Here is a 62,921-nt window from a genome sequence, read left to right as displayed (position 1 = left end):
TGGACTAACCTTTGGTTTACTTGTCCCTTTCCCCATTTTGTAAATTTGGAGTAATCCGTCGCCCCCTACAGAGCCGAAAACTTATAAGGATTACTTTTGTTTTTGTTGTAAGATAGTGGTTTAATTTATTATTGTGGTACACGTCGCTTCTACTGGAGATGGTTCCCCAGTGGAGGTGTCTTGCCTAGAGCATCCACAATAACCCACTATTTACTTCTCACAACTTTAATATGGAGTGATAGCCTAATGGCGATTACTCCCACACACTCTCACATTCACACCTTTCAGAATATTGATCTACGGAAATTTCAATGTTTATTACATGAGGATCCCGTCGCCCTCCAGATTATTGTTTTTTCACGGACAAAATTCAGTTTTTTATTCTGAATAGACCATTTTAGGTCTGTTGGACTCCGACGTCCCCAGGATAATGGTTCACGGATATTTCAAATTATTGTGGGCTCCGACACCCCCTAGTATGTTTGTTTATGGATATTACGGATTCCAGTTTTCGCGGTTCCGTTTACCTGCAGTCTTTTTGCCTCTTCAGTTTTTATCTTAATTCAGTTTTTATTTAAAATTTTAATACTCACGGACGTTGGACTCCGACTTCCCTCTAATTTGGCCTTTTTACCTGTTATTTACAGGGTTTGTTTTACCTGTTAGAGCCTAGAATTTACAGGGTTTGTCTATGCGTCGTAACCCTCAGTCACACGCTTTCTCTCAGTCGTTTCTTTCTTCGTCAATTTAAAACGTACTCACTGCTCTCTGCCTTCCTTCCTGTTGTCCTCGGATTTTCCGTCAATCTTTCAATTCCAGCCCGAAATGAAGAAAAAGCAGTTCCTCAATCAGGATTTGGTTGCCATGGTCCTCTGGTTTCACTCACTCATGCTGGAATCGTCAGACGTGTTGGAATCCGGCTCGAAGGACCAATTAGATGTCAGGTTCAAATACAGGACATCTGTTACACAAGACAAAAGGCAAGGAATCAAACAGAGACAGAATTCAATTTGGACTCAATTGAGGAAAGACATGGTCACTGTACTCTCTGCACAGTCCTGCACCACGCTCTGACAAAGAAGGTTTCCGTCTCCTCTTTTATTTAGAGATTTCAATGTTTACACAACAACACATGTCTCAGCAGGAATGGGGAGTATGCAAACAGTCATTGTTGTCGGTCACATTGAAGACAAAAGAAGAAGATCCCTCAGGCCTGGGCTCGTCCCGGATCCAGCCTGGGCAGGCCCTGGAAGACAATGGATGACCCCTCCCGTCTCATTCCATCGTCCACAGCGGAATCTTCCAAGCGTTTGGCTTGGTGCAACAAAGACCGCTTCTTGTCTGTTCATTGAGAACTCAGAACGGAAAGTTTCATCCTGGATTCAGCTTGGGCAGGTTTGCAAGACAATGGATGACCCCTCCCGTCTCATTCCATCGTCCACAGCGGAATTTTCCAAGCGTTTGGCTTGGTGCAACAAAGACCGCTTCTTGTCTGTTCATTGAGAACTCAGAACGGAAAGTTTTTTGATAATCTAAATACAATTTTTCTGACAAAAACCTTGTTAAAACCTGCGCGCTGGGCTCCTGTGCCGTGTCTGACAGTGGGACTGCGAGGACGCAACTTTTACACTTATATCTTTAATTATTAATGTGATAGGGAAACAAATAACACAGGCTATAAGAATCAGACACTTTTGTCTACCCCCACCCCCAAAAAAATAAAAAATAAAAATGAATACAAAAATAAATCTATTTTCTAAGAGAGACCTGGCCAAGTGGGCAGCAAAACAAAGTTACAGAAATACATGTAATAACAAAAACAGCAACAGTCACACACCACAGTTAAATGTATAAATCATTTACAAAAACTAAGATAAAAACATGCGATAGGTCTAAAAAAATATAGAATGTTTTAGTAAAAGCAATTTACATATGAGTACAATGCCCAATAGAACGGGTTTCTCCATCCTTTAAAAGCCTACTGAAATGCGATTTTCTTATTTAAACGGGGATAGCAGGTCCATTCTATGTGTCATACTTGATCATTTCGCGATATTGCCATATTTTTGCTGAAAGGATTTAGTAAAGAACATCGACGATATAGTTCGCAACTTTTGGTCGCTGATAAAAAAGCCTTGCCTCTACCGGAAGTAGCAGACGAGTAGTGTGACGTCACAGGTTGTGGAGCTCCTCACATCTGCACATTGTTTACAATCATGGCCACCAGCAGCGAGAGCGATTCGGACCGAGAAAGCGACGATTTCCCCATTAATTTGAGCGAGGATGAAAGATTCGTGGATGAGGAAAGTGAGAGTGAAGGACTAGAGGGCAGTGGGAGCGATTCAGATAGGGAAGATTCTGTGAGAGGCGGGTGGGACCTGATATTCAGCTGGGAATGACTAAAACAGTAAATAAACACAAGACATATATAAACTATTAGCCACAACACAACCAGGCTTATATTTAATATGCCACAAATTAATCCCGCATAACAAACACCTCCCCCATCCCGTCCATATAACCCGCCAATACAACTCAAACACCTGCACAACACACTCAATCCCACAGCCCAAAGTACCGTTCACCTCCCCAAAGTTCATACAGCACATATATTTCCCCAAAGTCTCCAAAGTTACGTACGTGACATGCACATAGCGGCACGCACGTACGGGCAAGCGATCAAATCTTTGGAAGCCGCAGCTGCATGCGTACTCACGGTACCGCGTTTGCGTATCCAACTCAAAGTCCTCCTGATAAGAGTCCCTGTTGTCCCAGTTCTCAACAGGGCAATGGTAAAGCTTGACTGTCATCTTCCGGGAATGTAAACAATGAAACACCGGCTGTGTTTGTGTTGTTGCTGCAGTCGGCCGCAATACACCGCTTCCCACCTACAGCTTTCTTCTTGGCTGTCTCCATTGTTCATTGAACAAATTGCAAAAGATTCACCAACACAGATGTCCAGAATACTGTGGAATTTTGCGATGAAAACAGACGACTTAATAGCTGGCCACCATGCTGTCCCAAAATGTCCTCCACAATCCGTGACGTCACGCGCTGACGTCATCATACTGAGACGTTTTCAGCAGGATATTTTGCGCAAAATTTAAAATTGCACTTTAGTAAGCTAACCCGGCCGTATTGGCATGTGTTGCAATGTTAAGATTTCATCATTGATATATAAACTATCAAACTGCGTGGTCGGTAGTAGTGGGTTTCAGTAGGCCTTTAAAATGGACATGATCTGCTCAGGTAACCTCAGATCCTTCTGCAAGTCATTCCTAGACCTGGGAGCAACATATCTTTGGCTTTTTTCCCAAGATTTGCGTGGGCTCTCGGAACAAAACATGCTAAGGATGTCCTGTGACCGTAAGCTGGAGCGAGTGGAATCTCTACACATACAAGAACACAAATAGGTGGGAACCAGACAAAGAAGTGATTTATATATATATATATGACGATTGAGGGTACCCCCCTCATGAAACAGGCCTGTAGAGATGAAATAGTCTTGTGATTTTTTTCCCCACACATACATATATATATATATATATATATATATAAAATCATCAAGAACATATGCAAGCTGTCTAAGATGGACAGTTTTTTTTTGCATTCAAAGTGCAATGATGGACAAAGTTGCCACAATTAGTAATAAAACCTAAGGCACAGTGATGTACAGCAGTGGTCCCCAACCTTTTTTGCACCACGGACCGGTTTAATGTAGGCATTATTTTCAGGGACCGGCTTCCCACTTGTGAAAAATACAACTCACTATAACGCTGAATTAGTGGGAGATCCGGGCTTGTTTCTTTGCAATAAAATGCTGATGGAAATCAGCCTTTGGCTACAATCTGTCACATTTATATTTGATATGTTAATTAATGTGCATTGTATCATGTCACAAAGTTAGAACAAATGGCAACTTCCTATGAGGAGTTTTATTGCACATCTATAAACAAGCTCATTGGTGTGTCTAGTGCACAGGCGTCAAACTCAAGGCCCGCGGGCCAGATCTGGCCCTCCACGTCATTTTGTATGGCCCACAAAAGCCTGGAAATAGTATGTGTCAATAAAATACCTTATATTTTCTTATTTTCTTACTAAAGTTTTTTTGTTCTAGTTTGACAGGTGAAAAAAAAAGAGTGTCCAATATTGCAACAAATATTATATTATCTACCATACCATACCATACCAACTTTATTTATAAAGCCCTTTAAAGACAAGCACAGTTGAAAAACAAAGGGCTGTACACCACAAAGAAATAGAGGCAAAGGACAGACTAAAAAATAACATTTAAAACAGAAAGAAAAATACACATTTAAAAAGCAAATATAAATTACCCTAAGAACAGTTTGTAAGATAAAAACAGTTTAAAAGTTAAAAACAGTTCAAAAAATTAAAGCTAAAAACAGTTCAAAGTCTCATGCTTGGTTAAAAGCCAGTGAATAAAAATGGGTTTTAAGAAGGGTCTTAAAAATAGCCAAAGAAGGGGCCTATCTCACATGGAGAGGGAGATCGTTCCAGAGTTTGGGACCCGCAACAGAGAAGGCTCTGTCCTCTCTGAGCTTGCGCTTTGTTTTGGGTACCTCCAGGATCAGCTGATCAGCTGACCTGAGGGACCGGGTGGGGGCATAGAGATGGAGCAGCTCAGAGAGGTACGGTGGGGCAAGACCACGTAAGGATTTAAAAATGAGTAAGATAATTTTAAAATGGACTCTAAAAGACACAGGCAGCCAGTGGAAGGAGGCTAAAACAGGAGTAATGTGCTCTCTTTTGCTTGTGTTAGTTAAAAGTCGGGCAGCTGCATTTTGGACCAGCTGCAGACGTGACTAACTTTGTTGGTCAAAATCCCCCCCAAAAACTTAAATATCTGCGTAACTTATGGTTTCGAAGCAAGTCATCCAACAATTTGTACACTATAAAAATGACCAATAGATTTTACTGTAAAATTTAGGGAGTTGTTTTTTGTTTTTTTACAGCATATTACTGTAAGTTGAAAAAAATTACCAATGTTGGTTTTTATACAGTAAAATTCTGTCAACTGAGCTGTCAGTTTTTTTGTTTTTGTTTTTTTTAAATCCACGGTTGATGATTTTAAGGAACCACATTTTATTATGGTAAAATACTGGCAGCTGACATTGCCAAAATAAAATTAAACAGCGGTACTGTATTTCTATTTACAGTAATATGTTGTAAAAAAATAAAAAAAATAAAAATAAAATAAATAGCACCATATATTTTACAGTAAAAATCTGGCAACTAAGCTGCCAGTTTTTTTTCTGTAAAAAACAGTGGTCAAATCCACAGGTTTTTTTTACTCTATACGTAATTACATTTTTATTTTTTTTACATTCATAGGCAAATTCATTAATCATTTACTGTTATTGGCAGCCATGACTGCGGTGTGGCCCTCAACGTTGATGTAACACGTGCCTTGGCATTGTCTTGCTGAAATAAGCAGGGGCGTCCATAGTAACGTTGCTTGGATGGCAACATATGTTGCTCCAAAACCTGTATGTACCTTTCAGCATTAATGGCGCCTTCACAGATGTGTAAGTTACCCATGTCTTGGGTACCAATACACCCCCATACCAACACAGATGCTGGCTTTTCAACTTTGCGCCTATAACAATCCGAATGGTTCTTTTCCTCTTTGGTCCGAACATGACGTCCACAGTTTCCAAAAACAATTTGAATGTGGACTCGTCAGACCACAGAACACTTTTCCACTTTGTATCAGTCCATCTTAGATGAGCTCAGGCCCAGCGAAGCGACAGCGTTTCTGGGTGTTGTTGATAAACGGTTTTCGCCTTGCATAGGAGAGTTTTAACTTGCACTTACAGATGTAGCGACCAACTGTAGTTACTGACAGTGGGTTTCTGAAGTGTTCCTGAGCCCATGTGGTGATATCCTTTACACACTGATGTCGCTTGTTGATGCAGTACAGCCTGAGGGATCGAAGGTCACGGGCTTAGCTGCTTACGTGCAGTGATTTCTCCAGATTCTCTGAATCCTTTGATGATATTACAGACCGTAGATGGTGAAATCCCTAAATTCCTTGCAATAGCTGGTTGAGAAAGGTTTTTCTTAAACTGTTCAACAATTTGCTCACGCATTTGTTGACAAAGTGGTGACCCTCGCCCCATCCTTGTTTGTGAATGACTGAGCATTTCATGGAATCTACTTTTATACCCAATCATGGCACCCGCCTGTTCCCAATTTGCCTGTTTACCTGTGGGATGTTCCAAATAAGTGTTTGATGAGCATTCCTCAACTTTATCAGTATTTATTGCCACCTTTCCCAACTTCTTTGTCACGTGTTGCTGGCATCAAATTCTAAAGTTAATGATTATTTGCAAAAAAAAAAAAAAGTTTATCAGTTTGAACATCAAATATGTTGTCTTTGTAGCATATTCAACTGAATATGGGTTGAAAATGATTTGCAAATCATTGTATTCGGTTTATATTTACATCTAGCACAATTTCCCAACTCATATGGAAACGGGGTTTGTACTTTGCAAACACCTTGAGTTTGAACAGTTTCTTAAAGTGAAGAATTTTTGTACATTGTTTGATTTCTTTGCTCAATCCCTTACATAATTTAGCCATTAGCGAAGAAAAAGCCATACATCAGCTGCACCTTTGTGTAAGCCGCAGGGTGCAAAGCTTGGGGAAAAAGTAACTTCTTATAGTCCGGAAAATACGGTAAGTTATTGGTTATTATAAATGGGGCTGTAATTAGACAATCCTTGAATTCCAAAAGTTCATCTAAAATGAGACCAGATTCTAAGAGTGGAGATAACAAAAGGGTTACATGTAACCTGGGATGACAGGAAAGGTCATTTTGATGTAACCCTTTTTTCTGGTTCCCACCTAGTTGCCTTCTTGTACGAGTAGAGATTCCAGTCGCTCCATCTTACGGTCACAGGACATCCTTAGCATGTTTTGTTCCGAGAGCCCACACAAATCTTGAACAAAAAACCCCCCCGACATCAGTGTGTAAAGGATATCACCACATGGGCTCAGGAACACTTCAGAAAACCACTGTCAATAACTACAGTTTGTCGCTACATCTGTAAGTGCAAGTTAAAACTCTACTATGTAAACAAAGCGAAAGCCATTTATCAACAACACCCAGAAACGCCGCCAGCTTCGCTGGGCCCGAGCTCATCTAAGATGGACTGATGCAAAGTGTAAAAGTGTTGGCACAGGGGCATTTTTACCACTGTGTTACATGGCCTTTCCTTTTAACAACACTCAGTTAACGTTTGAGAAATGAGGAGACCAATTTTTTAAACTTTTCAGGTGGAATTATTTCCCATTCTTGCTTGATGTACAGCTTAAGTTGTTCAACAGTCCGGGGTCTCCGTTGTGGTATTTTAGGCTTTATATTGCGCCACACATTTTCAATGGAAGACAGGTCTGGACATGTTTCAAAAAGGTGGTAAAAGTGGCAAAACACACTGATAAAGTTGAGGAATGCTCATCAAACACTTATTTGGAACATCCCACAGGTGAACAGGCTAATTGGGAAAAGGTGGGTGCCATGATTGGGTATAAAAGCAGCTTCCAAACAATTCCCAAACAAGGATGGGGCCAGGGTCACCACTTTGTGAACAAATGCGTGCGCAAATTGTCGAACAGTTTAAGAACAACAACTATTGCAAGGAATTTAGGGATTTCACCATCTACGGTCCGTAATATCATAAAAAGGTTCAGAGAATCTGGAGAAATCACTGCACGTACGCGGAAAGTCCCAAAACCAACATTCAATGCCGGTGACCTTCGATCCCTTTTTGATGTTGTTTCAAAAAGCGACATCAGTGTGTAAAGGATATCACCACATGGACTCAGGAACACTTCAGAAAACCACTGTCAGTAACCACAGTTTGTCGCTACATCTGTAAGTGCAAGTTAAAACTCTACTATGCAAAGCGAAAGCCATTTATCAACAACACCCAGAAGAATGGGAGAGAATTCCACCTGAAAAGTTTCAAAAATTGGTCTCCTCAGTTCCCAAACGTTTACTGAGTGTTGTTAAAAGGAAAGGCCATGTAACACAGTTTAAAAATGCCCCTGTGCCAACTTTTTTGCAATGTGTTGCTGCCATTAAATTGTAAGTTAATAATTATTTGCAAAAAAAAATGAAGTTTCTCAGTTCGAACATTAAATATCTTGTCTTTGCAGTCTATTCAATTGAATATAAGTTGAAAAGGATTTGCAAATCATTGTATTCTGTTTTTATTTACGAATTACACAACGTGCCAACTGCACTGGTTTTGGGTTTTGTAGAAATATGCAATAAGTGTCCTTAATTAAACAATATTGCAGTCTACCTACTCAGTGGCCTAGTGGTTAGAGTGTCCGCCCTGAGATCGGTAGGTTGTGAGTTCAAATCCCGGCCGAGTCATACCAAAGACTATAAAAATGGGACCCATTACCTCCCTGCTTGGCACTCAGCATCAAGGGTTGGAATTGGGGGTTAAATCACCAAAATGATTCCCGGGCGCGGCCACCGCTGCTGCCCACTGCTCCCCTCACCTCCCAGGGGGTGATCAAGGGTGATGGGTCAAATGCAGAGAATAATCTCGCCACACCTAGTGTGTGTGTGTGACAATCATTGGTACTTTAACTTTAACTTTTTAACTTTAAAACAGAACATTTGTCAATATAAACAAGCATCAAATAGTTGTAGTTGCATATTACTTACACATAGAAAGTCTTCAAGGCAGAATAAATATTAGAAAGTGTTCAATAACAAATGTGTCCGCATCATTCAACCTAGTTGTCAGGAGCTTAAATTAATGAACTATTATGACCACTAGGTGTCACCAAAACATAAACTAACACTCCATTTCAAAAGCATATATCTGTCAAAATGTTTGCGTTTGTCATACCGACCATTATTCTCTGAGTCAGTTCACTTGAGCAAACCTTTCCTAACACTCCAAACTACAAAATGATAAATGTATGATCTTTTATGCCGTAAGGTTAGTGTTTTTCATACCTACCATTAATAACTTTTTGACTAATTTCACCTTAACACTACAAAATTAAAAAAAATATGTACTTCCTGCTGATATAATACACATTTTGACTTCAAAGAAGAAATGATTCTGTTTCTAAAATGTAATTTTCATAAAGACACGGAAAATACTGCTAAACATTTGGGTTTAGCAGGAAAAGTCCATATTCCCAAATCCAGAGTGATGTCAACCGTTTTTTCTTATGTTTAAAAAAAATAATACCGTACAACTCACTCATTAAGACAAAGGAAAAGAAAAAGGCCATTAAAACTTCCCATACTCTAAAAAACGTTAAAAAAAACAATTTCAATTCAAAACAAATTCAAAAGTAATATATAACATGCTGACTTTAGTTGTTTATTTCTCTTTCAAATGTTGTCCCTGCGTTTTCTCCTTCCTTGCATTTTATAGTACAAAACCCAAAACCAGTGAAGTTGGCACGTTGTGTAAATTGTAAATAAAAACAGAATACAATGATTTGTAAAACCTTTTCAATTTATATTCCAGTGTTTTTCAACCTTTTTTGAGCCAAGACACATTTTCTGCGTTGAAAAAATCCGAAGGCACACCACCAGCAGAAATCATTAAAAAACGAAACTCAGTTGACAGTAAAAAGTCGTTGTCGCAATTGTTGGATATGACTTTAAACCATAACCAAGCATGCATCAATATAGCTCTTGTCTCAAAGTAGGTGTACTGTCACCACCTGTCACCTCACGCCCTGATATATTTGGAGTTTTTTGCTGTTTTCCTGTGTAGTGTTTTAGTTCTTGTCTTGCGCTCCTATTTTGGTGGCTTTTCCTCTTTTTTTTGGTATTTTCCTGTAGCAGTTTCATGTCTTCCTTTGAGCGATATTTCCCGCATCTACTTTGTTTTAGCAATCAAGAACAGTTGTTTTTATCCTTCTTTGTGGGGACATTGTTAATTGTCATGTCATGTTTGCCATCTGCCATCTTTGCTCCACAGTAAGTCTTTGCTGTCGTCCAGCATTCTGTTTTCGTTTACTTTGTAGCCAGTTCAGTTTTAGTTTCGTTCTGCATAGCCTTCCCTAAGCTTCAATGCCTTTTCTTAGGGGCACTCACCTGTTTGTTTATTTTTGGTTTAAGCATTAGACACCTTTTTACCTTCAAACTGCCTCCCGCTGTTTCCGACATCTACAAAGCAATTAGCAACTGGCTGCCACCTACTGATATGGAAGAGTATTACACGGTTACTCTGCCGAGCTCTCGACAGCACCAACACTCAACAACAACACATAATTTGCAGACTATAATTACTGGTTTGCAAAAAATACTTTGAACCCAAATAGGTGAATTTAGATAATCTCCCACGGCACACCAGACTGTATCTCACGGCACAGTGGTTGAAACACACTGTTATATTCAATTGAATAAACTGCAAAGACAAGATATTTAATGTTCGAACTGAGAAACTTGATTTTGTTTTTGCAAATAATCATTAACTTAGAATTTAATGGCAGCAACACAACAATTTGAAATGTGGACTCGTCAGACCACAGAACACTTTTCCACTTTGCATCAGTCCATCTTAGATGATCTCGGGTCCAGCGAAGCCGGCGGCACTTCTGGGTGTTGTTGATAAATGGCTTTGGCTTTGCATAGTAGAGTTTTAACTTGCACTTACAGATGTAGCGACAAACTGTAGTTACTAACAGTGGTTTTCTGAAGTGTTCGAAGGTCCGTGGACGGCGTGGCGCAGTGGAAGAATGGCCGTTCAATCCCCACCTAGTACCAACCTCGTCATGTCCGTTGTGTCCTGAGCAAGACACTTCACCCTTGCTCCTGATGGGTGCTGGTTAGCGCCTTGCATGGCAGCTCCCTCCATTAGTGTGTGAATGTGTGTGTGAATGGGTAAATGTGGAAGTTGTGTCAAAGCGCTTTGAGTACCTTGAAGGTAGAAAAGCGCTATACAAGTACAACCCATTTACCATTTATTTATTTAATATCATCGCTTACGTGCAGTGATTTCTCCAGATTCTCTGAACCTTTTGATGATATTACGGACCGTAGATGGTGAATTCCCTAAAAATCCTTGCAATAGCTCATTGAGAAATGTTGTTCTTAAACTGCTTAACAGTTTGCTCACGCATTTATTGACAAAGTGGTGACCCTCGCCCCATCCTTGTTTGTGAATGACTGAGCATTTCATGGAAGCTACTTTTATACCCGCAATCATGGCACCCACCTGTTCCCAATGAGCCTGTTCACCTGTGGGGTGTTCCAAATAAGTGTTTGATGAGCATTACTTAACTTTCTCAGTCTTTTTGCCACTTGTGCCAGCTTTTTTGAAACATGTTGCAGACATCAAATTCCAGATGAGGTAATATTTGCAAAAAATAACATTTTCTAGTTCGAATGTTAAGTATATTGTCTTTGCAGTCTATTCAATTGAATATAGGTTGAAAAGGATTTACAAAACATTGTATTCTGTTTTTATTTACAATTTACACAACGTTCCAACTTCACTGGTTTTGGGTTTTAGTTTTAATATATTGGATTATTGTCTGAAAGTCTGGCAATTTGTGAAGATATTTTTTATGTAAACATTTTAAATACACTTTTTTTAGGATTATGTTCATATTGTTGCCATTCTGAAAGACGGCTTTTGCTTTGTATGTGAACGTTTTGTATCACATTGTTGTTTAAATAAAGTTATGAGGGGAAAAAAAGCACTTAACTGTCTTTTTAGGACTGCAATGACACCACAGACTAGACCCAATGTGAAACATTTCACATGTTTTTATTGAATAGAGAATAACATGAAATAAACATCATACACCGTCATCATCATTGCTCTCTACAACTTACAAATTAATAGAGTAAATAATTTAAAGAAGAGCCATCTTTTACAACATAAAATAAACACCATGAAGTATGTTTGTAATAAGCTTCCTATTTACAGTGTACAATAATGTTGACTAATTATGCCTACATTACTTAATACATCTATGTGAGTTTTACTAAAAACATGTGCTTTTGTAAGGTTTGCAAACACAAAAACTTGTGTTTTACTCAATATGACAGTAATGTTCTTAGAATCCTGAGATAATGTGATTGAAGAAATAAAAAATTGTTTCAATCATAACTCCTAAACCAAACATACAATATGTCTAATAATGCCTGTATTAATGTATCTCTGTGAGTTTTTCAAGAAACATGTGCTTTTGTAAGGTTTGCAAACACAAACATTTGTTTTTTACTCAATATGACATGAGTAATGTTCTTAGAATCCTGAGATAATGCGATTGAAGCAATAAAAAAGTGTTTCAATTATAACTCCTAAACCAAACATGCAATATGTCTAATAATGCATGTATTAATGTATCTCTGTGAGTTTTTCAAGAAACATGTGCTTTTGTAAGGTTTGCAAACACAAAAATTTGTTTTTTACTCAATATGACAGTAATGTTCTTAGAATCCTGAGACAATGCGATTGAAGCAATAAAAAATGTCTTCAAGCATAACTCCTAAACTAAACATGCAATATCTCTAATAATGCCTGTATTAATGTATCTTTGTGAGTTTTACTAGAAACATGGGATTGTGTAAGGTTTGTAAACACAAAAAAATAGTTTTTTACTCAATATGACAGTAATGTTCTTAGAATCCTGAGATAATGCGATTGAAGCAATAAAAAAGTGTTTCAATTATAACTCCTAAACCAAACATGCAATATGTCTAATAATGCATGTATTAATATATCTCTGTGAGTTTTACTAGAAACATGGGCTTTTGTAAGGTTTGCAAACACAAAAATGTGTTTTTTACTCAATATGACCGTAATGTTCTTAGAATCCTGAGATAATGCGATTGAAGCAATAAAAATGTCTTCAAGCATAACTCCTAAACCAAACATGCAATATGTCTAATAATGCCTGTATTAATGTATCTTTGTGAGTTTTACTAGAAACATGTGCTTTTGTATGGTTTACAAACACCAACATTTGTTTTTTAGCCAATATGACAGCAATGTTCTTAGAATCCTGAGATAATGAGATTGAAGCAACAAAAAACTGTTTCAATCAAAACTCCTAAACCAAACATGCAATATGTCTAATAATGCCTGTATTATATATATATTGCTGTGAGTTTTACTAGAAACATGGGCTTTTGTAAGGTTTGCAAACACAAAAAAATAAGTTTTTTACTCAATATGACAGTAATGTTCTTAGAATCCTGAGATAATGTGATTGAAGCAATACAAATGTCTTCAAGCATAACTCCTAAACCAAACATGCAATATGTCTAATAATGTCTGTATTAATGTATCTTTGTGAGTTTTACTAGAAACATGGGCTTTTGTAAGGTTTGCAAACACAAACATTTGTTTTTTACTCAATATGACAGTAATGTTCTTAGAATCCTGAGATAATGTGATTGAAGCAATACAAATGTCTTCAATCATAACTCCTAAACTGAACATGCAATATCTCTAATAATGCCTGTATTAATGTATCTTTGTGAGTTTTACTAGAAACATGTGCTTTTGTAAGGTTTGCAAACACATTTTTTTTTTTTTTTTTACTCAATATGACAGTAATGTTCTAGAAATCATACTTTGTCATTTGACTTGACCCAGAAAACAATTAATTGTCCAAAGCAAGGTAAGTGATGATTAATTTTGTACACTTGAGTGCTGTGAAGAGCTGTAATAATAAATAATAATGCCCCGTGTATTGTGTAATTCACAATACTCACTAATAGGATTTGTTTCGATTCAAAAAAGAAAACATTTACAATTGTAGTTACAGACATAGTAGTTGAGTTAACAGGTAAAAAGTTGCCAACAGCTCCATTAAAGTCCTGCAAAACACTCTTGATACCAAATGAGACACTTTCATCTGGTTACTGAACATTTGCCAATATAATGTTTCACTTTTCTCCTCTCTTCATTGGCTGGGTTACACAAACGTAAACAACCAAAAAAAAAATGGTATAATCATATGTAAAATCATGCCTAAAATAAACAAAGTATAGCTGGTATGCAGCTGCATCCTATTGTTCATGGCGTGGTGACACACCTGCCGCATTGGGTCACCTATGGTAAAACATATTTTACTAAAATATATTTTGAGTGTCATATAACGGGGCTTACAGTAGGGGGTCTCCAACGTCAGTCACTATCAGAGCGACAGGGACGAAACAAGAAGAATCTTGTCATTTGTATTTTGTTTATATGACTGGCATTTACAGTAAACCTTTGTTTATCGCTGTTAATTGACTGGGATCGATGAACTTTCGTTCATTTTAGAGCAAATATTTTCGTGGCTAGAGCATAAAAAAAAAACGCCAATTTAAAAAAAAATTTAAATCGTGAAAACCCTCTAGACATGAAGCAACACCCACATAGTCCACTTTACACTTGTAACATCCAGCATCCAGCTGCCTGAGGCTGAGTCAATCAGTGGCCAAGATACTGAACAGGTTCTTATTGGTTTGGTCTCATCGAGTAGCCAATTGTATTATTGCGATTTTTCTTCCATTTAGCCATTTTTAGGCAACATTTAGGGCAAAAGCACATATAATTTGCTTTAAAAAAATCCACTATAGAGTGAAACTGCAAACGTTTGAACACAACATTGAACTTTATTTCCACTCAAACAGTACAGTCACTATTTTAATGCCATTTGGCAGAATGTTGTGAAAAGATGTCATATTATCTTGTTAATTGTGATTAATTAATTCGATTTTTTATTCCCAACAGCAAGTGCTCGTCTTCTTAGGCTAGCAGGACCAGTGGCTAACCACAGTGCTAACTAGAATCAGGGGACAGGCTTCCGTCATATGCTAAGACCTCTCGCTGGTCAGTGGGACACATGCATGGAACCTGGCTTTTTTTCCATGGACGCCCTACCAAAAGGAAAAAAAAAAAAGAAGAAAACTTGAGCTAAAAGGCATCATGTAATGACAGAAAGTTTAAATGTGGCCAAGATTTGTATTTAAAATCGGGATGTAACAATACATTGAATTAAAGATGAACCGCAGTATCAGCGTTTAAAACATGGGTGTCAAACTCAGTTCAACGAGTGCTGGCCCAGTCACATAACATGTGCGGCTTCTGCACGCACACACAATTGCATGCAACGCATACTTCATCAACAGCGGTACAGGTTACACTGAGGGTAGCCGAATAAAAAACGTTAACACTGTTAGAAATATACGCCACACTGCAAAGGATTCTGGGTATTTGTTCTGTTGTGTTACGGTGCGGATGTTCTCCCGAAATGTGTTTGTCATTCTTGTTTGGTGTGGATTCACAGTGTGGCGCATATTTCTAACAGTGTTAAAGTTTTTTATACTGGCACGCTCAGTGAAACCTGTATGCATTGCATTCACTCGTGTGTGGTACAGAAGCCGCACATATCTTGTGACCGGGTCTGAACCATGTTAGAACGGATGAAAAGCGGACGTGACGACAGCTCATAGAGGACGTTAAAGGCAGTGCATTTAAGGCACGCCCCCAAGACTGTGGTCCGGGTGGACGAGATATAATGACTGATGAAGACCTTCGTTCGATAATGAAGGTTGCCTCAGCTCAAAGCCTGAGCCCCGACATTAATGAACTAGCGTCCCAGAAAAGATGGCAGGTATCTGGCTTGGGCACATCAGATTAAATCATTGTGTTGCAAACAGAGCAGTTGAAAGTCCTGAATGGTTGTTTCATTCATTGTTATTTTATTTTCAAATATATTAGCCTGTGGAAAAAGTTAATGTTGATATTTACCTCAGATGGCTGCAAATAGAAAAGAGGCATTCAATTTTTATTTAAATTATATTTGATATGCCATTGATATTTTTTAATTATTATTATTATTATTTGAAACTGGATTTTGCATGTCACTATAAAGTTATATAAGCTTTGCTTGTTCAATATTCAATGCAAAACTTGTTTGGGTCCCTATTAAAAGGTTAATTTGTTCAACCTTTGTTCAGTTTTAAATTTTGGGCCACTCTGTTGAGTTTGACACCCCTGCTTTAAAATGAAACTGACCATAAAACTGTGATAGATAACCGCACTTTAATAATCCCCACGGACCAACTAGCGCTTGATTGCTGGTTTGAATTCAAACATAAACACCATCCATCTATCCATTTTCTACTGCTTGTCCCTCACAGGGTCGCTGGGGTAGCTGGAGCCTATCCCAGGTGCACTCGGGCGGAAGGGGGGGTACACCCTTGGACAGGTCGCCACCTCATCGCAGGGCCAACACAGATAATCAACGTCCACACACTAGGGCCAATTTAGTGTTGCCAATCAACCTATCTCTAAGGACACAATAATGTATTTCAACATTAGGGACCACATACTACAATCCAAACTTCTATAAACATGTTGCCGTCTTCGCAACCATCACATATCAATCACGTTGTCTTAGAACACAGCGATCGATCTATAATCAGAGGAATATTGTCATGGACGTGTCTAGAACAGGATGATGTCACATACACCGGAAATTAACTTTCATTATACAAAAAAACACTAAAACCATTACAAATTCAAACGGAAGAAGATAAACATATTTAAACACTCAAAAATAATATGGCTCTTAAGACGCCAGAACAATATATACAATTTCTTCTGCAAAGGAAGTATATTGTGTGTCTATTCATTGTATTACATTTCTTATATAAAACATTGTCAAATATTTCAGTGTGTGTATAACAACAACAATATCATGATCATTTTGGTCACAACAACCGCGATATATGATATGTTCATATGGTTACATTTAGGGATGTCCGATAATGGCTTTTTGCCGATATCCTATATTCCGATATTGTCCAACTCTTTAATTACCGATACCGATATCAACCGATATATGCAGTCGTGGAATTAACACATTATTATGCCTAATTTGGACAACCAGGTATGGTGAAGATAAGGTACTTTTTAAAAAAATTAATAAAATAAGATAAATAAATTAAAAACATTTTCTTGAATAAAAAAGAAAGTAGAACAATATAAAAACAGTTACATAGAAACTAGTAATTAATGAACGCACGCACAATCATGTGTGCTTACGGACTGTATCCCTTGCAGACTGTATTGATATATATTGATATATAATGCAGGAACCAGAATATTAATAACAGAAAGAAACAACCCTTTTGTGTGAATGAGTGTAAATGGGGGAGGGAGGTTTTTTGGGTTTGTGCACTAATTGTAAGTGTATCTTGTGTTTTTTATGTTGATTTAATAAAAATAAAAAAAAAACCAAAAAACGATACCGATAATAAAAAACCGATGCCGATAATTTCCGATATTACATTTTAACGCATTATCGGACATCTCTAGTTACATCCCTAGTTTAAATACATAATATGATCTGGACATGTTGAAGTGGCACAGCCATAGATTTGTTATTATTATTGTTCTCATTTGTACTTCCGTTTGTGTGATTTATTACTGACTTGTGTACCGTATTTTTCGGACGATAGGGCGCACTGCCGATGAGCGGGTCTAGTCAGTTCTATTTTCATACAAAAGGCGCACCGGATTAAAAGGCGCACTAAAAGGGTCATATTATGATTTTATTCTAAATCTAAAACACTATCTTGTTGGCTACATAACATGTGATGGTGGTTCTTTGGTCAAAATGTTGCATAGATTATGTTTTACAGACCGTTTTCAAGAAGCTTTCTGAGCGTTTCTTCAGGATGCGCCGTGGTTCTTAACCTGGGTTCGATCGAACCCGAGGGGTTCGGTGAGTCGGCCTCAGGGGTTCGGCAGAGCCTCCGCTGCGGAGGTCAAGACACACCAGACTCATCGTGTAAATAAAAACTTCTCCCTGTCGGCGTATTATGGATACCCCCAAACAACGTTCCCTCTAATTTTCCATATGTGTAAGCAAACGCAAAAACTCCTTGAGCATTCGGTAGAGCACATGTGAGCGACGTCAGACGTGCACATGCACTGTGGTCACACCTGCAGCACACCTGTCCCAAACCTGACTAAATAACAAGTTCAATGTTTTATTATTGTAATCAAATGACAGCAGTCATTTCCATGAGATTATTTTCCAATATAAGTGTTTTGGCCCACTTACAATGACTATAACATATTGTTTTTCATGAGCTGTGTACTAGTAATATATGTCTGCGTGGGGGGGTCCTACTTTGTAAATAATGTGTACCCCTTTTAGATATCGCATTTAGTTCCCACCAAAACATTCACATGTTGCACAATGAGATGTAAACATGGGATCATGTGTACATTCCTGTAACTTTCCGTTTGTAAAAATATATCTTTATTAGTATTTCTTTAATATAATAACATCATTTTATGATTACGGTTTGGGTTCGGTGAATGCGCATATGAAACTGGTGGGGTTCGGTACCTCCAACAAGGTTAAGAACCACTGTTCTATATTCTCAATGGAACATTTAAAGTTTTGGTGTTGGTTACTGGCGTCATCTTGCAGTCTACACGTATCTCCTATGTATGACTGCCATCTACTGGTCACACTTATCATTTCACCATGTACCAAATGAAATTGCTTCGAGGTTGGTAAGCACAACCTGAATGATGCCGTACATTAAGCGCACCGGGTTATAAGGCGGATTGAAAGGATTTTAAGTGCGCCTTATAGATCTGAAAAATACGGTACTTTCAAGTCACACTTAAATGAGTTTACAAAGCCACCTTTTTTTGTCATACACGTCAATCTTTTGATCGACCATGCCATCAATTTTTAGGTGAGATTAAAAACAAATGAATTATACATAAAGAAATGATTCATCTGACAACACTATTTTTGTCATCAAATAGACTGAACAGAGCACGTTTAAAAATAGCAAAGAGTTTTGGCAAGTACTCAAAATCTGCTGCCTGTTGGAGACCCCTGGTTTCATGTATAAACTATTCATAGTTATTAGCAGTTTTTTTTGCCTTTGTCGGGAGTTCTTGGAACACGTATAAAACATAGCGGAGACCTACTATCATGCAAAACCCTATTCCTCATTGACAAGAGAAACTCTGAATTTTTTAGAGCATCATGATAAAAACTCCCCTACGGTTCTGACACTTACATCACCCTCTATAAAGCAGGCCTGCTAACATACAGGTGGACCAACATAAAAACTCACCTCAGCAGAGGTCTGTGCTCTACTGAGAGCCTTTCTGGTTTATCAGTTTGTGGTTCGCTCAATGTCAATCATTTTGCAGAGCACATTCTGTTCCAAGTAGCTTTGTAACCTAAAACACTCCATTGTACAAGTCTTATGACACAAAGTGCAACAGACAGAAACCTTTTAAAATCTTGACGGTGGTTATGAAATGATGTTCACTATACAGTTCCACTGGAGACCGAGGACTCTGTCTTACACATCAACTTAAGGGAAGACTCTGAGGTGTCAGGCATGGACATGCTTGAAGATGACTGAGGAGATTTGGAGGAATCAAAGACCTTTTCCTCTACGTTCACCCTTTCCTCACCGCGCCCGGCCGTGGAATCGTGCGTGCGCATGTGCTTGGCCAGGTGATCGTTGCGCATGAACACTCGAGGGCACAGCGTGCAGCTGAACTTCTTGGCGCCGGTGTGCGTCTGCAGGTGGCGCTGCAGTTCATCGGAACGCGTGAACCGCTTGCCGCAAAAGAGCCAGTTGCAGACGAACGGCCTGTCCCCGCTGTGCCAGCGTAGGTGAGCCTTCAGATGGGAGGTCTTGGCGTAGGCTTTGCCACAGCCGGGGATGTGGCAGTTGTGCATGTGCTTCCTCCGGCTGTCGTCGGCGCTCTGACCCAGTTGCTCCGCGTGAACGCAGTTAGGGCAGCGACAGGCCGCCGTGCCGCCGCCTCTGGAAGCGCGTCGCTGGGACTTTGGGCGGGCCAACCCGACATTCTCCTGTGGCTCCTCCAGGGGGAGCGGCTCCTGTTGCAGGATTTCAGCAGGCAGAGGCTCCATCTTGAAGCAGTCCTGAGGGAAGAAGTGAGGCGAGTGCGATGGCGGTACATGCTGAGCCAGAGGCAAGGCGCAGAGCTGCGGGTCGGAACCGTAGGATGCTAAAGAGGACTGCAGACCCATGGAGCTCCCTGGACTCACGGAAGGCAAACCTAAACCTTGCCCTGTGTGGAGATCAATCCAGTTCCCTGAGTGAACCTCCCTCTGGAGATCCCACCATGAAGGGATGTTGTTGATGTCTTCGGAGTTGCCACTAGATGGTGCTGTCCGCAACCAGGACTCATAGTGGTGGGCCATCTGAGCTTGCAGGTGTAACGTTCTCAAGTTCTTGTTGAGTATCTTCTGCAATGTCCCGGTGATTACCACACGGCAGGGAGGCAGCTATAAAATCCTGCAGACAGCAAACAAGACAAATCATTCTTTCTTTGTTACATGCAGTGACTTCACAAGACCATGTGCAATGAGATCATTTCCCAACCATGCGCACCAAATCCTCTTTAAACACATTTGTATAACAACCTCCCCCACCACGGATATGACAACTCTCCCAGCGTGCAGACAGAAGAGAAGGGGTAGACGTGTCCAGACAGAGGCCTGTTGGTGCATCCGCTGCCAGGTACTTCCCATGGAGGACAGTCAAAGACCAGCTTAGAGACAACAACATCCTCAGAGGCAGTGGAGATAAATGTTGGGGAGGGAGCGGAGCCGTTGACAGGGTTGCAGTTGGTAGAGGAAGAAATAGCAGGGAGGTATGGCTGCGGGCCAAAGTCTATTTGTACGTCTCTGCGGCTTGTCGAGATGAGATGAAGCCTGGCAGACAGCAGAACCTGTTTTCGTGAATCACGCTTGATTTACGACAGCAAGCCTCAGGCGAAAGAAGCCCCGTAAAACACTTGGCTTTAAACACACCGGAGGCACCGGTTGCAGTCTGAGAATGAGAGTCACTCGACTGCATGACGACATTGCCTTCGCAGGGGCGGGAAGTAACTCGCTCCATTTACTCGTTTACAAGAATCAAGTCACTTTTTTTTTTGATAAACTGTACTTGTCAAAGTAGTTTAATGCAACATTCTTTTCACATTTACTTCAATAGTAAATGTTCCACAGTTCAACTGTGGAACAGCTTGGATGATTCCTTAAAATGTTCCAGTTCCATTCACACATTTAAAAAAAACTTTAAGACCAATGTCTTGGAACAATATATCACTCTTGAATCAACACAGTAGTTAATACTATGATCAATGTTAATTAAAAACTAAATGTGGAATATAAATATAATGGGAGTATGATTGTTTGTATATAGTATATAATTGGTGCAAAGGTTTAACATGTGTACAAGGATATTTCACATGCCTTTACTGTGTATATAATTGAACAGTATTTATGTTGTGTAAAATGTGTATTTATAATATGTTGTGAAAAGGAAATTCATATTTTTTGGAAGCTCATCTCGTACTTGACTTTGTTTATAGGGTTAGGCGCAATAAGTGTTCAACTTCAGCCTAAACACTTTCGGTCTGCAATATTTTGTATTTTTTTTAATTTATGAATGTACAACTGTTTATTTATGAATGTACATGTGTTTGTTTATGTAAAACTGTTTGTTTACTTTGTTGACCATTGACCAAAGAAATAATTAACTACACTAACTAAACTAAACTAAACTAAACTAATATATTGGTGAGGATGAAAGGCTTCTATTACTCTGTTACCTTTGAGTTGAATTCCGATCGCTTCATTTATTTATATCATCATTATATTTATTCATGACCTATTGATTACTGCTTTCATAATTGTGTTGGCTTGTTAGAGACTTCTTTCAGCTGGCACAGTCACATTATTCTGCTTCACATGATTCTGTTCCACCAGTCAAAAATAAATATCCTAATGGGAATTGTGATTCTTATTTATACCGATTCTAATTCGATTCATAATACAAAAAATAAAAAAATAAAATATATACAGTACAGGCCAAAAGTCTGGACACACCTTCTCATTCAATGGGTTTTCTTTATTTTCGTGACTATTTACACTGGAGATTGTCATTGAAGGCATCAAAACTATGAATGAACACACGTGGAGTTATGTACTTAACAAAAAAAGGTGAAATAACTGAAAGCATGTTTTATATTCTAGTATTTTCAAAAGAGCCACCTGATTACTTTTTCGCACACTCTCTGCATTCTCTCGATGAGCTTCAAGAGGTAGTCACCTGAAATGGTTTTCACTTCACAGGTATCATAGTTTTGATGCCTTTAGTGACAATCTACAATGTAAATAGTCATGAAAATAAAGAAAACTCATTGAAATAAAAAGTTGTGTCCAAACGTTTGGCCTGTACTGAATATGTATATAACTGCATCTATATAAATATAAATATAAAAATAAATAAATATATATATATACATATATACTGTGTATATATATATATATATATATATATATATATATATATATATATATATACTTTTTTTTATTTTTATTTAATGTCATTTTATTTTTTTGCTGCAGCTGTTACATATACAGTAATATTGTACCTGTACTGAATATGTATATAACTGTATCTATATAAATATAAATATAAAAATAAATAAATATATATATATACATATATACTGTGTATATATATATATATATACCGGTATATACTTTTTTTATTTTTTATTTAATGTCATTTTATTTTTTTGCTGCAGCTGTTACATATACAGTAATATTGTACATGGTAATTGGGATTTGTTATATATTGCATATACAATTATAATATAGTATAATATAATAATATAATATATCAGTATATATTATAAACTGTATATAATGTACATATTACATATATGTTATATTGCTACTATGGTACATTTTAGTCTACTTTATACCTGCATTATCCTTTCCATCCTTACCCTTTCCAACTAATTGGAAGTGTATCTTGTGTTTTTTTATGTTGATTTAATAATAATAATAATAATACAAATAAATAAATAAATAAAAAATACCCTTTCCATCCTTTGTAGCTGAGCTACTGTGTGGAACAGTTTTTAACTTTTTAACTGCTTTTCATCTAACAAATTGTTCTTAAGATAATTTGTATTTGCTTTTTCTGTGTGTATTTTACCTCTGTTTTAAATGTAATTTTTTAGTTTGTCCTTTGCCTGTATTTATTTGTGGTGTACAGCCCTTTGTTCTTCAACTGTGGTTGTTTTTAAAGGGCTTTATAAATAAAGTTGGTGTGGTATGGTATAGGGCTGCAACAACTAATCGATTAAATCGATTAAAATCGATTATAAAAATAGTTAGCGATTAATTTAGTCATCGATTCGTTGGAACTATGCTATGCGCATGCGCAAAGGCTTTTTTAAATGTTTTAATTTTTATTTTTATAAACCTTTATTTATAAACTGCAACATTTACATACAGCTGAGAAACAATAATCAAAATAAGTACAAAAACAGTACAAAACAGCGCCAGGGCGGCGCTGATGCTACGTCTCATGAGGTGGCGTAAGCTAGCCAATAATGTGTCATGTCCAGCTCACGTGACGACGCCGTCTGGAAACATTCGAAAAATGGCGCAGGAAAACAGTACCGATAGTTCAGTGGAAAAACATCTTGAGGTTATTGCTTCAATGGAGAAAAGTGTACGACCTAAGTCGTCAAAAGTGTGGGAACACTTTACTTTAAAGACTTCAAAGAAGACCGTTTCCTGCAAAATGGCACGGAAGAACAACATTGCTTCAGGAGCACCTGAAAAGGAAACATGTTGGAGCCATGGTTGAAGGGAAGAACTCAGGGTACATAACTTTTTAAGTCCATAGTGGCAACAGGCATTCATGAGTTTAGCTTTTTTGTGAGTAACGTTAACCAATTTCGAAATAAACGTAACGGACAGAAATATCTCAGGTTGGTTTCATAATGGATCAATGTAGCCGGGCCCGATAAAGCTATATAAATATATTTAGATTTGAGTGACGCTTTAGTATAACTAAACGTTATGAAGGTGCTGGAATATTTCATGCTATTATTCAGAGGCAGCCTAAAATTAATCCTTTATTATTCACAACAGAAACGTGTACAATATCTGATTCAGTTCTGATGAGTTACATTTCTGTGTTATTATTGCTGTATGCTGCACCCCCATTGTCCAGAACATGGTGCCAGTATGCTGGTTTTTTTCAATAAAATACTGGAAAGGATAGAAATGTAGTTTGTCTCTTTTATCCGATTATTTATATATATATATCTCCCCCCCGATTATTAATCGATTAATCGAAGTAATAATCGACAGATTAATCGATTATCAAATTAATTTGATAAAAAGTTAGTTGCAGCTCTAGTACGGTATGGAACAATTTCCCTTGTGGATCAATAAAGTCTGTCTAATCTAATGTCTATATATGTCTATATATATACCGTATTTTCCGGAGTATAAGTCGCACCGGAGTATAAGTCGCACCTGCCAAAAATGCATAATAAAGAAGGAAAAAAAACATATAAGTTGCGAAACTAGGAAAAAAACTGCGACTTATAGTCCGAAAAATACGGTATATATATATATATATATATATATATATATAGACATTATATATTATATATGTATATATATATAAATATATATAGACATTATATATTATATATGTGTATATATATATATATATATATGCATTCATTTATTTACATGTGTGTCTATTTATGCTGTGTGAATATAGTATGTCATTCGTCAGCAGCCAAGAGAAGCTTTTGTAACCTGTAACTTGCTTTGAAAGTTTTATTATTATTTTGATACCAAATAACATATTGCAAGAATCAGTTTGAATTTAGAACTTTGTTGAAATGAAAATCGATTCCGAATCGAATCGTCACCACAATCAGAGTTGAAACATGAGTGAAGCCCGGCAGTCACATGACCACACTCAAACTACACGCTGTAAAAAGTGACATGACGCCAGACGAGGCAATGTCAATTGTTTACAAAGTATGAAAAAAAAGATCATTTATATCATCATCGTCTGTGTCAGTAGAAATGTTCACATTTCAGCCGACAAAAATTCCACTTGCAACTTGAGAAAACATGTTTTAGCTGCATATATTCTACCATTAGCCCTGTTAAAACATCATAAGTGACAGTAAAATTGCACATCTTTCGTGATACGATCGTATGGTCTCTCTGTTTCTCTCACACACACACGCACACGCACACGCACACACATACACGCACACACACAAGCGCGCACTAACTACAGTTGTAGTGCAAGTACCATTAAAAAAAATTAGCACCTAATAACAATACTCAGTACTTGACTGAATACTTATCTGGATGACTACTTTTTACTTTTACTTAAGTCACATTAATTTAATGTAACAGTTTCCCCACAACTCTACGCAACTCTATTCCTTGGAAACTCCTCCCTGACCCGGGCAGCAGCATTCCGTCGATGTACAGTTAATACGGCGGCGCGTATGCTGCATAACATGTCAATCAGCTGCAGGAGGACGAGCTCTGATTTCTAAAGGTTGTTAAACGTGTTGGCGTGTGCATGACTCCAAACAATAAAGTCCTTGCCCCAAACCATCGTGTTCCCATTCCTTTCGAGGTGTGCAATTATCTTTACAGCAGGAAACAGTAAAAGAGTCTGCAGCTTCACGAAGTAAGTATGTCTGTGTGAAGATAGTATTAAGTGATAGCATATCTGACATGAGGAGCACGTCAGGTTGACTGACACGGCTATTATTCCCTCAACTTCTCAATTTGTTTCGTCAACACGGACAAAAGTAAAGGATTTCACTTCCCTCTTGAAGGCTGAGTCTAGAGGCCGACAACCTGCGGCTCGGGAGGAAATGTGCATTTTTGAAAATATTTCTATAATTTTTTACTGTCTGTGAGGCCGTGAATGTATCCTGACTGGTGATTGGATGGAAATCACTGAGTATTGTGCATATTGGCAATGACCCATGTGCATGCACAAAACCCAAAACCAGTGAAGTTGGCACGTTGTGTAATTCGTAAATAAAAACGGAATACAATGATTTGCAAATCTTGTTCAACTTATATTCAATTGAATAGACTGCAAAGACAAGATATTTAATATTCAAACTGAGAAACTTCATTTTTTTTTGCAAATAATCATTAACTTAGAATTTAATGGCAGCAACACAATGCAAAAAAGTTGGCACAGGGGCATTTTTACCACTGTGTTACATGGCCTTTCCTTTTAACAACACTCAGTAAACATTTGGGAACTGAGGAGACCAATTTTTGAAGCTTTTCAGGTGGAATTTTTTCCCATTCTTGCTTGATGTACAGCTTAAGTTGTTCAACAGTCCGGGGTCTCCATTGTCGTATTTTAGGCTTCATATTGCGCCACACATTTTCAATGGGAGACAGGTCTGGACTACAGGCAGGCCAGTCTAGTACCTGCACTCTTTTACTATGAAGCCACGCTGTTGTAACACGTGGCTTGGCATTGTCTTACTGAAATAAGCAGGGGCGTCCATGATAACGTTGCTTAGATGGCAACATATGTTGCTGCAAAACCTGTATGTACCTTTCAGCATTAATGGTGCCTTCACAGATGTGTAAGTTACCCATGTCTTGGGCACTAACACAACCCCATACCATCACAGATGCTGGCTTTTGAACTTTGCGCCTATAACAATCCGGATGGTTATTTTCCTTTGTTCCGGAGGACATCACGTCCACAGTTTCCAAAAACTATTTGAAATGGGGACTCGTCAGATCACAGAACACTTTTCCACTTTGGTTCATCTTAGATGAGCTCGGGCCCAGCGAAGCCGGCGGCGTTTCTGGGTGTTGTTGATAAATGGCTTTCGCTTTGCATAGTAGAGTTTTAACTTGCACTTACAGTTGTAGCGACCATCTTTAGTGACTGACAGTGGTTTTGTGAAGGGTTCCTGAGCCCATGTGGTGATATCCTTTACACACTGATGTCGCTTTTTGAAGCAGTACCGCCTGAGGGATCGAAGGTCCGTAATATCATCGCTTACGTGCAGTGATTTCTCCAGATTTTCTGAACCTTTTGATGATATCACGGACCGTAGATGGTGAAATCCTTAAATTCCTTGCAATAGCTCGTTGAGAAATGTTGTCACACATTTGTTCATAAACGGTGACCCTCGCCCCATCCTTATTTGTGAATGACTGAGCATTTCATGGAAGCTGCTTTTATACCCAATCATGGCACCCACCTGTTCCCAATTAGCCTGTTCACCTGTGGGATGTTCCAAATAAGTGTTTGTCAGTCTTTTTTTGCCACTTTTGGCAGCTTTTTTGAAACATGTTGCAGGCATCAAATTCCAAATGAGCTAATATTTGGAAAAACAACAAAGTTTTCCAATTCAAACGTTAAGTATCTTGCCTTTTCACTCTATTCAATTGAATATAGGTTGAAAAGGATCAGTAAATCATTGTATTCTGTTTTTATTTACGATTTACACAACGTGCCAACTTTACTGGTTTTGGGTTTTGTAGTTGTAATGGGCGCTATACATATATATATATATTTATATACTGTATATAAATATATATATTTATATATATATATATATATATATATATATAAATATATATATATATATATATATATTTATATATACATATATATATACATATATATATATATATATATATATATATATATATATATATATATATATATATATATATATATATATATATATATATATATATATACATATATATATATATAAAAATATATATATATATATATATTTCTGCCTCTGCCTCTGTCAGTACGTCTCTTCAGCACCCAGCATTGTCCCACCCACAGAACCATCTGATTGGCTGTTACCGCCCTGTATGTAACCAATCAGCAGTGTGTATTCAGAGCGCATGTAACAGCCAATCAGCAGTGTTCCTGCGGTGTGGTGAGCAGAAAGGTGTTAATACTTTAGCAGGTAAGCATAAGGCAGCGGGCTCCCCCCAAATTATAATAAACACCTCCCAGTTAACTACTAGTAACATCACTATGAGCCCGTTGACGTTCTAGAAACATAAGAGGCAGCTCAGCTCGCTCGCAGTCCTTGAGGTGAAGGCTAATTAGCTTTTAGCGTAGCGTTAGCTCACAGTGCGGTGTGTGTGGGTGCGTGCATGTGTCACAGACAGCAAAGCCCTGTCCGTCTGAGAGAAAGACAAGCATTATTGACCTACAGTTAACAACTAAGTTATTCCACTTTACCTTTTTCTGTGTTGAAGCAGCAAAAAACGACATTATGTTAAATGAAGAGTTTCCTGAAGCTGTCTCTGATAGTTGATATAATAATGTAACTGCATCATAAAGCCTACATGGACTCCATGGTGTTCAGGGATAAATAGTCTCTCCTATTGCTATTGTAATATTTTTTCAGCTATAGTTACATTAATCATTAGTAATGTAGCAGCCTAGTTTTGAATGGCAGGGTCCCTGCTATCACATGTTGATAAAAATATAACATTTACATAATAAAAATCAACTACAGGCTTCCCAAATGCTGTAATAAATTAAGCATGATGAGTTGAGTATATGTCAGCATGGCCCCACTTTTAACTCTTTTTTTCAAACGCTTATTAATTTGACTTAGTAAGTCATTATTTTGATTTAGTAAGTCATTATTTTGACTTAGTAAATTACTAAGTCAAAATATTGACTTACTAAGTCATAATAATGACATACTTAGTGTCGTGTGACTATCAGAAACAAATTATTCATTGAGAGTAGAAAGCAGGGCTCTGTCTTACACGCTGGGTCCAAGGATGCAACATGAAGTCATTACTGCAGTTTTGAGGGTGATTTATTTTCCCCTTGAGTAAAAAACAATACATTACATGCAGATGGATTTGCAGGACTATATGGACCAGACTATGATGGAAAAAGATAGCCTGTCGTGGTCAACAGAAGTAACGGCACCCTACCTCACTCTCTCTCTATTAAAGACAAAAGGATTCACAGGCAGGTGCAGGTGTTATTCATTCAGCAATCATTCAGCCCCACACACACACACACACACACACACACACACACACACACACACACACACAATCCCAGGTGACAAGTGAGAAACAAATCCCTGCCTCTACACTTAGTATCTCAGGTAAGTAGGACTGTTTTGTGTTTTGTTTTTACTTTACGGAAAAAAATATCGATATATATCGCCATTCAGCAAATGGAGTGGAAAGCACAACCAAAAATTGTAGACGTCTTCACGCGACAAAGCCGGCCTACTTCACCACAGTTTGTAGTCTATTGCTCCCCCAAGCTGTGGTGGTAGCGATGAGGTGGAGACGTGATGGTGATGGCGACAGGCCGAGTTACACTGTTCCTTACACCCACCCCGTCCGTCCGCCTGTCCCTTAACTGCTCAGTGGCCTAGTGGTTAGAGTGTCCGCCCTGAGATCAGTAGGTTGTGAGTTCAAACCCCGGCCGAGTCATACCAAAGACTATACAAATGGGACCCATTACCTCCCTACTTGGTACTCTGTATTAAGGGTTGGAATTGGGGGTTAAATCACCAAAATGATTCCCGGGCGCGGCCACCACTGCTGCTCACTGCTCCCCTCAACTTAACTTAATAAATTTTCTGGGGGAAACACTGTAAATATATATATATATATATATATATATATATATATATATATATATATATATATACATAGATGTTTAGAAATTAGGGATACACAATCTTTTTTTCCCAAGCCGATACTTCTTAAGTCTGATACTGATAACTTATTAATATCTATTATTATTTAAATGTAGATGTATGTGTAGTTTGAAAAAACTTGGAGGTAAGAAAGAGTGAAACAAAGATGGTTTGACAAAGTGCACGTGTAGAATTGTCCTGACAAAAGCCAGTATCGATAACGATGATAAAGGGCTGGTCATTCAACGCTGTAACGATAAGAACAAACCCTTCTTTGCAGCTGGCTTTGAGGCAGCTTTTAAAGCAGCAAGAGTGTGTGAAGTGAAGTGAATTATATTTATATAGCGCTTTTCTCAAGTGACTCAAAGCGCTTTACATTGTGAAACCCAATATCTAAGTTACATTTTTAAACCAGTGTGGGTGGCACTGGGAGCAGGTGGGTAAAGTGTCTTGCCCAAGGACACAACGGCAGTGACTAGGATGGCGAAAGCGGGGCTCGAACCTGCAACCCTGAAGTTGCTGGCACGGCTGCTCTACCAACTGAGCTATACCGCCCCTAGAGACAATTAATTTCGTTATAGAAAGCTCAAAAAGTTATGAGCGAATTTTGATTAAACTTTCTGATAATGAACAAGCGATTACATTTTGGGGCTGTTCTGGATCACCCCAAAAAATCCTGAATCCAGACCATTCAGGACCTTTTTATACTATTGGGAAATATGGCCTGGCAGAGGTATGCACACTACGAGTGCTTTTCTAGTTTGTTTTATTTATTAGTTACCTGAACTATTTTTGAATGTTATCGGATTTATCTGTGACGTCATAACTTCTCATATTGGTTCCATAATTATCATGCACCCCTATTAGAAATCCAAATTAACTTTCTTTTGTAGCTTCTTTTGATTGTTTTTTCACGTCACAAACCAGAGGGTCCCTGTGAGTGTTTTGGGGGTTGGGCTAGGACGGGGGCCGCAGCAGCACCCGCTGCTTGTTGAGAGGAGCAATACAGTATGTGCTTGTGTGATGGACTCTCCTAAAAGACCAAAAAGAGCACTAGCTTTGTCAGTGTTTTGGTAAGTGAATTCTTGCTAAAAAAATAAGTAACGTATATAAACACTGATCGCATACCGACACTTGCTGTACGGAATTGTACTGTCAAGCTACAATCACAGAGAGTCCCATCATAATGTGTTTTTGTTGTCATCCACCACAAATAAATTCATGTATGGCAAATACTGCTATTCTAATTAATGGAGACGCGCCTGTGCATATTGATTGATTGTACTTTGGTTTTTGTACGCCCTATTTTTCGCATGATTTGGTTTTCGAAAAAACTTTGCCCTGGTTTTTGTACACCGTATTAGTATTACGGCCAAACCGGATTCCGCGGAATGTATTTTTTATGTATTTATTTGACAGGGACAGTACAATTAAACATTGCTACTAGAGATGACCGATAATATCGGACTGCCGATATTATCGGCCGATAAATGCTTTAAAATGTAATATCGGAAATTATCGGTATCGATTTCAAAATGATCGATATCGGTTTCAAAAAGTAAAATTTATGACTTTTTAAAACGCCGCTGTCTACACGGACGTAGGGAGAAGTACAGAGCGCCAATAAACCTTAAAGGCACTGCCTTTGCGTGCCGTCCAAATCACAACAATGTATGGCTTTTCACACACACAAGTGAATGCAATTCATACTTGGTCAACAGCCATACAGGTCACACTGAGGGTGGCCGTATAAACAACTTTAACACGGTTACAAATATGCGCCACACTGTGAACCCACACCAAACAAGAATGACAAACACATTTCGGGAGAACATCCGCACCGTAACACAACATAAACACAACATAAACACAACAGAACAAATACCCAGAACCCCTTGCAGTACTAACTCTTCCGGGACGCTACAATATTTCTTTACACATTACATCAGGGGCTAATCCATTAAGACACTTAAAAAAAGCTTTTAAAAATGAGAAATTTATAGAATTATCAAAACTAATCATGTTATATTTTTGGGTAATATGGCAGTGATGATGCTTCATTGGTTTTTGGTCAAACATCTTTAGAGTTTGTTTATATAACGACAACAGAGGCTTCACTACACATTTCGTGGCCTGTCCCCAGACCATGGCACAATAAGACATATGGGATAAAATTATTGCATGCATGTAAACTTGTGCAGCTTGAACAGATAAACACGGTCTAAGAAGCCTGAAACAGTTTATATTTATTTTTATGGTTTAAGTAATTTTTATAATATGGCCAACAAATAAAGTTCTCAAAAGAGAATCCTACCCGTTCGTGACTGTGTCCATGTGCCTGTTTTTTGTTTTTTTATCCACGATGGTGCCAAGTATAGTTGCGAGTGCCAGGACTTTGATAAAGAAGGTGAGAAACACTAAGGAATTGAAGAAAAATATGTATGAAAGTAGCTTTCCTTTCCCCTATTCCTTCTGTCTTCATCGCCACCAAGAGTCTTTAATAAAAGTAAAAGTTATGTTAAATGTAGAGATGTCCGATAATATCGGCCGATAAATGCTTTAAAATGTAATATCGAAAATTATCGGTATCGTTTTTTTTATTATCGGTATCGTTTTTTTGTTTTTTATTAAATCAACATAAAAAACACAAGATACACTTACAATTAGTGCACCAACCCAAAAAACCTCCCTCCCCCATTTACACTCATTCACACTCATTCACACAAAAAGGTTGTTTCTTTCTTTTATTAATATTCTGGTTCCTACATTATATATCAATATATATCAATACAGTCTGCAAGGGATACAGTCCGTAAGCACACATGATTGTGTGTGCTGCTGGTCCACTAATAGTACTAACCTTTACCAGTTAATTTTACTCATTTTCATTAATTACTAGTTTCTATGTAACTGTTTTATTTTTTTTATTATTATTTTTTATTTTTTTATTTTATTTTATTTTATTTTTTTTTATTTTTTTTTTAATTATGTCCTGTCCAGCTTCTCAGGCAAATCATATAGTTGATGTAGATGCCCATGTCGGCTGTTCAGATTTACTTTACAAAAGAGAAGTGTAGGATACTTCTCTTGTTGCCTTATTTGTATTTGACTTTATTAAATGTATTTATATTATCATTTAGTGCAGCCGGGCCGGAGCAGGAGGGGATAGAAAGAGAAAGAAAAAGAAGACAGAGGGGGAAATTGTGGGGACAAGAGGGGGATTAGACAGAGAGACAAAAACAACAACAGCAAACAACAACAACAACAACAATAGAGCAACATCAGCAAATATGACATGTACAAATATGATGGTAAAAGTAATAGCAAATAAGCAGTTAGCGAAAAATAAAAAATAATACAGAAATGACAATGAGCATTATTACACTACAAATGGATCAATACAAATACCAATAGAAATAGCGCTATACTGTATTTGTGTATGTATGTGGGAGCGTAGGTACCTATGTACGTATGTGAGCATATGTGAATTTGCATGTACAATACATTCGACTCCCAGAGTGCGTGGGAGCCAGAGCACGGCCCCATCACCCCCGAGAGCCCAACCCACTATGTAACTGTTTTAAATATTGTTTTACTTTCTTTTTTATTCAAGAAAATGTTTTTAATGTATTTATCTTATTTTATTTTATTACATTTTTTTAAAAAGGACCTTATCTTCACCATACCTGGTTGTCCAAATTAGGCATAATAATGTGTTAATTCCACGACTGTATATATCGGTATCGGTTGATATCGGTATCGGTAATTAAGAGTTGGACAATATCGGAATATCGGATATCGGTAAAAAAGCCATTATCGGACATCCCGAGTTAAATGTTAATTTATGATTATCAGCATCTGTGGTGTATATTTAGAGTATCGCCCACGTTTGTTCGTTTGTATTTGTTTATTTGAAGGACAATGTGCAGTTACATTAAGAAGACGGCTGCACCAGATTTAGCACCATGCTAATTTACATCTGTATTCCTTTTATGGCGCATCTAACATCCACAGTTAAAATTACACAGGATTGAAAATACACAACAATATTGAAACTACGTAATGATAAGCAATTTAAAGTTAAAGTACCAATGATTGTCACACACACACGAGGTGTAGCGAAAATATTCTCTGCATTTGACCCATCACCCTTGATCACCCCCTGGGAGGTGAGGGGAGCAGTGAGCAGCAGCGGTGGCCGCGCCCGGAAATCATTTTTGGTGATTTAAACCCCAATTCCAACCCTTAATGCTGAGTGCCAAGCAGGGAGGTAATGGGTCCCATCTTTATAGTCTTTGGTAATTTAAAATACAAGTATAATACATAGAGGGTATGTGAATTACAAATCAGTGGGCGGTCAAGTTGCAGTATTTTAGCAGCTTCATTTAAAGTGAACAAACATACATATACACATTCTGTACATATACATACATACACTCATGCACATAATCACGTTTGATCAAACATATATTAACGTTGTTGCCCTAGGGCAGGGGTCGGCAACCCGCGGCTCTAGAGCCGCATGCGGCTCTTTAGCGCCGCCCTAGTGGCTCTCTGGAGCTTTTTCAAAAATGTATGAAAAATGGAAAAAGTTGAGGGGAAAAAAAAATATTTTTTGTTTTAATATGGTTTCTGTAGGAGGACAAACATGACACAAACCTCCCTAATTGTTATAAAGCACACTGTTTATATTAAACATGCTTCACTGATTAGAGTATTTGGTGAGCGCCGTTTTGTCCTACTAATTTTGGCAGTCCTTGAACTCACCTTAGTTTGTTTACATGTATATCTTTCTGCGACTTTCTAGGACGTGTTTTATGCCACTTCTTTTTCTGTCTCATGTTGTCCACCAAACTTTTAACGTTGTGCATGAATCCACAAAGGTGAGTTCTGTTGATGTTATTGACTTGTGTGGAGTGCTAATCAGGCATATTTGGTCACTGCATGACTGCAAGCTAATCGATGCTAACATGCTATTTAGGCTAGCTATATGTACATATTGCATACTTATGCCTCATTTGTAGCTATATTTGAGGTCATTTAGTTTCCTTTAAATCATATTAATTCAATTTATATCTCATGACACACTATCTGTATGTAATATGGCTTTTAATTTTTTGCGGCTCCAGACAGATTTGTTTTTGTATTTTTGGTCCAATATGGCTCTTTCAACATTTTGGGTTGCCGACCCCTGCCCTAGGGGAAACTGGGTAACACAAGGCACACTGACAAAGCTTAACCTATTGTTACTATAACAATCTACAAGGTTAATAGAGGTTGCTTCTCTTTCTTCCCATCCATTTTTTTCTGCATTCTTTTGTATCTCTAGTTATCATTACGTATATGTATTGTTGCATTTGAACAACTGTATTGTTGACAATAGAGGTAAATTATTGGTATTGTTCATTATCAATAGCACTATTTCTATTGGTATTTGTATCGCTCCATTTATATTGTAATAATGCTCATTGTCATTTCTGTATTATTATTTATTTCACTAACTGCTCCTTTGCTATCACTTTTACCATCATATTTGTACATATCGTATTTGCTGATGTTGCTCTATTGTTGTTGCTGTTGTTGTTGTTTTTGTCTCTCCGTCTAATCCCCCTCTTGTCCCCACAATTTCCCCCTCTGTCTTCCTTTTTTTCTCTTTCTACCCCCTCCTGCTCCGGCCCGGCTGCACCAAATGATAATATAAATACATTTAATAAAGTCAAATACAAATAAGGCAACAAGAGAAGTATCCTACACTTCTCTTTTGTAAAGTAAATCTGAACAGCCGATATGGGCATCTACATCAACTATATGATTTGCCTGAAAAGCTGGACAGGAAAAAAACATAAAAAATAAAAAATAAAGTGCAGCAGTTTTTATCAAAGTCCACATACAGTGCAGTAGCCATATACCCCATTGGTACTGCATACGTAAACAAGTTAATGTATTGTACACAAAATGAAACGTCAAACAATTAGTTTGGAATTCCCTAATATAAGGTGCGCTGTTTAAGGTCGAGCAGATTTATTTCATGTCGGCCTGGAGCCAAAGCGGCTGCTCTGTAATTTTTTGGGAATGTGACTGGAAGTAGTGGCCTTGTACGCCTTCTGTCCCTGATTGTAAACAACCGTGTACTCCTCCATTCTGCAAAGCGCTGGGAGCGCTGAGGGAAACAGCTGGCAGAGGAGACAGGGTTGGTGTTGATGGGGTGGGGGGTCTGGGAAGAAGAGGATGGAGCAACGCAATGACAAAGCTGGGACCATAAAACCTGCCTGGTCAAGACCCCTGCAGCACGGTCGTCCACTGGAGGGGAGGAGGAACTTTGTGCAATGACATATTCCCCCTCTAAAGACATTCATAAGTAGCTAGTTTTAAGCGCAAGGAGGGTAGAGTTTAACTACAAACCCCGTTTCCATATGAGTTGGGAAATTGTGTTAGATGTAAATATAAACGGAATACAATGATTTGCAAATCATTTTCAACCCATATTCAGTTGAATATGCTACAAAGACAACATATTTGATGTTCAAACTGATAAACAGGTTTTTTTTTGCAAATAATCATTAACTTTAGAATTTGATGCCAGCAACACTTGACAAAGAAGTTGGGAAAGGTGGCAATAAATACTGATAAAGTTGAGGAATGCTCATCTAACACTTATTTGGAACATCCCACAGCTGATAAGGCAAATTGGGAACAGGTGGGTGCCATGATTGGGTATAAAAGTAGATTCCATGAAATGCTCAGTCATTCACAAACAATGATGGGGCGAGGGTCACCACTTTGTCAACAAATGCGTGAGCAAATTGTTGAACAGTTTAAGAAAAACCTTTCTCAACCAGCTATTGCAAGGAATTTAGGGATTTCACCATCTACGGTCCGTGATATCATCAAAGGGCCGTCGGCTTCGCTGGGCCTGAGCTCATCTAAGATGGACTGATACAAAGTGGAAAAGTGTTCTGTGGTCTGACGAGTCCACATTTCAAATTGTTTTTGGAAACTGTGGACATCGCGTCCTCCGGACCAAAGAGGAAAAGAACCATCCGAATTGTTATAGGCGCAAAGTTGAAAAGCCAGCATCTGTGATGGTATGGGGGTGTATTAGTGCCCAAGACATGGGTAACTTACACATCTGTGAAGGCGCCATTAATGCTGAAAGGTACATACAGGTTTTGGAGCAACATATGTTGCCATCCAAGCAACGTTACCATGGACGCCCCTGCTTATTTCAGCAAGACAATGCCAAGCCATGTGTTACATCAACGTGGCTTCATAGTAAAAGAGTGTGGGTACTAGACTGGCCTTCCTGTAGTCCAGACCTGTCTCCAATTGAAAATGTGTGGCGCATTATGAAGCCTAAAATACCACAACGGAGACCCCCGGACTGTTGAACAACTTAAGCTGTACATCAAGCAAGAATGGGAAAGAATTCCACCTTAGAAGCTTAAAAAATGTGTCTCCTCAGTTCCCAAACGTTTACTGAGTGTTGTTAAAAGGAAAGGCCATGTAACACAGTGGCGAACATGCCCTTTCCCAACTACTTTGGCACGTGTTGCAGCCATGAAATTGTAAGTTAATTATTATTTGCAAAAAAAAAAATAAAGTTTATGAGTTTGAACATCAAATATCTTGTCTTTGTAGTGCATTCAATTGAATATGGGTTGAAAAGGATTTGCAAATCATTGTATTCCGTTTATATTTACATCTAACACAATTTCCCAACTCATATGGAAACGGGGTTCGTATAAGGTTGTCGAAAGTATCGATACTTAGATACAAAGTTGATACCAACACACATGCAACATACAATGATACCTGCTTTATTTAGTATCGCCAGAACTTAATACTGTACAGCCATTTTTCCTGGGCGAGCCATTTCAATTCTCGATGTGTGAGCACTAAGCCAGCGCTGAAGAAGACTGATGTCTTTTAACAATATGATCCTCTTTCCATATATTTAGCCTATTTTTCGGACTATAAGGCGCACTTAAAATCCTTTCATTTTCTCAAAACCTCGACAGTACGCCTTATAACCCGGTGCGCTTAATGTACTAATAATATTGGTTGTGGTTACTGACCTTGAAGCTATTTTATTTGGTACATGGTGAAATGATAAGTGTGACCAGTAGATGGCAGTCACACATAAGAGATACGTGTAGACTGCAATATGCTGGCAGTCACACATAAGAGATACGTGTAGACTGCAATATGACTCAAGTAAAGAACACCAAAATGTTATATGTTCCATTGAAAATATAGAACATTACACACGTTGTCAGAAATCTATCAAAATGTTTTAGTATGACTTTGGTAAGCTATGAAGCCGCACCACTTGATGGATTGTACTGTGCTTCAACATACGAGTATTATTATGGTGTGTGTATAAGGTAAGACATATTATCTGGCGTTTTGTTTCGCAATATTATGCAAAAGCAACTTTTCTTACTTTCTGGTACCTGCCGATCTGTATTTGGGATCTGCATAAGTCCTGAAAATTTGCGCGCATCCGCCTTTGTAGTCGAGAAGCTTCTTATTTTTCTCTATCTTCTTGCTATGGGACATTCATCCTCCGCTGTTGCCATTTCTAATGTAAAGTAGCGTAAAGTTCTAACTTATATCTCGCTATTGAAGTGCTAAAACATACCGGTGTAGTGAGTTTACATTATTCACCTAAGGAACTTTAGTTGTTAGAGAGTTCGGTAGACGGTTTTTCACGGGACACATTTCCGGCGCTATTGCACTAGTGAGCCACGGATGAGAAGATGCTGCTCCGTTATTGATTTAAGTAAAGTCTGAATGTCATTAAAACAGTTAGCTCCATCTTTTGACACTTCTTCCACTCCCGTCCTTGCACCGCTACAACAAAGATGACGGGGAGAAGACGCTGCCGAAGGTGAGCCACGTAAATAAGACGGCCCACAAAACGGCGCATGAAGCGACTGTCAGAGAGCGGCTTAAAGATGATCTGTAAAACATAATCTATGCAACATTTTGACCAAAGAACCACCATTACATGTTATGCAGACCACAAGATTTAGAAAAAATAAATAAATAATATAACCCCTTTAATGCGCCTTATAATCTGGTGGGTCTTTTGTATGAAAATAAACCTGACTAGACCCCCTCATCGGCAGTGTGCATTGTAATCCGGTGCGCCCTATGGTCCGCAAAATACGCTAATAGTGAAAGAGAGGTATATCTTACGTCAGGCATATATTCGCTAGTCAAATACAAATGCTAATGAAAGGATCCGCCACAGGAGTGTGCAACCCAAGCTTTACCACTTCCATAAGTGCTATGAAAACACAGCTTAGAGACGCTCTTCTGTTGTTTGGCAACACTTTGAACACCACTGCTTCACTTTATTCACCAGGAAGGCAAAGTGTGGCCTGGGGGCCATTTACTTTTTATGGACTTGTGACACATAGTAGAGCTAAAATAAAAAATAAAAAACAAAAATACAAGAAAATAGAGCAAAAAGTCATAATTAGAGATGGCATTTTTGCCGATATCCGATATTCCGATATTGTCCAACTCTTAATTACCGATTCCGATATCAACCGATACTGATATATACAGTCGTGGAATTAACGCATTATTATGCCTAATTTTGTTGTGATGCCCCGCTGGATGCATTAAACAATGTAACAAGGTTTTCGAAAATAAATCAACTCAAGTTATGGAAAGAAAATGCCAACATGGCAATGCCATATTTATTATTGAAGTCACAAAGTGCATTATTTTTTTAAACATGCCTCAAAAAAGCAGCTTGGAATTTGGGACATGGAGGTTGAGGTGGGGGGGGGCGGTTGTGGGTTAGCGGGGGTGTATATTGTAGCGTCCCGGAAGAGTTAGTGCTGCAAGGCGTTCTGGGTAGTTGTTCTGTTGTGTTTATGTTGTGTTACGGTGCGGATGTCCTCCCGAAATGTGTTTGTCATTCTTGTTTGGTGTGGGTTCACAGTGTGGCGCATATTTGTAACAGTATTAAAGTTGTTTATACGGCCACCCTCAGTGTGACCTGTATGGCTGTTGACCAAGTATGCATTGCATTCACTTGTGTGTGTGTGAAAAGCCGTAGATATTATGTGACTGGGCCGGCACGCAAATGCAGTGCCTTTAAGGCACGCCCCCAATATTGTTGTCTGGGTGGAAATTGGGAGAAATTCGGGAGAATGGTTGCCCCGGGAGATTTTCGGGAGGGGCACTGAAATTCGGGAGTCTCCCGGGAAAATCGGGAGGGTTGGCAAGTATGACTGGGAGACGCAATTGCTCTGTACTTCTCCCTACATCCGTGTACCACTCCGTACAACGACGTTTTAAAAAGTCATACATTTTCCTTTTTTAAACCGATACCGATAATTTTCGATATTACATTTTAAAGCAATTATTGGCCGATAATATCGGCAGTCCGATATTATCGGACATCTCTAGTCATAATGCAACAAAAAAAGGCTAAAATGTTGATGCTAAACACAAATATCTGTCTTTAAATATTGTTTTAGACATTTTATTAGCCTATTTCATTACAAATGACATGATGACCTCACACTACCACCATTGTGGAGTTAAAAACACAGAAGTGTCAGTCAAGTGTCAATACATGCCCTACTCGGTGGAAAACTACATGGTCAAAACCATTGAGAACTACAATTCCCAGAATGCCAGGGGAAATGGCCGCCAAATTACTGATTGAAGGCACCTGAAAAGGAATGGAGTTTCAGTCAGACTCATTCACCAAACAAGCTGCATGCAAGGAAGAACAGCAAGAAGCCACAACCGCAAGATCTATTCGACAAGTTTCTCCAAACACACCAATGGTCGGTGAAAATGCTTGTTCATTTGATGACGATCGAAATGCTTACTTTGATATGCTTTTTAAAAAATGTTTTCCATTTTATTTTTATTGACATCCAGCATCAGACATTTTTATCCATTACATCATATTCACATAAATCATATATCTATTGTCTGCCCTAAATGTCAAGATATTTTTGTTTATATCCCACCCACACCCCCCCCCAAAAGAAAGAAACAACAACAAAAACAACAAAGTAATATCTACAAATACATCAATTAAATAAACAAAGAAAAAAAAGAAAAATAAAGAAAAATAAATAATACATTAATAATAATAGCAATCAGAAATAAAATCAAATATAAACAGATATATATATATATATATATATATATATATATATATATATATATATATATATACTGTATATACCCATACATATATATTAATATATACATACATACATATACACATATAGGGAGTAATCCCTTTTTTTCTTCTTTTTTTTTTGCAATACAATCACTAATTCGAAAAATTAAAGTCAGGTTTATGGGGCGTGACATAGTTGACCCAATTTTCCCAGTATGAAGTAAATTTCTCCAATTTATAATTAATAAAGGTGGTTATCTTCCCACTTTGATATGCTTAACTTGTACCTGCATGCTTCTTAATTTGCTTACTCAACTATCGTAATTTGTTTGTTTGAACTGCTGGGTTCAAGTTGAACTTACTGCATTTCAGTTTGAGCTTGGATTGCATACTGTGTTTGACCAGTTAAAAGCTAGTTGTTTAAAGTTTAAAGCACACGTAAAAGTTTAAAGCTTAAGTTAAAATGTTTAAATGGTTTAAGCTTAAGTTAGAATATACGCTAAAAGGTTTAAAGTCAAAGCTTATGGATTAATGCAAAGTTAAAGGATAAATTAATGTTTAACTCATGCTAAAAGTTAAAACATGATGTCGAAAGTTTAAAACATTATTCAGAGGTTTAAAGGCATTTGTAAAACATTGTTTGAAAATACCTGTGTAATTACATTGTTAACATCGGTTTCTGTGGTTTGAAGATTTACAACCTCATGATTAATTGAAGATCAACTGAAATGAAACCAACAATGCTTCAAGTCGGAAAATAAAACGTTGATCAATTGGAAATCATGAGTCGTCCGTTGGTCCTTTTGGAGTAGAAGAGTGGAACTTAGCAACCATATTAAAAGAATATTACCGTATTTTTCGGAGTATAAGTCGCACCGGAGTATAAGTCGCACCTGCCGAAAATGCATAATAAAGAAGGAAAAGAACATATATAAGTTGCACTGGAGCCCGGCCAAACTATGAAAAAAAACTGCGACTTATAGTCCGAAAAATACGGTAATAACAATATTGTTTGTTTTATATACCGTATTTTCCGGACCATAGGGCGCACTGGATTATAAGGCGCATTAAAGGAGTCATATTTTTTTTGTAAATTGAAAACACTTCCTTGTGGTCTACATAACATGTAATGGTGGTTCTTTGGTCAAAATGTTGCATAGATTGTTTTACAGATCATCTTCAAGCCGTATCTCTTATGTATGACTGCCATATTGCAGTCTACACGAATCTCTTATGTTTGACTGCCATCTGCTGGTCACACTTATTATTTAACCATGTACCAAATAAAATAGCTTTGAGGTCGGTAAGCAAAACCAGAATTATTCCATACATTAGGCGCACCGGGTTATAAGGTGGACAGTCGAGTTTTGAGGGGGAAAAAAAGGATTTTAAGTGCGCTTTATAGTTCGGAAAATACGATACTTTAAGCCTCCACGTCACTGCTGTTCTTTTTTTTTTTTTCAAAACAATTAAAATAGTTGACTATTATTATTTAGACCATATTTTTAAGCACAGCATTGTTTCAGATAGGTTATAGCTAGGGATGTCCGATAATGGCTTTTTGCCGATATTCCAATATTCTCCAACTCTTTAAGTACCGATACCGATATCAACCGATACCGATATCAACCGATATATACAGTCATGGAATTAACACATTATTATGCTTGATTTGAACAACCAGGTATGGTGAAGATAAGGTACTTTAAAAAATAAATAAATAAATAAGATAAATAAATTAAAAACATTTTCTTGAATAAAAAAGAAAGTAAAACAATATAAAAACAGTTACATTGAAACTAGTAATTAATGAAAATTAGTAAAATTAACTGTTAAAGGTTAGTACTATTAGTGGACCAGCAACACGCACAATCATGTGTGCTTACGGACTGTATCCCTTGCAGACTGTATTGATATATATTGATATATAATGTAGGAACCAGAATATTAATAACAGAAAGAAACAACCCTTTTGTGTGAATGAGTGTAAATGGGGGAGGAAGGTTTTTTGAGTTGGTGCACTAATTGTAAGTGTATCTTGTGTTTTTTATGTTGATTTAATAAAAAAAAAAACAAAATAAAAAACCCGATACCGATAATAAAAAAAACGATACCGATATTTTCCTATATTACATTTTAATGCATTTATCGGCTGATAATATCGGCAGGCCGATATTATCGGACATCTCTAGTTATAGCACATTGCTTTTTTATTTGAATGTAAAGTTACCTCTTGGCAGCTGATACTTAAATTTAAAACCTGTGCAAAAAATGTTGGCTTTGCTTTCGTGCTGGAAATTACAAAAATCTTACCAAATCTTTTTTTTTTTTTTTTTTTCCCCCTGAAGCGATCGTGACAATTGTGGCAGTTAATGATGTCGCACGTTCGGAGCCATGTCTTGAACTCGTTAAAGAAAAGAACAAAACTTCAGGACGGAGTAGGGTTGTCCCGATGCCAATAATTTAGTACCGGTATCAAAATGTATATCGATACTTTCCGATACTTTTCCAAATAAAGGGAACTATGACAAATTTCAATTTTGGCTTTATTTTAACAGAAAATCTTACACTACATTAAACACTCAGTCAAAGAACAATTTTACAAGGTTAAAATATAAATTAAAAGGCATTAAAATGGCATTCACCCTGAAGGGAACGTCTTCCCTGTGCTCCTCGACTACAGTCTGCACCGGACCGAACAGCAGGACAGGTGTAACAACTACATTATTACCTGTCACTCTTTATAACTCCTTGTGCAGATCTGAATGCTTATTTAAATGTTTTCCTAAGTTTGAAGCAAAGGTTCTAATACTAATCGCCACATTTGGCGAGGTGTGTTTTAAAACAGCTGTTGTGAGAGTAGTGTGTGTGTGTGTGTGTGTGTGTGTGTGTGTGTGTGAGTGTGTGTGTGTGTGTGTGTGCTCCTTTTAAGAATGTCAGTATGTGGGGTGAGTGAGTGGGCAAGTCAACATCATGCACCTCGGCTCTGTAGTCACCGCCGCAAAGCAGCACTCAGATGAAACAGCGGTACCGGTACTTTTCAAAGGTGGTATAGTACCGATTATAATTGATTAGTACCGCTATACTTTATTAGTACCGGTATATTTTACACCTAGTACAGAGTCTTGCATTAAGCTGGGTAAATAAGCTATTCAGACCCACACTGCATTGTGTTTACTACGTCACACACTCAAGCTCTATTCTTGAAACTTTGAATTACTTTTCAATAAAATAGTAAATTTAAAAGTACGTGGGCTCCTTTTGAAAAAAATGTATCGTAGTATTGAATAAGCATCAAAAATCGTGAGAAACCAGGAGTTTTGATGACATCTTCAGTGATTTAGCATCCATGTGATGAAATGTTTATGAGTAGTCATGAGAGGACTTGTATTGGCTGTTTTTATTCTTCTCACCTGCCTGTGAGACAGATGATATCACCAGAACTCTCTTTGTTGATTTATTGGCCGCTCTTACACGCTCACGTGTGCTTAAAGCAGTGGCGTCCAAAACGCGGCCCAGCGGCTATTTATGGTCTTGTTTTTTTTTCTCCCATATTGAAAGATATACAGCAAATCGTCTCAGCATACTCGTTTTTGCAGAGAAATCCTGTTTTTGTCCTTCTTTACCAGCGTCTTTCCATTTTGTTACCCACTCTGAGTGTCAGAGTGGATTGTACAGTTGCTTATAGTTACACTCTCTGATGATGAAGGGGAACCCCGTCTTGGGTAGAATTTATTTTATTACTGATTTAACAGTGATTTGTAGTCAAAATGAAAATCCCTCATTATCACCCATTTTCCTGGGAAATGTCCCATATTTTGAAATGCCAGGATAATACAAACCCCGTTTCCATATGAGTTGGGAAATTGTGTTGGATGTAAATATAAACGGAATACAATGATTTGCAAATCCTTTTCAACCCATATTCAATTGAATGCACTACAAAGAAAATATATTTAATAATCAAACTCATAAACTTTATTTTTTTTGTTGCAAATAATCATTAACTTAGAATTTCATGGCTGCAACACGTGCCAAAGTAGTTGGGAAAGGGCATGTTCACCACTGTTACATGGCCTTTCCTTTTAACAACACTCAGTAAATGTTTGGGAACTGAGGAGACACATTTTTTTAAGCTTCTCAGGTGGAATTCTTTCCCATTCTTGCTTGATGTACAGCTTAAGTTGTTCAACAGTCCGGGGGTCTCTATTGTGGTATTGTAGGCTTCATAATGCGCCACACATTTTCAATGGGAGACAGGTCTGGACTACAGGCAGGCCAGTCTAGTACCCGCACTCTTTTACTATGAAGCCACGTTGATGTAACACGTGGCTTGGCATTGTCTTGCTGAAATAAGCAGGGGCGTCCATGGTAATGTTGCTTGGATGGCAACATATGTTGCTCCAAAACCTGTATGTACCTTTCAGCATTAATGGCGCCTTCACAGATGTGTATTTACCCATGTCTTGGGCACCAATACACCCCCATACCATCACAGATGCTAGCTTTTGAACTTTGCGCCTATAACAATCCGGATGGTTATTTTCCTCTTTGGTCCGGAGGACACGACGTCCACAGTTTCCAAAAACAATTTGAAATGTGGACTCGTCAGACCACAGAACACTTTTCCACTTTGTATCAGTCCATCTTAGATGAGCTCAGGCCCAGCGAAGCCGACGGCGTTTCTGGGTGTTTTTGATAAACGGTTTTCGCCTTGCATAGGAGAGTTTTAACTTGCACTTACAGATGTAGAGACCAACTGTAGTTACTGACAGTGGGTTTCTTAAGTGTTCCTGAGCCCATGTGGTGATATCCTTTACACACTGATGTCGCTTGTTGGTGCAGCATAGCCTGAGGGATCGAAGGTCACGGGCTTAGCTGCTTACTTGCAGTGATTTCTCCAGATTCTCTGAACCCTTTGATATTACGGACCGTATATGGTGAAATCCCTGAATTCCTTGCAATAGCTGGTTGAGAAAGGCTTTTCTTAAACTGTTCAACAATTTGCTCACGCATTTGTTGACAAAGTGGTGACCCTCGCCCCATCCTTGATTGTGAATGACTGAGCATTTCATGGAATCTACTTTTATACCCAATCATGGCACCCACCTGTTCCCAATTTGCCTGTTCACCTGTGGGATGTTCCAAATAAGTGTTTGATGAGCATTCCTCAACTTTATCAGTATTTATTGCCACCTTTCCCAACTTCTTTGTCACGTGTTGCTGGCATCAAATTCTAAAGTTAATGATTATTTGAAAAAAAAAATAAAGTTTATCAGTTTGAACATCAAATGTTGTCTTTGTAGCATATTCAACTGAATATGGGTTGAAAATGATTTGCAAATCATTGTATTCCGTTTATATTTACATCTAACACAATTTCCCAACTCATATGGAAACGGGGTTTGTATATAGTTCAGTGGATCTTAACCTTGTTGGAGGTACTGAACCCCACCAGTTTCATATGCGCATTCACCGAACCCTTCTTTAGTGAAAAATAAAATGTTTTTTTCTTTTCAAATTCAAGACAAAGTTATGTTTTTTTACTGGTGCACAAAATGAACCGTGCATGAGCATCACCTTGTTCAAAGAACAAAAATAACAGTGCATGAACTCACAACAAATGACACACCTGCAAATCAGATGGAAATTAGAGGGAACATTGTTTGGGGGTATCCATAATATGCCGATAGGGAGACGTTTTTATTTTCACGATGAGTTGGGTGTGTCTTGACCTCCGCGGCAGAGGCTCCGCCGAACCCCTGAGGCCGACTCACCAAACCCCTAGGGTTCGATCGAACCCAGGTTAAGAACCACCGATATAGTTAAAGATTTAGAGCTTACTTTAAGACATTATAAAGAAGTGTTAGAAAAAAACACAGAGAATATAAGAAGTCACAAGAAAAAGTTAGCATAAAATATGTTGCTCTGTATCTTTATTAGGGATTTGTTGACAAAAATTGACCATAAAATCTGTCACCGACAAGTTCATTTGTCAACGGTCAGTGACGTCATCACTCTTGTTTTTCTGGACGGTAACGAACATGCGTGTGTGAGCCAAGCCACAGGAAGTAAAACATGTTTGCAATTCCACGAGTGAAAACTAATTTTCTCAAAATTGCTTTTCATTGTGATAAAGGTGCATTTAAAGCGGAGGCATGTCGGACATCTGGAGGATGACGGCTCTCCTTGGTAAGATAATTAGCTCGTTACCTGGCTGGCTAGCTAACAACAGAAAGACGAAGTTGTGTGAAAAATAGCTAAATCTATAATTCAACTTTTCTAAACTCCTCTTCATCACAAAACATTTTTTTAGGAAGCTAATTAGCTACAGTGTTATGTTGCTACTACTTTTGTTGTTACCACAATATGTTAACATGGAAGTCCACAATTACAATGTAAAGCTGTTATGTATGCTCTACGTTCACTAGTAGTGTATAAAGCAGGGGTCCCCAAACTACGGCCCGCGGTCCGGATCCGGCCCTCCAGCATCCAAAATCCGGCCCACAGGAAGTCCCAAGTAAAAAAAAAAGTATTTTTGTTTTGTTTTGTTTTGTTTTTAAATCTTTCCTTTCCAATCAATTTTTTTTACCGCTTGTTACTCTTGGTGTCTCCTAGCCGCTCAGGCAAAACATATTGTCTAAAAATTAATTTTTCCATCGATAACTTAACAATGTTAAATGTTGATGAACATCAATGTTAATTAATGTTAAATGACAAAACGGATTATAAAGACAATGTATATATTAGGGCTGCAACAACTAATCGATTAAATCGATTAAAATCGATTATAAAAATAGTTGCCGATTAATTTAGTCATCGATTCGTTAGAACTATGTTATGCGCATGCACAGAGGCTTTTTTTTAATTTAATTTTTTTTAAACAAACCTTTATTTATAAACTGCAACATTTACAAACAGCTGAGAAACAATAATCAAAATAAGTACAAAAACAGTACAAAACAGCGCTGAGGCTACGTCTCATGAGGTGGCAGTAAGCTAGCCAATGATGTGTCATGTACAGGTCACGTGACGACGCGGGAAACATTCGAAAAATGGCGCAGGAAAACAGTACCGATAGTTCAGCAGAAAAACATCTTGAGGTTATTGCTTCAATGGAGAAAAGTGTACGACCTAAGTCGTCAAAAGCGTGGGAACACTTTACTTTAAAGGGGAACATTATCACAATTTCAGAATGGTTAAAACCATTAAAAATCAGTTCCCAGTGGCTTATTATATTTTTCGGAGTTAATTTCAAAATTTTACCCATCACGCAATATCCCTAAAAAAAGCTTCAAAGTGCCTGATTTTAACCATCGTTATATACACCCGTCCATTTTCCTGTGACGTCACATAGTGAAGCCAACACAAACAAACATGGCGGAAAGAACAGCAAGCTATAGCGACATTAGCTCGGATTCAGACTCGGATTTCAGCGGCTTAAGCGATTCAACAGATTACGCATGTATTGAAACGGATGGTTGTAGTGTGGAGGCAGGTAGCGAAAACAAAATTGAAGAAGAAACTGAAGCTATTGAGCCATATCGGTTTGAACCGTATGCAAGCGAAACCGACAAACGACACGACAGCCAGCGACACGGGAGAAAGCGAGGACGAATTCGGCGATCGCCTTCTAACCAACGATTGGTATGTGTTTGTTTGGCATTAAAGAAAACTAACAAATATGAACTAGGTTTACAGCATATGAAATACATTTGGCAACAACATGCACTTTGAGAGTGCAGACAGCCCAATTTTCATCAATTAATATATTCTGAAGACATACCCTCATCCGCGCTCTTTTGCTGAAAGCTGATCTGTCCAGTTTTGGAGTTGATGTCAGCAGGCCAAGGAAGCTAGGGTCGATTGGGGGTTTAGCTCGCTCGTCTGCGGGAACAAACTGCCGCCATTGCTTGCCGTGCTACCGAGGTCCTTTGTCCCTGAATTGCTCACACACTCCGGCAGATTCAATGGGGGTATGGCGGCAGATTTCTTTGACTTTATCGTTGGAAATGCATCTGCTTTGAGTGTCGCAGGATATCCACACATTCTTGCCATCTCTGTCGTAGCATAGCTTTCGTCGGTAAAGTGTGCGAACAAACGTCCATTTTCTTGCCACTTTCGCATCTTTGGGCCACTGGTGCAACTTGAATCCGTCCCTGTTCGTGTTGTTACACCCTCCGACAACACACCGACGAGGCATGATGTCTCCAAGGTACGGAAAACAGTCGAAAAAAACGGAAAATAACAGAGCTGATTTGACTCGGTGTTTGAGAAAATGGCAGATTGCTTCCCGATGTGACGTCACGTTGTGACGTCATCGCTCCGAGAGCGAATATTAGAAAGGCGTTTAATTCGCCAAAATTCACCCATTTAGAGTTCGGAAATCGGTTAAAAAAATATATGGTCTTTTTTCTGCAACATCAAGGTATATATTGACGCTTACATAGGTCTGGTGATAATGTTCCCCTTTAAATACTTCAAAGAAGAGCGTTTCCTGCAAAATGACACGGAAGTACAACATTGCTTCAGGAGCACCTGAAAAGGAAACATGTTGGAGCCATGGTTGAAGGGAATAACTCACAGTACGTAACTTTTTAAGTCCATAGTGGCAACAGGCATTCATGAGTTCAGCTTTTTTGTGAGTAACGTTAACGTTATGCCTTTGTTGCAACGCGGGGCTGATAATGTGTCTCCGGCACATTTGACTCCGTTTTGAGAGAGAAAACGCACGGTTACCAATTTCGAAATAAACGTAACGGACAGAAATATCTCAGGTTGGTTTCATAATGGATCAATGTAGCCGGGCCCGATAAAGCTATAAAAATCCATTTAGATTTGAGTGACGCTTTAGTATAACTAAACGTTATGAAGGTGCTGGAGTATTTCATGCTATTATTCAGAGGCAGCCTAAAATGAATCCTTTGTTATTGAATCCTTTGTTATTCACAACAGAAACGTGTACAATATCTGATTCAGTTCTAATCTGATGAGTTATTATTGCTGTATGCTGCACCCCCAATGTCCAGAACATGGTGCCAGTATGCTGGTTTTTTTTCAATAAAACACTGGAAAGGATAGATGTAGTTTGTCTCTTTTATCCGACTATTAATCGATTAATCGAAGTAATAGTCAACAGATTAATCGATTATCAAATTAATCGTTAGTTGCAGCCCTAGTATGTGTGTGTATATATATATATATATATATATATATATATATATATATAATATACACACACACAGCCTGGCCCCCGGCCAAATTTTTTTTAACCCAATGCAGCCCCCGAGTCAAAAAGTTTGGGGACCCCTGGTATAAAGGGAAATTTGTAGTTTTTATTTTTGTTTTGTCGGCCCTCTTTATGCTCCAAAAATAGAGAAAATTCATAATTGGCATTGTTTTCTTGTTTCTATTTTGACTTTCCTTTGTTAATATCAAACAATGCAAGTCTTTGTTTTTGTCAGCACTTTGCCCGTTTTTTAATATCGCGATATTTTAAGGCCATATCGCGATACACGATATATATCTCAATATTTTGCCTTAGCCTTGAATGAACACTTGATGCATATAATCACACCAGTATGATGATTCTATGTGTCTACATTAAAACATTCTTGTTCATACTGCATTAATATATACAACTTTAAAACTTTCATGCAGAGAAGGAAACCACAACTAAAAAAAACACTTTTATTTATACGGTGTTGATCTGGAAATGTTTGCTTCAGCATTTTGATGGTGTGGGCGTGTGGCACCGAACGGAGTTGTTGACATGCGGAGTAAGCACTCTTCATTTTCTAGCAGGTGACTTTTTAAATGATGCTACATATTAGCAGTAATGCTACTTTTTATAACAACGCTTTCGCCCCACACTTGACAAATTACGGTTGTCTGTTTGACATATTCCCACTTGAAGCCAAACCACCGCCAGACGATGGGCCCCCTGCTGTTTTTTGGGGGAATTAATTATTCCTTCATTTGTTACCAGATTCGCACCTTCTTTCTATCGTATTACCCCTAGCATCACAGCTAACATTAGCCATCCTGCTACCTCTTTGCTGCGTGAGGGCGTATACGTATGTGACGTATGTCGTGACAGTATGTGACGTATGTAGAAGCTGCACTTGCTGTCTGTGAGAAGGAGAGACAGGAAAGAGCGAGGAGAGCCTGTAGTGTAATGCCCGCAGCCAAAAGCAACCACGTGAGAACGCATACTTGAATATCACGATATAGTCATTTTCTATATCGCACAGAGACAAACTAAACCCGCGATATATGGCGCATATCGATATATCGCCCAGCCATAGATACTTCCCGTGTTGCCTTATTTGTATTTGACTTTATTAAATGGATTTATATGAATGTTTGGCGTAGACAGACCAAAGCAGGAGGGTATAGAAAGAAGAAAAAAGGGAAGACAGAGGGGGAATTTGCAGGGAAAAGAAGGTGATAAGACAAAGAGACAACAGCAACAAAAACAACAACATCAGCAACTACGATGAGTACAAATATGATATAAAAAATGATAGCAAAGAACCATTTACTAAAGTAGATAGTGATAACACAGAAATGACAATGAACATTATTGCACATAAATGGAACAATAACAAATACCAATAGAAATAACACTTGATAATGAATAATATCTATCTATCTATCTATCTATCTATCTGTCGAATAATAGTTACCTCAATTATCAGCAATGCAACAGTAGATATATGTAATGACAACTTGAATTACAAAAGAAAGCAGATAAATGGATGGTAAGAAAGAGAAGATCTACTATAACCTTGTAGATTATTATAGTAAAATATGTTACGCTTCGTCAGTGTGCCGTGTTTTATACAGTTTCCCCTGAGAAGGAACAACGTTAATATATGTTCGATGAAACGTGATTATATGCATAGGTGTATGTATGCCTATGTGCTTGTGTATGTACAGAATGTGTATATGTATGTATGTTTGTACAGTGATTGTGCGTGTGGACGTATGTACCGTATTTGTGCATGTATATGCGAGCGTATGTACCCGTGTATGTGCCTAAGTATCAATGTGTGCACGTATGTCTATATGAATGAATGTACGTATGTATATACAGTATGTATGAATAACTGTGTGCATGTGCGTATGTGTGTTTCTTTGTCCGATATATTTGTGTCCCAGTATGTGTGGGAGCCCAAGTACAGACCCAGCCACCTAGAGAGCCCAACCCAGGGAACAAGGGACCACTGGCCCCACGCAGGCAGGCCAGCCAGCGACAGGACCCATAGAACCAGGCCCACCGTGCTGCCTGGCAGGCCAGCAGTAGGCGGTAGACAGACGTGCCCGGCAGAGGACAAGGCACGGGAGAAGCAGGAGACAGCCCAAGCCAGCAAGAGACCATACGGAACGTCCCGCCCCGAGGGGCCCAGAGACTCCCTGCAGCCAAAAGCCCCTCCCCAAAAGCAACCGGGACCCCATGAGCCCAACCTTCCAGCCCCCACTTAAGTCAGCCACAAAAGGACCACCCAGCATTGGCCACAGGAACCACTCGCCCCACCTGCAGGGACCCCAAAGATGGGGATGGAACGTCCAGCAACTGCCCTGACGGATCCTTCCACTGAGGAAAGAGAAAAGAAAGGGGGGAAAAAAAAAAAGAGGAAAGGAAAGAAGGAGATCACAGACACGCCGACACACAGGGTTACCACCCCAGCAGCTGGCCACCATGCAACACCGTAGAATACCATGCAAAGCCTTGATGTGCCACAATAAACATGGGTAGCGGGATGGATATATATATATATATATATATATATATATATATATATATATATATATATATATATATATATATATATATATATATATACACAATCGACAAAAGTTTAATATACAGTGCATCCGCTTCACATTTTGTTATGTTACAGCCTCGAGTCTTTTTCTAAACGATGCCACAAGTTTGGCACACCTATCTGTGGGCAGTTTAGCCCATTCTTCTTTGCAGCACCTCTCAAGTTCCAAAAGGTTGGACGAGACCCATTGGTTTTCATCCAGGATGTCTCTGTAAAGAGCAGGAACTGGTTTCCTCCAAACATGACGCTTGGCAGTCACGCCAAAGACTTCAATCTTTGTCTCATCAGACCAAAGAATTTAGTTCCTCATTGTCAGAGTCTTTCAGGAGGTACATGTTGGCAAAGCTTTAGTATGGAATGGCTTTCGTCTGGCCTGATTGGTGGATTGCTGCAGAGATGGTTGTCCTTCTGGAAGGTTCTCTTCTCTCTCCAGAGAGACAGAGTGACCATTAAGTTCTTGGTCACCTTCCTGAATAGACTAAGATGAATGCAGTAATGTACAGAGACATCCTGGATGAAAACCAACAATCCCATCCAACCTGATGGAGCCTGCCCAAATATAGGTGTGCCAAGTTCGTGCCATCGTATTCACAAAGACTTGAGGCTGTAATTTGTCAAATTATAAACATATTTTTGTTAGATTTCTATGTCTATTTTTCAAAACATACATTTATTCAGTGCTACATTTCACCGGTGTGTCATTCGTCGATTATCCTGTATGGCCCCCCTTGGCCATCAAGAATGAACTGATAGAAAATAATTATTTATCGACATGCACTTTTTTGAAATACTATTTCATTGTGTGTTGAAGTTATCATGTTTGCCCCATTGTTAATTACAATCTAAATCAATAAATACTGTACATATGCATATAACAAATTGATAGTTTAACTCAGAGCTGGGCAAATATTTTGACTTGGGGGCCACATTGAGAGAAAAAAATATGCCTGGGGGGACGAGGTGTATGTGTGTATAAATGATATGTACACATTTAGCTGTAAAGATTTGCTGCATAGTTTGTGTGTTTGAGTCCCTTTTTTTCCAGGAACACTAATACCAAAAGTCACAATGTCCGATAGAATCCTAAAAAAGTTATGACAGAACACTTCAAAAAAACAGAATGGAAAAGTGGGATTTACAATATTAACTATGACCGATAAAACACTGAATATTAACAACATATGAACGTCGCTCCTCTTTTACTTCTCAGACCAGCTCCTTGATAGTTGTGTATCTTTTACAATTAAACAAAAAAAAAAGTAAAAAAACAGCAAAATATGAAGGCAAAGTGTGATACACCTACAATGATATATTATCACATAAAAATCTGCTTCCGCATCTGTTCCTGACACACGCGTTTTGTGCTGGCTGCTCTGAAAAAAAAACCCGCCCACTTTGTTTTGTTCCTGGTCTGCACTCTGCGCTTTTGAGTGTTATACGAGTTATTACGGTAGGGTTAGTAAGTTGCAGTAGATTACCGTAATAACTCGTATAACACTCAAAAGCGCAGAGTTCACCCATTGAAATACTTTATATAGTTCAAGACCTATGGTCATTTAAAACCAGCACTGCACATCATAATGGCGGCTACAGTTTTTATGTTAAAGGTCTAAAAAAGTATGTAGAACGTCCGGCCGTATTTTGCCCAGGTCTGGTTTAACTGGTACTTAAGTTACTTGTTATCTTTTGACAACAATTTGAATCAATATATTTAATCTGTTCATCACACAATCTTTATGTCAATTTTACCTCTATGCTTATCATTTTTCAGTATTTAATTACTTATTATTATTATTTGAAGGAATTACTTATCATATAGCACAGGGGTGTCAAACTCATTTTAGCTCAGGGTCCGCATGGAGGGAAATCTATTCCCAAGTGTGCTGGAATGGTAAAATCATGGCATGATAACTTAAAAATAAAGACAACTTCAGGTTGTTTTCTTTGTTTTACTTCGGCCAAAAATAGAACAAACACATTCTGAAAACGTACAAATCACAAAAAATCCTCTGGACAAAACACTTCAAATTTGTTGAAAATTCTGAGGAAATTGGTGTAGCTTCAAAAGCACAATGATCTTAGACTTCGTCTCAGTGTATCTATAAAGCCAGGATTAAACTTTAAATCACGGTCTTTCTGGGATTGAACAAAAACACAACATGTAAACTCTTCTTGGTATCAAATACCTCCTTTGTCATGTCCACGGAACAATCCAGAGCTAACTCAACAAACCGTAAGAAACGGAGGTAAAAACTATTCAAAAGAGTTAAGTTCCCTTTTCTCGTGTTTGACAGACACTTTGGGGCGACGAGGGTGCCAAATGACGATGTGTTCGAAGCAGAAGACGTAACGCGGCAGGTTAGGTTTCATGTGGGTCGAGGAGAAGGAGCCACAGTCACCTTTTACTGCGTACCTCTTGCTTGGCCTCGGTATAAACCATTTCCCTGCCTAACAGAATTGTTATTGTGACATCCAGTGGACACATTTGGAACAGCAGTTTCTTTCGTTCCCCCCCAAAAAAGCAGCTCATTTTTATACTTGGCAAACTCATCACGCGGGCCGGATAAAATCTGTTAGCAGGCCTGACCCGGCCCGCGGGCCGTACGTTTGACACCCCTGATAGAGCATGCACTTTACACCATGAAATGTTTTTTGTCCAACTCTTACTGATTTATTTAATTGTTTATAATACTGAACGAGATATATACTAATCCCATTATTAAATATTCTTTATCATGTTCTTGTATTCTGTTGAACACAAAAATATAGAAAACTTTATGTAATATCTGACAGGTTGAATGGGTATTAAACTACTTCCTACTCTTTCCCCGATATGTTGTAATGTGCAAGCGTACACGTGATGTAACTTTGTAAAGCATGTTGTACATTTTATAAATCATATATACCAAATATATAGTCTATATTCAGAATGTATAATGTGAGTAAAGTACTTATTGTTAATGACTTATACAAACCCCGTTTCCATATGAGTTGGGAAATTGTGTTAGATGTAAATATAAACGGAATACAATGATTTGCAAATCATTTTCAACCCATATTCAGTTGAATATGCTACAAAAACAACATGTTTGATGTTCAAACTGATAATCTTTTTTTTTTTTTGCAAATCATTAACTTTAGAATTTGATGCCAGCAACACGTGACAAAGAAGTTGGGAAAGGTGACAATAAATACTGATAAAGTTGAGGAATGCTCATCAAACACTTATTTAGAACATCCCACAGGTGAACAGGCAAATTGGGAACAGGTGGGTGCCATGATTGGGTATAAAAGTAGATTCCATGAAATGCTCAGTCATTCACAAACAAGGATGGGACGAGGGTCAACACTTTGTTGAACAGTTTAAGAAAAACCTTTCTCAACCAGCTACTGCAAGGAATTTAGGGATTTCACCATCTACGGTCCGTAATATCATCAAAGGGTTCAGAGAATCTGGAAAAATCACTGCACGTAAGCAGCTAAGCTCGTGACCTTCGATCCCTCAGGCTGTACTGCATCAACAAGCGACATCAGTGTGTAAAGGATATCACCACATGGGCTCAGGAACACTTCATAAACCCACTGTCCGTAACTACAGTTGGTCGCTACATCTGTAAGTGCAAGTTAAAACTCTCCTATGCAAGGCGAAAACCGTTTATCAACAACACCCAGAAACGCCGTCGGCTTCGCTGGGCCTGAGCTCATCTAAGATGGACTAATACAAAGTGGAAAAGTGTTCTGTGGTCTGACGAGTCCACATTTCAAATTGTTTTTGGAAATTGTGGACGTCGTGTCCTCCGGACCAAAGAGGAAAAGAACCATCCGGATTGGTATAGGCGCAAAGTTGAAAAGCCAGCATCTGAGGTGGTATGGGGGTGTATTAGTGCCCAAGACATTGGTAACTTACACATCTGTGAAGGCGCCATTAATGCTGAAAGATACATACAGGTTTTGGAGTAACATATATTGCCATCCAAGCAACGTTACCATGGACGCCCCTGCTTATTTCAGCAAGACAATGCCAAGCCACGTGTTACATCAACGTGGCTTCATAGTAAAAGAGTGCGGGTACTAGACTGGCCTGCCTGTAGCCTAAAATACCACAACGGAGACCCCCGGACTGTTGAACAACTTAAGCTGTACATCAAGCAAGAATGGGAAAGAATTCCACCTGAGAAGCTTAAAAAATGTGTCTCCTCAGTTCCCAAACGTTTACTGAGTGTTGTTAAAAGGAAAGGCCATGTAACACAGTGGTGAACATGCCCTTTCCCAACTACTTTGGCACGTGTTGCAGCCATGAAATTTAAGTTAATTATTATTTGCAAAAAAAAAAAATAAAGTTTGAGTTTGAACATCAAATATGTTGTCTTTGTAGTGCATTCAATTGAATATGGGTTGAAAAGGATTTGCAAATCATTGTAGTCCGTTTATATTTACATCTAACACAATTTCCCAACTCTTATGGAAACGGGGTTTGTATATTCAGAATGTATAATGTGAGTAAAGTATTTATTGTTAATGACTAATACTTATTCATACAATAATTGCAATCCAGCAATTAAGACTTGCATCACAATGCATAATTCTAATATACTTTGGCAAACTAGAGAGCCGCAATCATAATTTGGACACATCATTAGTTTAATTTGTGTTGAAGGAGATTTAAGAAAACGAGTGTAACATGTCATAACAGTATATTAATAATGAAGTCGTTCAATGTTTGGAGTAAGGGCCAACAAAAATAAAAACTACAAACAAATGGCCCCCGGACTAAAGCAAATAATAGCTTTACGTTGTAATTGTGGACTTTCGTGTGAACATAAAGTGGTAAATAAAGATGAAATACGACAGTTTAAAATAAATGTAATTGATTAAAATCATAATTCTAGAGTTACCTGTTTGCGCGTTGAAGCCGCGCCTTGCCGGTGTTATTTCGTCGAACGTCCCATTGAGCCGAATAAACGTCAGTGTTTGTCTTCCATCGGTAGCAAGAACTCCACAGAAGAATGTTTTTGAGTAAAGTGAAGAGGATTCTTCATTCCATCATCGTGACGACACACTTGGTGCACGGTCTTCACGTCTGAGGCGAACTTTGCTGGAGACCTTGAGTCTTGAGTGAGTCCAGGCCCCGCCCCCCCCTGACGTCACCTACAACCGCAAGGAAGTTTTGCTCATTCATTTATTCACTTCTTTTGTTGTGCTGAATCACGTTTTGTTGCTCAATTTTTTTTTTATCTTAACTATTTTCTCATCACATTATCTTTCTCAAACTTGGCTTATTTTATTAGTCACAGTAGGTATAAACATGTAACATTTTCCTCAATTGCCTATCATTTAAACCAGGGGTGTCAAACGTACGGCTCGCGGGCTGGACCAGGCCCACAAACAGGTTTTATCCGGCCCGTGTGATGAGTTTGCCAAGTATAAAAAATTAGCTGCTTGATTTTTTTGAAGGAAAAAAAAAATGCTGTTTTAAATGTGTCACAATAGCCAAACAAGAGGTACGCAGTAAAGGGGGACTGTGGCTCCTCCTCCTCGACCCACATGAAACTTAAAACCTGCTGTTTTACGTCTTCTGCTTCGAACACATTTGGCCCCCTTGTCACCCCAAAATGTATCTGTCACGGGAAAAGTGAACTTAACCCTTTTGAATAGTTTTTACCTCCGTTTCTTACGGTTTGTTGAGTTAGCACTAGATTGATACGTGGACATGACAAATGAGGTATTTGATACCTAGAAGAGTTTACATGTTGTTTTTTTGTTCAATCCCAGAAAGATTGTGACCTAAAGTTTAATCCTGGCTTTGTAGATACACTGAGACCAAGTCTAAGCTCATTGTGTTTTTGAAACTGCAGCAGTTTCCTCAGAATTTTCAACAAATTTGAAGTGTTTTGTCCAGAAGATTATTTGTGATTTGTATGTTTTCAGAATGTGCTTGTTCTATTTTTGGCCAAAGTAAAACAAAGAAAACAACATGAAGTTGTCTTTATTTTTAAGTTATCATGCCATGATTTTACCATTCCGGCCCACTTGGGAATAGATTTTCCTCCATGCGGCCCCTGAGCTAAAATTAGTTTGACACCCCTGATTTAAACACATTATTTACTTAAGAACAGATAAAACGTGGATTAGCTGTGTAGTGTAAATTAAATCCATTATATCAATGCATGATCAATATAAAGTGCGTTTTAAGTCACATTGTGTATGATTACGTCAGGGGTGTCCTTACCTTTTCCACTGAAAAGTCAGGATACGAAGGCAATGTGGATGCAGTTAACTCATTTTGTGATATTTAGTGCTTGAATTAATATATTCTGAATTCATTTATTTTATTTAATCATGATTAGATTGATGTTATTTTGTTATGAGTAGTTGAGGTGTTTTTTTTACATTTTCAATGGATCTGGACTACAGGCAGGCCAATCTAGTACCCACACTCTTTTACTATGAAGCCACGCTGTTGTAACACGTGGTTTGGCATTGTCTTGCTGAAATAAGCAGGGGCGTCCATGATAAAGACATAGCTTGGATGGCAACATATGTTGCTCCAAAACCTGTATGTACCTGTATCTTTCAGCATTAATGGTGCCTTCACAGATGTGTAAGTTACTCATGCCTTGGGCACTAATACACCCCCATACCATCACAGATGCTGGCTTTTCAACTTTGCGCCTCTTTGGTCAATAGGACACGACGTCCACAGTTTCCAAAAACAATTTGAAATGTGGACTCGTCAGACCACAGAACACTTTTCTACTTTGCATCAGTCCACCTTAGCGAAGCCGGCGGCATTTCTGGGTGTTGATAGATGGCTTTCGCTTTGCATAGTAGAGTTTTAACTTGCACTTACAGATGTAGCAACCAACTGTAGTTACTGACAGTGGTTTTCTGAAGTGTTCCTGAGCCCATGTGGTGATATCCTTTTCACACTGATGTCGCTTTTTGAAGCAGTAACGCCTGAGGGATCGAAGGTCTGTAATATCGTCGCTTATGTGCAATGATTTCTCGAGATTCTCTGAATCTTTTGATGATATTACGTACCGTAGATGGTGAAATTCTTAAATTCCTTGCAATAGCTCGTTGAGAAATGTTGTTCTTAAACTGTTGGACAATTTGCTCACGCGTTTGTTCACAAAGTGGTGACCCTCGTCCCATCCTTGTTTGTGAATGACTGAGCATTTCATGTTAGCTGCTTTTATACCCAATCATGGCACCCACCTGTTCCCAATTAGCCTGTTCACCTGTGGTGTTTGATGAGCCTTCCTCATCTTGCTCAGTCTTTTTTGAAACATGTTGCATCAAATTCCAAATGAACTAATCTTTGCAAAAAATAACGTTTCTCAGTTCGAACATTAAATATCTTGTCTCAGCAATCTATTCAATTGAATATAAGTTGAAAATGATTTGCAAATCATTGTATTCAGTTTCTTTACGAATTACACAACATGCTAACTTCACTGGTTTTGGGTTTTGTATATGGATGGACCCTTTGTTCTTGTAATAATTAATTACTTTGATTCGGTCAAAAGCTATATATGCATCTAGAAAACACATACATTTCGTAGTGTTATGCATTTTATATTTACAAACAAATTATTTCAGTCTGTGCTATGTTTATTTTTAAAAACAAATAAATATATATCAATTATGGGTGTCAAAAATACAGAGTTAACGCTTTAATCACAAAATAATCGCATGAATCATATACAGTGGTAAATTAACCACGCAATTTATTTTGACTATAGGGCCCACATGGTCCTTTACCTTAACCGCAGATGTTCACCTGAAATGTTGGTTGTTAGTGATCAGGTCAGCACAAAGATGAGTGAGGAGACTCTGAGTGTTGTGTGCTCACTGGAAAATGTCAGTTCAAAATAAACCCTGACAGGACTTTGGATAAAACAGTTACCAAGTTTTGAGCAAATAAATGACGTGCATTCAAGTAAAACATTTAATAACATTTGTGTATGCATGTTGCATTTGTTTCAAAATATTGGTCTTGTTTAGGTTAATTTAAAGTATGGAAACAAATCATTTACTGTGATGAATCATGATCAAGCTAAATTCACGTGCTCAAGCCAGAAAAAAAGGGGTATCGATTGTGAAAATAATCATTACTAAGCAAAAAATGACAGCAAGATATTAAAATTTTATATAGGAACCAATACAAACGCTAATGATTAAATTGAATTTTAAAACATGTATACAGATGTACTTTAAAAAAAAAGTGTTTTCTGACATCGTTGAAGCATAAGCAGCATCTGTCAGAACGTGGACTATGGAGTGGTTGTTTTCCCGAGATGCAAGTGAACTTGGACCGGACATGGCGTGAAGGTAATGACATATTTTATTTCAAACACTAACAGACTACAAAAAAGGAAGCAAACAAAAGTCGCGCACAATGGCGGAGAACAAACTTGACTAATGAAACAAAACTTGCACAAAGGCAGAAACTATGAACAATAAACAAAAACACACTTGGCATGGAACTATGAAACAAGCAGCGTGAACTGAGCATGAAACCGTAAACATGGCATGAAGCAGAGTGATGTCACCAGAAAGACCGCCTGGCAACTGGAAGCTTAAATAATAGTGACATGATTAGTGACAGCAGGTGCGTGACTCAAAATGTGAAATCGTGAGACAGGTGCATGACATGAGGATGTGAACCAGGTGAAACTAATGGTTGCTATGGTGACAAAGCAAGGGAGTGAAAACAGGAACTAAAAAGTGTCCAAAAACCAAGCAAAACATAACTAAACAAAACATGATCACAGACATGACAGCATCACAGTCGCACTGGCAATGCAAACCAGGCACCATGTCCTGGTTTGCATTGCCAGTAGAGGCTTTGAACATTTCCGCCAAGGCTGCGCTGCTAATTTTCATAGACAGAATTCCTAGCAGCAACCAAAGAATCAAGGGTGTCCAGTTTGGGGGCCTTAGGACCTCATTTGTAGATTATGTAGTCTTACTTGGACGGTTCACAGCTGAATGTGAGGATTAGGATTAGGCCCAGCACCTTTGAATCTAAGATCATGGTTCTGCAGCTGGATAAGGGTGGATTGCACCTTTTGGGTTGAGAGTGAGGTTTTGCCCCAAGTGGAAGAGTTCAAGTATGGTGGGATTTTGTTCACGAGTGAGGGATTGCGAGTTTTCAGTAATACTGGTGAAGCGCTTCACTTTCTACTAAGTTCTTACTTTCATCTATAGTCACAAGTTTTCAAAGGGCTTGATCGCAGAAAAAAAGCTCTGGACTCAACCTAAGAAACAGGTGCTCAGTCATCCGGGAGAAGCTCAGAGTAGAGCTGCTGCTGCTTCATATAGAGGGGAGCTTGCAGTTGAGGTGGCTCAAATATCTTGTCCAGATGCCTGCTTGTTTGTCAGCTTTTCGAAACATGCCCAGCTGGAAGGAGGCAAGGTAGACCTCGGACACGTTGGTGGGATTATGTCTCGTAGCTGACCTGGGAACACCTGGAACAGGTAAACCAGTGGCACCATGAAGTCTGGGCTTCACAAATGAGAGTGCTACGTGCTACCCTCACGATACGCGGAAGAAAATGGATGAATTAATTTTTAAAAAATCAGGAGTTTGTATTTGAACAAATCTTTTTGTAATATTAGTACTATTATCTATATAATTGAAATCCATAAGTAATAATTCTATGATTATTATTAGGGTTGGTGCGACTCTGGCTAAAGAGTTAGAGCAGACCGTCCAGTATCCAAAGTCCCGAAATTCCATTACTCTATTCTTGTTGTGTCCTTGGGCAAGACACTGCCCCCAGAGGTCTCCCACACAAGGGCGCTTCATTGACCAAGATGCTGATCGACGACTCAGATCTGGTGTTTTGACATCTGAAATAAGAGTTCAAGAACCCTGATGATAGTCATGATTTCTCAAATGTATGTGGATGAAGATTGTGAAGGGTGCAGGTATATACCTCCAGGCAATTTGTATGATAATGATTAAAACCTATGCATGGATTTTCTTGAAGGCCTACTGAAACCCACTACTACCGACCACACAGTCTGATAGTTTATATATCAATGATGAAATCTTAACATTGCAACACATGCCAATACGAGTTAGCTTTCTAAAGTGCAATTTTAAATTTCGCGCAAAATATCCTGCTGAAAACGTCTCGGTATGATGACGTCTGCGCATGACGTCACGGATTGTAGGGGACATTTTGGGACAGCATGGTGGCCAGCTATCAAGTCGTCTGTTTTGATCGCAAAATTACACAGTATTCTGGACATCTGTGTTGGTGAATCTTTTGCAATTTGTTCAATGAACAATGGAGACAGCAAAGAAGAAAGCTGTAGGTGGGAAGCGGTGTA

The 62,921-nt window shown here is 38.4% G+C and overlaps 1 protein-coding gene across 2 annotated transcripts; it reads right to left on the bottom strand.

Annotated features, from left to right (window-relative positions):
- Positions 1-12,371: 12,371 nt before the first annotated feature.
- On the bottom strand, positions 12,372-57,637 carry sp6 (Sp6 transcription factor). Of its 2 annotated transcripts, none has more exons than XM_061977136.2 (2): positions 57,473-57,637; positions 12,372-20,332 (listed from the first exon to the last, which is right to left on the bottom strand). In XM_061977136.2, the coding sequence occupies exon 2, from the start codon at positions 20,236-20,238 to the stop codon at positions 19,330-19,332; it is 909 nt and encodes a 302-aa protein (XP_061833120.2). In that variant the 5' UTR covers positions 20,239-20,332; positions 57,473-57,637; the 3' UTR covers positions 12,372-19,329. The 2 variants fall into 2 exon arrangements, with proteins under 2 accessions (XP_061833120.2, XP_061833121.2); XM_061977137.2 differs by lacking the exon at positions 57,473-57,637 and adding an exon at positions 20,470-20,564.
- Between the last annotated feature and the right edge of the window lie 5,284 nt (positions 57,638-62,921).

The sequence above is a fragment of the Nerophis lumbriciformis genome, linkage group LG16, assembly GCF_033978685.3.
Source record: "Nerophis lumbriciformis linkage group LG16, RoL_Nlum_v2.1, whole genome shotgun sequence".
Lineage (NCBI taxonomy): Eukaryota > Metazoa > Chordata > Actinopteri > Syngnathiformes > Syngnathidae > Nerophis > Nerophis lumbriciformis.
This window is presented reverse-complemented; position numbering and strand designations above follow the sequence as displayed.

Bases quoted from the DNA above. Each gene is read 5' to 3' on its own strand.
- sp6 (XM_061977136.2), bottom strand. From the start codon at position 20,238: ATGGCCCACCACTATGAGTCCTGGTTGCGGACAGCACCATCTAGTGGC.